The following is a 64,758-nucleotide window of genomic DNA, read 5'->3' on the forward strand; positions in this document are numbered from 1 at the left end:
CCCTAGGAACAGATAGGAGCTCTTGTCAGGAACTTCTACCACAAGGCAGGGCCCCCAGAGGATTTCAGAATCACTGCATGTCTGTCATCCTCCTTCCTGCGTGAGGGTGTCTTTCCCTGTCCTGCCAGTGTCTGCTCGCCAGACATTGTGTCGGGACCAGGGATTCCAGTGAACTAAACAGACCAAAATCCCTGTCCTTGAGTTTACCGTGCAGCTGGGGAGACAGATAATGAATACAATGTCAGACGGTGAGTTCTGTGAAAGTACAAATGGGGTAGGGGGCAGAAAGTACAGGGGGCCAGGTGCTCCTTTACATAAGAGAGGCAAGGGAAGTTCATGCTGACAGGTTAACAGCTGAGCAGAGAGCTGAATGAAGGAGGGAGCTGGCACCTGGATGTTTGGGACAAGAGCATTCAGAAAGAGAGGGGGGCAGTGGGTGCAGAGGCCTAGAGGGAGAGCAGGCCTGCTGGGTCTGTGCTGTTCTGAGGCTGCCAGAGCAGTCAAAACAAAGTGGGCTACCCTAGCCGTGGCAGGAGCTGGGCCTGGCCGGGGCCTGTGGGGCACGGTTCTCAACTGGCACAAGACATTTGGGAAACAGGTGGGGGTGATTCTGGCTATTGCATTGCAGGGGGAGGCGCTGCTGTGATTTCGTGGGTGAGCCTGAAGGTGGTCATCCTGTGACACGTGGGATGGCCCCACCCGGGCCAAGAACTGACCCACCTCCCACTCGGTGTTTAAATGTCTTGCTCGATATTTGTGGAGATGAGGAAATCTGTTCCTAATTATTTTAGTGTAGACGTCAACCCTGTTGCAACCACAAGGATTCGAGAGCTGGTTTGATACAGTCTCGTTTTCCGGAAATCAAACTATTGGGTAAAATCAAGGGAAGACCAAACCTTGTTTTCTTCAAAACTTTACCCAGAATTGGCCATCATTCTGGAAAGGTCTGTCAGCAGTGGCAGCATCACTCTTGGTATCTGAGTCCCCGGCCCCACCTACACATGTGTAGGCTGCATGTGAACAGACACACCCTGCAGCCCTCTGTTACTAGGTGTGTGACGCCTGACAAGAATCCCCTCCCATCCTGTGTCACCAACACGGGAAAAGGACCAGACCAGGTGACCTATCGGTTGTGTGGAGCGTAGTGCTCTGTCTCCTTTCACGGGCATGCCAGGCTCCCTGGCAAGTTGTTGTCCAGTTGGGGGGATGTCTCCTGGAGCCTCACATGGCCCCTGTCCTGCTTCTCTTGAAATCTCACCTGTGTCCCCACTCCCTGTAAAAACGAGCAGCTGCTGTGAGTTTGGCCCTGCCTGACTCAGCTGGAGTGGGGGATGCGTGGGGAGGGTGGAGGTGAGCAGCATGCAGTTTCCACATCAACCCTGCACCTAGACAGCAGGCTCCAAGCCAGACTGCGCATTCATGAGCCGTGAAGTTTCCACCAATAAATCCACGGATGCTCCTAGCACCTGCCTTTCTGCCTGACCCCACCCCGCACCCCCAGCCACCTGCCAGCTAGAAGCTCAGCGTTGACAATGGCTAGCAGAGGCCCAGTCACAGGGATAAGGCCAGAGCCAGGACCGTAGTGTCCCCAAGTGCACATGAAAGAGTGACAGCAAGCAGGCTACCTGGAAGGACACGGAGGCCAACACTCAGATATGGACCAACAAGGCAGGACCTGTTCCTGGTCATGGGGCGGGGGGGGGGGGGGGGGGGGGGCACAGCTGGACTCAGCCTTGAGGCATTTGGCCAGACTTTTTCAGGTAGAAGTGACAAAAACTGAACTCAGACAACTCTTGGTTTCCTGGGACCACTGTAACAAATTCCCCAACTTGGGTGGCTTCAAATGGAAATTTATTCTCAATTCTGTAGGCCAAAAGTCTGAAATCACAGAGTTGGTGGGGCTCTGCTCCTTCCAGAAGTTCCATGGGAGAACCCATTCTGGTGGACACCAACACTCCTTGGCTGTGGCCACATCACTCCCATATCTGTCTTTACATTGTCCTCTCTTCCATGTGTATCCAGTCTCCCCCGCCTCTCTTGTAAGGATGCATTTACGACCCACTCTGATAATCCCAGATAAGCACCTTCTGTCCAGATTCTTAATCACATCTTTTGCTATATTAGGTAACTTTCACTCTTTAGCCTGCATCTAAGGTAACGTTCACAGGTTCCAGGGCTTAGGATGCAGATGTATCTTTGGAGCCACCATTCAGCCCCTTACAGCAACAAAACCCTTGGAAAGTCTACTGGCCCAGAGGTGGCAAGATGGTGACCTTTGTAAGCCACAGCGCCTGGTCCCCTCCTCTTGGCTTCTCTCTTCAGAGCTGCCTGGGTCCATGCGCCAAATGGCCTCAAGCCTCCCACAAGGGAATCTTCACTCTGAGGAAGAACAGACAGCCAGGCAGCAGGAACCCCGTGACCTTCCATTTTCCCACTGCACCCAGTTAGGAAGCCTCTTTTCCAAAGCACATTGTCTGATGTTAAAGCGGCTCCATTTGCTTAAAGGCTGTGCCTGAGTTGGGGAGAAGTACCGAAGGAAGACTGCCAGCTTCCGTGGAACAGTGCCATGTTTGCAACGAGGTTCTGCTCTTTTTTATCTTCCCAGTCTTCCAAAAGGTGTGTGTGCCTGTATTTTACTCTAATTGTCTGAGTGAAAAAAATGAAGTGATAGGGGCACCTGGCTGGCCTAGTCAGGCGAGCATGTGACTCTCAATCTTGGGGTTGTGAGTTCGAGCCCCATATGCAGTGTAGAGATTACTTTTATTTTTAAAGGATTTTTTTAATGTTTTGTTTATTTTTGAGAGAGAGAGACAGAGTATGAGCAGGGGAGGGGCAGAGAGAGAGACACACAGAATCCGAAGCAGGCTCCAGGCTCTGCACTGTCAGCACAGAGCCCGACGTGGGGGCTCGAACTCATGAACCAGGAGTTCATGACCGGAGTCGAAGTCGGACGCTTACCAACTGAGCCACCCAGGCGCCCCAAGGTTACTTACATTTTTAAAAACTTAATAAAAATGAAGTGACACAGTTTAACACACACTCACATACAGCCAGTCATTTAGCAGATATTTAATCCTCCATTTGGATCACCATGTGCAGTCTTGGTGAATAGACTGCTCTGCCTCAGCTCCGAGCACACACAAACACCCCGTCTCTCCCCAGCCCACATATAAGTGCACGTTCCCATGCAGGTGAAGATGGTCGAGAACATTCCTTCTTCATAAACAGGGTGGACTCTGAGCTTCACTCTGCCCAACACTCCTCCTTCCCCGCCCCCACCCCCCCCCCCTTAGAGAACTGTGCTTCCCATTTCATGTGATCTTTGTGGGCTGATGTCACTCCCCAGCCACTGGAAGGGGCTTATAACCGACACTGGGCCCACCAAGGTCCTGCCTGGCTCAGTCCATGAATGATGGGTAAAAGAGGTACCTTTCTCTGCTGAGATTCCTAAAAGGAGAGACTAGATCTGCAGCTGCTGATGGCATTCTTACCCACCCTGCAGTGAGAGCCTGCCTGACTACAAAGGGAAGCTATGCACAGACCAACAAGTGCACCATCACTTGAAACCCTGGAGACAACTGTGCCTGATGCCCAGATGGCTCAGGTATATACCCAAGCAGGTTTGATTTGTGTTTGGTTCCAATAAGATTACTGGCTGAAGCTGGAAGGCTGGTTGATAGCTGCCACGTGTGGTGTCTGTGGGTTTGTTGTGATTGCTAAACATACGGTCTCAGAACCAGTGGCTCTTTTTCTGGTCAGGACAGCCCAAAGCCTGGGCTTTGTTGTGATCCGTGCTTAACCCTTGTGTCTTAGGTGATGTTCTCCAGAAGTTGAGCCTAAGTTGGGAATTCTCAGGCCATGATTTATCAGAGTGAGTACCTTCAGGGGAACCTCTAAGGGAGGCAGGAGCAGGCAGGGGAAAGCACTAAGTTAGGATGTGGTCTCAGCTAGGATCTAGCTTCAGCCTGATCCCCCACAGGGAGTTCTGGGGCATGAATGTTGCACAGAATTGTCCCCCCACCCCAAGGCTGCCGTCCACCTTACAGAACAGAATATAACCCTACAGGCATTTCTTCTAGAGAAGGGAACAACTGTGAGCTGTATTAACATCCAACATTCCCCAGCAGCTTGGCCAGAGAGGGCTCTGACAAGGCACCAACAACATGCACTTCAATCTGTTTCACGGCCCCTGACAAGACTCAGGGTTTGAGAAGGAGCAGGCCAGAGACTCTGTAACCCTTAACTCATCAGGAGTCTCCAAGCTCTTGAGGAAGAAGGAAGTGGGCAGAAGGCTTAGTATTTGTCCCCCATTGTTCTGCCTTCTCCTCCCCAAACACCTTTGCAGAACTGCAAATCAACACAATCACTTGGCATATGCTGGGTCCACACATGGGTACTTGTGAAAACTTCTATGATAAATTTCCCTAAGCTCCAGCAAAGAATTCGACTCTTCATATGGACAGAAGCAGGCAGAATATGTGGAAACAAAAAAGCAATTAGCACCACTCTGAAGTTGTCTGTCAGGTCTGGGCTCTGTGCACACTGAGGAGGGGGTCCCCTAAGTGATCCTGGGACTCCATGGCACCCCAGAGATGGTAGTAACAATCAGAGACTACGTTTGGCTGCAAATAACAGATGTCTGTGGAGAAATTGGCTTAAACAAACTAAAGGTATTTTTCTCATACCGTGAAGTCTAGAGGGAGGCAGATGGGGGCTGGTACAGTGACTCCACAATGTCATGTGGCTTCATTTTCAAAATGGCACCAATGTCCCCAGGCACTGTCATCAAGTTCTGGGGAAGAAGGGAGAGGATGCTAAAGGCTGAAGGGACCAGTCAACAAATCAGTTCCGTTTCAAGAGCTCCCCTGGAAGCCTCCTCACCTGTGGCTCCACTTACGGCCAGGACTGTGCCACATGACCACCTCCTAGCTGGGAAATGTAGTTTTCAGTATCTGAGTACGAGCAGAGAAGACAAGTCAACAGAAATTTCTGCCACTAGGATCTAATAGTTGATTCAGTTTGGCATCCATAGGTGAGCAAATGTAGTCCAGATTGTTTCTGAGGACATCTGAAGTCACAGACCAGCAGAGGCATACCCTGTGGCTGACCTTGGTCTCCAGGCTCCCAAGACAGATCACATGAAAGTAAGGCCAGTCTCAGTGCATGTGGTTTATTGAGCTTTGGATGTCATTCATAGTGCTAGGTTAAGCCATGGGGAAGATGGCTATACAACCAGTGCAATGCAGGGGACTGGACTCTCACTCCAGGTGGTGCCCACCAAGCAGCATATCATGGATGGAAAGAACTTTGCCAACATAAGTCATGGGGCATAGGTGGCTATCATGATGGGGGGGGTGCCTCACTAGGACAGTGCCATGAAAGGCTGCAGTGTTAAAAGTTTTGCCTAAACGTCTGTTCAGATGTACTCCTTAGGGCACGTTATGTTTGAAGAAGCTAATGAAATCTCTTAGAATTCTGGGAATCTGGATCACCTCTAGGTGATCTGGAGTCCCAGTGAGGCCTCAGCAACACAGGTGACCCCCCCCCATCCCTATCTTGTGGGAGAACCCAACTGTTCCAAGGTCAGTGGAGAAAGGACCTATAACCAAGAAACCCACAAAAAGGGAAACCAGGGGCTTTGCATCAGACCCTCAACCCACATCCCTCACTCTAGGGGACAGGCACACAGGGTGTGCAGACCTAAAAAGGGCAGTGGGCTGAGAGCACTGGTGCTAGCTTGGGAGGCACACCAGTCCAACTTCAGTGGGGCAGTAGGTGCAGATGTGGCCCTGTACCCCAGGCAGGATGGGACAGTGATGTTGTCCAAGGTCTGCTGTCCTAGTCAGAGCAGGGGCTGGAGAGCCAGGACAGGGAGCATGGGGAGCAGGGAGCTCCCAACCAGGAGCCCATCTGTGGAGGACACCTTTGGGGTGCAAGGACAATGTGGACTTGAGGCAGAAGCTGGGTTCTGCTCTCTGCCTCCACCACCCCCATCCCAGGCCATTCATGCCTCCATTTAGGCCCACCAGCTCACCATCCCCTCCCTTACACCTACTTGCAGGAGGCTATTCTCGGGGTCCTGGTGGACATCTAGCTGGTCCTGCAGGATTACTGGCCACCCACCATCAAAGGCCTGTATGGCACCATCTATGGAAGGAAGGGACCCAAGGTGGGCTTGGCTGGGAAACCCTAGCACAAGGCTCAGTTCCTCTGGGACAGAGACCTCTGGCATCCTGCAGTGGGATGGGTGGATAGGACGTCTGCAGGGACTGGCTTCTGGAATGGAAGGTGCATGACAAGGAATAACAAAATAGAGACACCTGTGCTAATAGTGCCTTGCAAACTGTCGTCCTCACAAGGGTGACAATTATCAGCCCCCATATTATAGATGGGCACAAGAGGACAGGGGAGATAACTAACTAACTCTAGGCTGGTAAGTGGCAGAATCGGACTTCACACTCAGGCCACCCAGTTATTCAGACCCAAAAGGCAAGATCATCAGTGGAGGCGTTGGCATTCCCGGAGTAGGGGGGAACCACCTCAGAAGTGGCAGAAGCAGGAATTTCTCTTCGTTCCATTACAGGAGCTCTGAAACTTGTTTTGACTGCCTCCTCCCTCCGGCCTGAAGGGTCACCAGCCTAGTCATCACTAAAATTCTACCTTCGTCTGTGACCTTGTCTTCGAGACAACTGGGTAAGGGTTTATTCAGGGGCGAGTCAGCAGCATAGGGGTGTGCAGCTGCGTGGCTGCTGCAAACGGCCTCCGTTTCCTCACCTCTAAACTTGGGAAGGGGCAAGTCTGCGCCGCCCCGCCCAGGGCCCCTCACCCAAGCAGCGGTTCCTGGTGAAGAGCCCCCGGAAGGCTTCGCACTCCTCACGCCGGTTTCCGCTGGCTCCGCAGTCGCACCAGGGCGCCACGCGCGCACTCGCGTTGTCCACGTAGTTGGGGGTGATGGCGGTGCCTGCGGGGACCCCGAAGACGGGGTAATCGGCCCACTCAGGCGCAGGCATCCCCGGGAGAGCCCCGCCCGCGCCCGGGTCCCCGCAGTGCGTACCTACGAGGCCCGCGAAGGCGCGCAGGCAGCGGGGGGCTTGGTCCTGCAGGCAGCGGTCGGGGGCGCTGGGGGCGGGAGCACAGGAGGCCTGGAAGGCCAGGAGGCGGGGCCTGCGCGGCGCGGCGGGAGGGCCGTGAGCGGGAGGCCCCGCCCTGCCCCGCCCAGTCTCCGCCCGGCTGCTCCCCACACCCCTCTCACACCTGCAGACCTGCCCCGCTCCCTCCCACACCCTGCCGGCACCCCGGAAACCAGACCCGCCCGGCCGCCGTCTTATTCCACCTAGTGCCCGCACCTGCAGACCCGGCTGTGCTCGCAGGCGTCTAAGGGTGCGAGGCAGGAGGGCGGCACCGGGCCGGGCCCCGAGAAGGCGCAGGCGGGCACGAAGGTCTGGCGCCTGCGCTCGGCGCACGCGGCGTTGACGCACGAGCAGAAGAGCAGCGCGTGGGTGAGAGCTGGTGGCCCGCGGGCGAAGAAGCGGCGCAGGGCGCGGCGGCAGCGGGCCTGGGGGCAGCCCCCAGCCGCGGCCCGACCCAGGCACTGCGCCACGTACTCGGTGCGCAGCCGCTGGCACCGCGCATCAGCCGTGCACGCCTCGGCCGCATCCAAGCATCGGTTCCGTCCGGCCGAACTCGGCGACCCTAGTGGAAGAGCGGGCAGCTGCTGTTCTCGCTGAGCCCTTATCAGTGCACTTCAGCTCCGCCCTCTGGCCACGCCTTCTGAAGATGCAGGGCGCTAGGAGCCCAAAGGGGCAGAGTGTGGTTCGGAGGCGTGACCGCCTGGCACTGACTGGCCTTCTGCCGCGGGGATGGGCGGCGGTGGGCTCTGGGGAGTCCTGCAACACGTCAGGGATGGATGGGACGCACCAAGGCCTGGCTTCCCCCAGGCGCTGAGGCCCAGGTACCACTCCTTCCCCAGAATGGCCACACCCGTTCAAAGGGGTGTCCACCTGACACTGGAAACAGAGCAAGACTTCTGGACACTTGGCTAAAGGACATTTATCAGAAATGGCGTTGAAGGCAGTGGCTGCTCCTCTGACACTCTGGGACACCTGAGCTTTCTCCCTTTTCTCTACTCCTCCCTTCCCCACGGAGAGCCTTCGAGTGAGTCTGTAGGTGTCTGATGCTCCCTGCTTCCAGACCTTCTCATGCGCCTCCTTCTGTGCCTTATCGCGGGTGTCTCCCCGCCTCAATTCCCTTCTGATGCTCCCTTCTCGCCCATCTAACTAACCCCTGCTGGCCCGTGAGGGCTCTGGCTTCCCGCAATCCCTCCACTCCCCACCAGCCAGGCAAAAGAGGGATTCCCTGAAAGGGCTCTGGTCCCTGGAAGGCCCACTTAGGCCTGGCTGCCAGAGTGTGGATTCCAGAGAAGCCCCTCTTATCAGACCACAGAGCTGTCCTGAGCCTCAAGGCCATGACAAGTGGCACTCTGCTGGCCACCAAGCCAGGGTCTCGGAAGTCGGGACTTGGCAGCCCTTTCCCAGGACCCAGGTCACCAAAAGAACGGGCTACCCATGCCCCACGGGGCTCTCAGCCCCTGGGAGCCACTTCAGTCCAGGTAAAAATTTTCCAGCCTGGCCCCACATCCATCTCGCTGGGTTTGTGGAGGGAGGGAGGTGGCCCCGGCCTCAGGTCTGGGAGCCGGGCCCCTATCTGGCACTGGCCTCCTCTTTCAGGATCCATGGATTGGATGGTGGGAGCCATGGTGATTCTTGCTGTGATTCCAGCACGTCTGCTCCACAGGTAGAAAGAACAGATCCCGAGGGCTTAGAATTAGTAAGTAAGTGGAGAGGGTAGACATGAGAGGGGGAGCCCTTCCTTCCTGTTTCCTTCCCTCCCCTTCCCTCCCCTTCTCTCATCTCCAGGATGCCAGGAGCAGCAGGCAAACTTTGCCCTCCTCTCCCAGCCAAGCCCCCTCACATCCCCAGGCCTCAGCCACACACAACAGCACTTAGTGTCACCTAAGGTCTTGGTCTCCCTCTGCCAGTAAGTAGTACCCTTGCCTCATCGTTACCCTCAAAAAGCACATCTCAGCCCCAATATCTCATCTGCCTTAAACCTTTGCCAGATTCCATTCTCCCCACCTCCCTCCACCTGGTAGTGACCCCTCCCTCCACAATACCCCAGCTGGGGAAGGGAAGCCAAGCAGGTGGAACAGCAGATGCGTGGCACAGAGACCCTGAAGATGCAGGGCAAGGAACGAGTGTGAAGCTCCAAGACTGCAGATGGAAGGGAGGGGTTGGGGAAAGGAAAGAGAGGTGGGAGAGGGGACCCAATAGGAAAAAGCAAGTGTCTGGGGCAGGAGTACAAAGACGGGACTTGGGGGGACTGCGGGTTGTGCTCCGCAGAGCCCAAAGGCAAGTGTTGCGCTGCGGCCACCAGGTGTCCGCATGCACACCCCTTGCACAGGTCTCTTGTTGGTGCCCCTTCCTGCGGTTCTTTTCCCAGAATCGCCCTCTTGCCCCCTCACTCTGTCCCTGAAGATCGGTCAGAGAGTCCAGGAGTTCAGGGGTCTGCGGAAGGAGGTGGCCACTTACCCAGAAGCAGCAGCAGCATCGCGGGTGCCAGGCAGAGGACCATGGCGGGCGGCGAACAGAGAGGACGGCTGGAAGCAGAGTCCCGGTGGAACAGGTGCCCCCTTCCCAGCCCTGCCTGAACCCAGCTTGGTGGGAACCCAAGTGTCTGTGCCAGTGGGAATACTGCTGTGGGGAGGAGCCTTTGTGATGGGAATGACTCCCCGCCCCAGGCTGTGCCTTCGCGTAGGTCCGGGAGCCACTGAATAGAGCACCTGGATGTGCGCCTAAGTGGACCCTCCCCCCACCTCCCAGCAACACCCACACAACACGCTAAGGGGACCTGGTCTCTCTCATGCCAAACTATTGTTTTTAATGTTTATTTATTTCTGAGAGACAGAGCTACGGGGGTGGGGTGGGGGGTTGGGGGGGGGGATGGGACAGAGGATCCAAAGCAGGCTCTGCACTGACAGCAGAGAGCCCAGTGTGGGGCTCAAACTCAGGAACTGCAAGATTGTGACCTGAACCAGTCGGATGCCTAACCAACTGAGCCACCCAGGAGCCCGTAGTTTTAATTTTTTTTAAGTTTATTTATTTTTGAGAGAAGGAGAGAGCACGGACACGCGCCCGAGTGAGGGAGGGGCAGGGAGAGAGGGGACAGAGGAACCGAAGCAGGCTCTCCTCTGATAGCAGGGGCTTGAACTCACAAACCGGACTGTGAGATCAGGACCTGAGCCTAAATCCCATGCTTAACTACTGAGCCACCCAGGCTCCCCTAACTCACTTTAGACTTGAAGAAAAGTTGCTAACAAAAATGTTAGTGTTCCCTTATCTATACCCTTATCAGGATTGCTTTGGCTATTTGGGGTCTTTTGTGGTTCTGTACAAATTTTCAGATCATCTTTTCTATTTCTGTGAGAAATACCATTGGAATTTTGATAGGGATTGCACTAATCCATAAATGGCTTTGGGTGGACACTTTAATAATTTCTCTGATTGATGAACACAGAATATCTTTCCATTTATTTGTGTCTTCTTCAACTTCCATCATGAAAGTCTTGTCGTTTTCATTGTGCAGTCCTCTTACCTCCTTGGTTAAATATATTCCGTAGTATTTTTTTTTTTTTAGGTGCAATTGAAAATGGGACTGTTTTATTTCTCTTAAGGATAATTTGTCAGTGAATAGAAACACACCTGATCCTTGTATGTTGATTTTGAATGTGGTAATACTGAATTCATTCATTAGTCCTAACAGTTTTTGGGTGGAATCTTTAGGATTTTCTATGTATAAAATTATGTTGGAGAGCCTGAATAGCTCAGTTGATGAAGCCTCTGACTCTTGATTTCGGCTCAGGTCATGATCTCACAGTGGTGGGATGGAGCCCTGAGTTAGGCTCTGTGCTGACAGCATGGAGTTGGCTTGGGATTCTCTCTCTCTCTCTCTCTCTCTCTCTCTCTCTCTCTCTCTCTCCCCGCCCCTCTCCTGCTCTCAAAATAAATAAACTTTTAAAAATAAATAAAATAAAATCATGTTATCTGCAAACAAGGATAATTTTCTCCCTGTCTGATTTGGAGGCCTTTTATTCCTTTTTTTCTAAGTGCTCCGACTAGCATTTCCAGCACTATGCTTAATGAGAGTGGTTGGTGTTAAGTATCCTTATTTTGTTCCTGATCTTAGAGGGAAAGATTTCAACCAATCACCATTGAATATGATGTCATGTTAGGGTTTGTTATATCTGGCCTTTGTTATGTTGAGGTTTACTCCTTCTATACCCAATTTTCTGAGGGTTTTAATGAAAGGATGCCATACTTTGTTTTTTATTTAAAAAAATTTTTTTTAATGTTTCTATTTATTTTTGAGACAGAGAGAGACAGAGCATGAGCAGGGGAGGGGCAGAGAGAGAGGGAGACACAGAATCTGAAGCAGGCTCCAGGCTCTGAGCTGTCAGCACAGAGCCCGACGCGGGGCTCGAACTCACACACCGCGAGATCATGACCTGAGCCGAAGTTGGACGCTCAACCGACTGAGCCACCCAGGCGCCCCAAAGGATGCCATACTTTGTCAAATGCTTATTCTGCATCTATTGAGATGATATGTTTTTTAATCTTTCTATTAATGTGGTATATCATACTTATTGATTTGCATATGTTAAACCATCCTTGCATCTCACGTGAGATAAAACCCACATGATCATGGTATATGATCCTTTTAATGTGCTGTTGAATTCACTTTTTAAATATTTTGTTGAGAATTTTTGCATCTGTATTCATCAGGAATATTGCTTTGTAGTTTTCTTGTATGGTCCTTATCTGGCTTTGTTATCAGGACAATGCTGGTTTCCTAAAATGAATTTGGGAGTGTTTCCTTCTCTTTGAATTTTTTTGGGAGAGTTTGAAAGTGATTGGCATTAATTTTCCTTTAAATGTTTGGTAGAACTCATCAGTGAAATCATCTAGTCCTGAGCCAACTTCTTAACTTGGACCTTTATCCCACTGACTTTTAGCTCTCTTTGTATAAAAGATACTGTGGCTATAAATTTCCCTCAAAGTACCACTTTCATGGTAAATCCAGCTTTTGATCATTCAATTTTTATCATGCAGGTTTTTCTCCATATCATGCAGTTTTAGGCATTTTAAGACATGAAATATGAGTGGGAGTCCCATGGGGTCCAGCCACCTCCCTGATGGATGAGAGTGTGGAGAGATGTATTAATGATGTTCTTTATTTTTTTGCATTTTATGATGGTTTGACATCTTGGTTGGGGGGGTGGAGCTTGGTGTTTGGGGGAGAGACTGCCCCTTCCTGGGCTGGCTAATTCCTAGAGTTAATGAAAATTTGCCTATGAATATGTCTTTCATGTGCAGACCAACCAATTCTGAGTCTATACCCACAAGCGCCGCCTTTTTTCTAGCTCTTACCAAGCCAGTATTTGCCCTGCCCTACATCACCACAGGGCCAGGTACCTGACAATTAAAGACCATCCCTGTACCCCATGCCTGGCCAATCCTGAGCCGTGCTTTGCCCTTCCCTGGCCAAACCTCATGCTTCCCCATGTGATCCTGCATGGCATAGCATGATCCCTTCTCTTGGGAATTGTGTGTAATAAAAACTTCTTTCAGTGGCATTAACCTCTCCATGCCATTACTCAGGTCATCTTTATAAATCAGAATCCCATGGGTACAATTAAGACAGATGGCAGCTTTAGAAAACCATCTCATTCAACCTCTGGGGCTGCCTCTTCTCTGCTGCCAATGCAAGGAATGGTTGGTTGCAAAAACTCCCCAAGTCTTCATGCCCTCTGAAGCAGGATCCTGCTGCTCTGCCAGCAAGAGGTAGAGTTACTCTCCCCACCCCTGGAACCTGGGCCGGCCCTGTGACTTGCTTGGGCCAATAGGATGTTATGGAAGTAAAATGTGCCAGTCATAGAATCTCCCAGAGGCCTCACAAGCTTCCACTTACTTTCTGACAGGGCTGGGGCTAGGATGAGACAGGATCACTACTATGAATTTTTCCTTCTGCCTCAGGTTCCAACATGACTTGGCATGACGCTGTTACTGATCTGATGTTCAGTTAAAATTTTGATATTTTGTTCATCATTGATTTTTTGGTTTCAATTTTGATCCTTTTAAAGATTGCATTAAGATCTTATTTATCTTGATTGCCTTTTGTGTGTGTGCTCAAGTGCATCACTTGCCTTACCCTAATCCTGGTCCTGCTCTTTAGAACCCTCCTCAGCTGTCATGTGAACAAGCTATGGGTACATAGTCTATTCGTCCTCATCAGTCTATGCAATAGGTAGCCAAACCCAGAGGCAGAATTGCCCAACTGGCCAGAAGTTGACTGCAAACATATGAGCCCAAATGAACTACCAGCGAGTTTAACCTAATTTACCAATTCACAGAATTGGTTATTTTAAGCTACTGTGTTTGGGGGTGGTTTTGTTATGCAGCAACAGCTGGCTGATACAGAAGATCACTCAGCAATTCTTTCATGAAGAATGGGGACAGAATAAGTGACTTCTGAGAACTTCCAAGGGAGGCAGAATAGACAGGGCAAAGGGATCATTCAAGCTAAGCAACACTGTCCTATGCCCAGGTACATCTGGGGCCACAGCTGCCATCTGAGGCTCCACCCACCAGCCACCACCCCTTGGGACCCTCAGGGAGCCCCAATGGGGATGAATTTACATACAGAAAAGACTCACAGAAGCTTGAGGTCAGCATATCTTTCTTCTGACTTCTACTTTGGTATCCTTTTTAAAACAGCTCCTACTGTCCCCTCCCATGGAATGGAGGGAAGGCTGAGTAATGTCCAAAGTGAGAGGGCTACAGCAGAACCACATTCCTCCAAAACCTCAGGTGGAGGACCGATAACAGAGGTGAGGCTGAGGAAGCATCTGGAGGACACGGCAGGAAAAGGGAGGGAGGAGGATCCCAAGGATTTTGTGGATTGTTTTGTTTTGTTTTGTTTTGTTTTTGCAAGGGCCAGGCTCCAGGGAAGTAGACTCAATCTGAAATGTAGGGCCCCTGGAGCCCAGGCTTCTGGCCCAGCAGTCACTGGATTCTGCAGAGCTGGGTCTAGGTAAAATACATATGCAGAGACACCCAAGTTCCCTGGATAGAGACCTCTCCCAATGCCCAGAATGACCCAGCCTCCCCTGGTGACAGGACGTCAGTGACTACATGACCTTTGCTCCTTGGACTGATAGATTCTTGGGCTGGAATATATACCCTACCAGGATCCCCCCAGCCATAGGGAATGGGGCAGCATTGGGCATCTTCTGATAAGGCTCCGGGGTCCTGAAGTGGGTGGGGGCAGAGCTCGACTCAGGGAAGAAACTTGCAGGCTGCAAAAGTGCAGAAAGTGTGATTCACTGGCTCTGCCCCTGGGAGACCAAGTTCTTGTGGTGGCTGTCAGCAGTCGCCTGTCTGTAAGTATCCTCATCTCAGGAGCCCCTCTCACCAGAGACAGGATCTTGGCTTCTAGACTTGACCTGCTGCAAATGAAGAGGAGAGGTCACCCCTGAGGGCTGGGATCCCTTTTGCTCCCTCAGTGAGGACCGATGACCCAGAAAGAGATACAACTTCTCTCTCTCCCACCCTAGGGACTGCCAGCTTCTGGTCTCCATGACAGTAGCTTTTCCACAAGGTCACATCTCCTTTGCATAATAACGCTCAAACAACCTCAGTAGGGGAGGGCAGATGAGGGACAACAGAGATGGGTGGGTGAGGTGGGGAGGGTCTCTACCTACCTTGGGGTTGCAGGCAAGGCAACAGGACAGAGGCTTCTCAAGGTGGCTCTTGGGCTCTGGCAGAGTTCTTAAGGTCTGGAGCAATGGGTGGAGGACAAATGTTGTGACCACAGGCAGAAGTCTCTGGAGCAGGGTGGGGACAGGGGCCTCAAGGTAACTGGGAGATAAATGAAGGGGAGGGGGGGCGTCTAGAAGGAGGCAGAAGGCAAGAGCCCACCCTCACCTCCCTCCCCATCTCCTACCGTGCTTCACTCACCCCAGAGTCCGGGCTCTTCAGTGGCTGCTGGGCCTGACTCCATGCTGTGAACGCTCCTAGGGGGAGGGTCCTGGTGTGGGCCATCTTTGGGCCTAAGCATCGGGATAAGAGGGCAGGAGGTCAGAACAGTGGTCCTGAGCAGGTGCGCACAGCCTGAGTTCTGCTTGAATAAGTCTCTACCCTTCTGCTCCATGTCACTCCCTCCAGGTCCCTTCCTGCTCCCTCCTGAGAGAGGCCCCTGGGCCCAGGCTCCTGCCTCCCCAGAACCACCGGCACTTCTCTCTAGCCCTGACATTTCTCCCAAGCTCTGCCATCACCCCAGCACCCTGGCACCACCCAGATCTTGGCATCACTCAGGTTCCAAAGCGGGGTGGACTTCCTCCCCCAGGCGCAGCCATGCCTGCGCCCCTTGTCACTGGGTAGCCCTGCTGCCCTCAATGGCTCCAAGCCATGCTTGGCTGCTCATGCCCCATTGCCCAGCGCCTTGCCACTTCCTTTGCGGTCTCTCTGAAACAGTCTCCGTCGTCCATAAGATTCTGCTTTAGTGCTGATATACAGTTGTCCCCCACCCTGCCCCGTCTCTAGACCCCCTTATGCTGACACACCAAACTCTGACCACCTTGCTCCTCCCCCATTGACCTGCAATCACTGCTCATTGTGTCAAAGCCCGTCTCGGAACCTGGGACCTGGCTGGTGCCCTGCCCCTGTCTGGGATGCCCTCTGCCCCAATCTCGAGCCCAAACCCTGCCCCTTCTGGCAGCTTGCCCAGAGCACTCCCAAGTCCAGGGAGTGTCAGATATGCCATGGGGTGCCTCCCTTGCCCAGCACCCCACTGAAGGGGCCAGCCCTAGGTCAACCATGCTTAGGTATTATGTGATTCTCCTCCCAGGTCATGGAGAACTGGGTTAGGGACAGGCCCTTGGCACAAGGGCAGCCAGTGCCATAACTAACCAGCGGTAAGGCATAAAAAGTGTGTGCTGGGTCCAGCATCTGGGGACTTTAAAGGTGTACAGAAAAGATTTAGGCAGAGGAAGTGGGAAAGGGGGCTGACAACTCATGAGAGGCTAGGAAAGTCTGGAAGGGCACAGTGGAGCAAGAACTGCATTCTTAGCTGGCAGAACAATGGCAGTCTAGGATGAGGCAGCCCCCTGGTGGGAGAAACACAACAGGTGGGGGGGGGGGGCTGAACCACATTAACGGGGAGGGGAAGAGGGCCTCACAGGGGTCCACATCATCGGCTCCAACAGAGGCCATTGTGGCCTCCTGCTCAGGGCTTCTTCCCACTTGCTTCTGCCCATCCCTCTGCTCCTGGGGGGAAGGTCTAAGGACCCCACCCCAGCTCCCCCAGGTCCAGCAGAGTTCTGCAGAGCAGCAACCACAGGAGTGGGCTCAGAGCCTACCCAGTGCATGCAGGACCCCTCCTTGAGCCGCAGAGGCATTGCTGGAGACGGGATCCCGGCTGTCGGTAGCAGCACCAGGCCAGACTGGCCCCGGGGAGCAGAGGCAGCAGAAAGCTAAGGATCACCACCAGCAGGAAGGCCTTGTGGTCTGTGGACAACAGGGTAAGGCTGCGTCCTCAGCATGTGCCCTGCCTCAGCCCCTCCCCACACCCCCTCCCTCCCTGGACACACTTTCAGGCTGTATAGGACCGCTGTCCACACTGCCACCAAACCCTGGCCTGTTGCAGGACGGCGGAGCCCAGCCCGGAGCACAGTGGCAGTTATGGTTACTGTTGCAAACCTACACAGGGGAAGAGAGAAGGAAGGCCCCGTGGGATCAGGAAGTCCAAGGCCACCCCCTCATCACCTTTCCGGCCACTCACTCCATGGCCATGGCAGGCTGTCAGGCATCGCTCCAGCTCCCAGAAGGTAGTGTTTTGGCAGCTCCCGTCCTGGCACACCTATGGGTGGTGTGTGCACCAGGCAGTGAGGGGGAGTGACGTTTTGGCCTACAGGACTCAAGCATTAGGGAAGGGTTTGGTGTGCAGGGCTCACAGGGCTCACCATTCTAGGGCCACACTGGGTGCCTGGCTCTACCAGGCCCACGTCATGCAGGTCTAGCTGGACACCAGGCAGCAGGAAGACTCCCCTGCAGGTCACCTCGCTGCTGCCTAGTCCAACCGTGGAGTCCACCGGTACCGTGTGTGGTGCCAGTGGGCGCTGCTCCCCACCCAGGCACTGCAGCTTCCCACACTGTGCATCCCTGGGGACGAAAGTGGAGGGTGACCGCATGTCCAGAGCGTCCCTCTTGCCCCAGTGCACCACCCCGCTTCCCCTAACTCCGCCCCACTCCCCACCTCTGCGCACAAGGCACGAAGCCACCCTTGCGGTCCTGGCCACAGTTTCCATGGGCGTCTCCTGCTGAGTTCACAGTCTGGAAACAGGCCTCCGGGGCTGGGCTGGAGCCTGAGGAAGCATGGGCGGACCGCACTGGCTTCAGTCCCCACCCCCACCCCCACCCCCCCTTTCTTCCCCTGCGTAGAAAACGGTGCATTCCCGAGGATGGGGCCAGCGGTACTCGGGTAGTCTCACCAGGCCCCCAGAGCTGCTGGCACTGCTGCTCCAGTGTAGGACACGCGCCATCCCGGCAGTAGCCCCGGCCGCTGGCGCAGGAAGAGCCGTCTAGTAGGAAAGTGTCCGGGGGGCAGTAGGGGGAGGTGCCCGTGCAGAACTCTGGGAGGTCACAGTCGCTAGCAGCTCGGCGGCACAGCACGCCAGCCGGCTTCAGCTACGCAGGGGACCGGGTGGAGGGAGGGCGGCCGAGGGACAGCGAGACAATGGACATTGAGAGATCCACGCCGATACAGCGGCTCAGAGGCTGGAGGGCCAGGTGAGGCCAGGCGGGCCCGCGCGCAGAGCAGAGCCAGCACCAGCAGGGGCACCAGAGGGCGCCAATCAGCCAAGACCAACAGCCGGCTCCCGAGCGCCCCCTAACCCTCACCCCGAGCCCCCCCACGCCCTCACCAGGCAGCGCGCGCAGCAGTCCCCGCGTGTGCACTGGGCTCCTGCACGCAGCGAGCAGTTGTGGGCGAGGCAGCAGGCGTCCGGGCACTCCTGGAGCCGGAGAGAGGGTGTAGGACCAGATGAGGGCGCAGCGACCCAGACCCCAGGGGAGGGGGCGAGCGGGGCGCCAGCCTCGGCCCCCGGGGACCGGGAGCGCGGACCTGACCTGGCTGGGGCCGCAGTCACACTCCTCGCCGTCCTCCACGAGGCCGTTCCCGCAGCGCGCCCGAGGCACGAGGACCCTGGAGTCCGGCGCGTTGGAAAGACACGCACCGCCCCCCTTGCGGAAGAAGGCGCGCAGCTGGCGCCGGCTGCAGGGGCTGAATACGCGTGGGAACGGGTGCCTACAGGAGGGGGAAGGACGTCGGGCGTGCCGCGCCCCCCTCAATCCCCTGCTCGTCTGCGACCCCCTCCCGCCACTACTCCCTGTGCTTGGCCACACAGCCCCTGGATGCGCAGAAACCGCCTAAGCAGCAGGCAGCCGGGATCCTCCACACGCGGAGGCCAAAGAGGGCAAGTAAACTGTACATAGTCACACGGCGAGCCCGAGACGGGAGGGTGTCACGCCAGGACCAGGCAGCCCGGCACTCAAGGTCAAATCGCGACCTAGCGCCGTTACTCCCGGGGTTGGAGAATCCTTGCTAGGATGTTCTGAAAAGCTCCATACTTTTGAGAATCCACTTCTGCGTTTCCTCCCTTTAAGCCTCATAAAGAAGTCTCGGGGTGGGTGCTATGACCACTATCTCTATTTTACGGAAGAGGAAATCGAGGGATAACCATTTCTCCCAAAGAAAGGCAGCTGAGGAAGGTCCCCTGGTCTAGCGGAGCCTCCCCCGGAACTCCTGCCGCCCCCCGCCCCCGGCCCCCGACCTCGGCGTCTGTACCCGGTGGCCGCGGCCATGACGCAGCCGCCTTGCTCAGCCGCCGCCTCCACGCAGCAGCCGTCAGGGTCGTGGCTGAGGCCAAGGCTGTGACCTATCTCGTGGGCCATGGTGGCTGCTGCGCCAATGGGAAGCTCTGAGTGATCCTGGGAGGGCGTAGGGACGGTCACTGCGTCACTGGGGGCTGCGGGGATGCCTCCTACCCTGTCCCTCTCCGCCCCCTCCTGTCCCGGGTGGAGCTCACCGTGCTCACGCCTCCTGAACTCTCAGCGCGACACATGCCCTCGATGGGCGCCAGGCCCACAGTGGCGCCCTGGAAGGCGCGGCCCCTGAAGGCAGAACGCAGCGTGACCCGGTGGGGCCAGGATTCTGGGCTGCCCAGACGGGGACCCACTTGGGCGTAGGAGGGGACCCACGTGAGCAGCTGCGTGGAGTCGTGTGGCCACCGTGCCCACAGCCCTCGGCGCCACTGCAGGAAGGCCCAGAGCGTCGCATTGGCGTCTGACGTGATATGGCTCCGGTCTTGCTCTGTCCACACTTCCAGGCCAGTCAGTGCCACCTGAATATCCAGAGTCCTGAGAATCTGTGGACGGGACCAGGCTGAGCTGGGGGACGAGATGTGCCACAGTGCCTGTGCTCTTCCCCAGGGGCGCCCTCTCCTCTCGGCTCCATAGTCTGTGCTCATCTCCAACCCTGCCACCTCCTGCCAGGACTTGCCAGCCCATGTCGCAGTCACCCCCATTAGGACTCTCTTCCCGCCAACCCCAACCTGGTCTACGTAGTTGGCCACCTCCAGGAGTCGCTGTTTGGTGTGGTTCAAGTTCCTGTGCTGGGTCAAGAACTGGAAAGACATACAGAAGAGTTCCTGGCAGGCTGAGCTGGCCCCATCCCACCTCACCACCCCCCTGGGGCCTCTGCTCACCAGTGTGTGGTCAGCCACTATGTACAGCTCCAAGAACCTCGGGCTCCTGCGGACCTCCCTCCTGTCCTGGGATGAGGCAATGGTGACGCTGAGTGGCAGGCTGCCAACCCCAATTCCCAGGAAGCACAAAGTTAACTTTAAAAATTGCTGGAACTTGTTTCTTCAGCCTCCAAATAAAAATATCAGGACAGGAGGCCCTGAACTGGGGCTGTGTATTCCTGTCTTTTCCGATTTTCAGGGCTATGGATACTCCATTTCCACTCCCACCCCTATCTGTGCCCCTGACCTTGATCTGAGTGGCACGAGAAAGGCTGGCCATGTCCCCTTTGCTCCCGGCATCCCTGTGGCCGCAGGCCCCTTTCCAGCTGAGCAGCTGCCTGGTTGGGAACATCTTGTGAGTGATGAAGTCCTCGGAGTCTCCAGCTGACCGTGGATGCACATAATAACTGGCATTGCTGCCCAGTGTGATCAGGCCCCTAGAGTTCGGAAGAGTGCAGAGGGGGGTGTGAGGGGACTCTTTCTCCAGTCCCAGGCCCAGCCCCCTCCCCCAGAACTCCTCACCTCATCCCAGAGCAGGTGCTGAAGACTACCCAGGAGTCAGGGAAGCCCCTCACACGTCCATGGTAATGGCAGTGGTCCTGGAGAGCAAGGGACCCAGCCCCAAATCTCAGCCAGTGCTGAACTGGGAGGGGCTGGTGGGAGGCGGGGCTGGCTCCAGCCTCTCTTTAAAAAGAGGAGGCGAATGGGAAAGGAACGGTGGAGAGGTCCTCAGGGAGTGCACCCCCCCAGCATCCCTTACCCTGTCCTCAGAGCCCATGGAAGTATCTCACCGTGTGGTCGGGGACCAGCACCACTGGCTGCCCATCTGGGGTATAGTGGGTTTCTGTGTATCCCGGGGCCAGCAGCCTGCTGGGAGGGGGTGTTATAAGGGTCACCTAATTCAGCCAGGCCTCCTCCAGGATGCCCTCCAGCCTTCCTCCCTGAATGCTAATTGAGCAGCTCCATGAGTGAGGCATAGGGCTAGCCCTGGAGAAGCACCCAAATGTATCTGAGGGAAGGGACAGGAGCGACTGTGTGCTGCTCAGCTCAGAAAAACCTTGGGCTGGAGGAAGAAAGGTTGGGGGGGGGGGGGCGGTGCAGGAAGGAGCCTTGGTGAGGGCTGAGGTGTGGGAAGTGGGTGTGTGGGAAGCAGCAGGGAGGAGCAGGAATGGAGAAACAGTTTGTGGTCCCTGTGGAGTCTATGGTGGGCAGCTCCTTCCACAGGTTTGGGGAGGGAGGATTCAGGAGACATTGAGGAGGAGGTGGGGCCTGGAGCCAAGGAAGGGCAGTAAACTCCCTGGGTGGCCCTGCCCGATGCCCACCCTTGTCAGGCCTCTGTTCTCTGGCCCCCAGACCCCACGTTTCTCCCCAGCTGTCCTTCAGTGATGCTCACCCCATGCTTCCAGAGAAAAGAGAATCCCCACCTGTCCACAGCTGCTCCTGCCTGCCCACCTGAGCAGGGAGCCCCATCCCCATCTTCTTCAGACCCCACTCCATTAACAATCTCACCTTCCTTCTCCATCTTTCCGGGGTCCTTCCCACCAAGGTGGATCAACTGTGAGCTAATGTCTCTTCTGTAAAGAAAATTCTCCATCCCCACCTCGCCTTGACCTCTTTACTGCCAGACCACTCCAAAGACCTGTGGTGCCTGCTTCTCCACCTCCTAGTCTTTCCTCCACCTTCTCCAGCTTTGCCCCCCCCCCCACTCCACGCACAGACTCAACCCAAAGAGCAGGTGCTGTGGTCACCCCCTCTCATGTGTGGGGACACTGAACCTCAGAGGAACTATGGTTCTGTGTGGTGGAACTAGATACTGTTCCTGGTCCATCTGGCTCCATGGGGGAGAAGCCAACATGTGTAGAGTGCTTGGAACAGTGTCTTCAATGAAGCGAGCCCTCGACAAACGATGGCTGTTGATAATTCCATCTGGATGGTTTCCAGACCCCACACTCCATCATGGACACCCACCCCACCCAGCCCCACACTGCCTACTCATTCACCAGCTCAGAATCTTTGGCTTTGCAAAGACACTCAGCCTTACAATGGCCTCTGTGGGGCCGCCTGCGGGGCTCAGTTGGTTGAGCTTCTGAGTCTTGATTTCAGCTCAGGTTGTGATCCCAGGGTCGTGGGATCCAGCCCCACAATGGGCTCCACACTGAGCATGGAGCTTGCTTGAGATTCTCTCCCTCCCGCTCCCTCTGCCCCTCTTCCCTGCTCTCTCTCTCTCTCTCTCTCTCTCTCTCTTGCACACGAGCGCGCGCGCTCTTGCTCTCACTCTCACTCTCACTCTAATTAAAAAAAAAAAGGCCTCTGTGATCTGGCTTTAGTGGGACTCCCCAAATTCATTTCCCACTGCTCCCTTCCCTGTAGATGGAGACCCTCCAGGCAGGCCAGACAAATCCCTGCCTCCTGAAGGAGTCTTGACCTACAAAGGCCACACCTCACCTCAGCCCCGAGCACCTGCCCATCTTTGGAATCCATTTTGGATTCTCTTTGGACTCAGCACACCCTGTGAGCACCCACTAGGTGATGCTCATTCATTTCTGGCAGGAAGCTAACGAGATAATCCTGGGGCTGGAATGAAGGGTGTGCCCCACAGCAGGGCTGACCCAGGCTTAGCAGTCTACTTCAGCCTTGAGGGAGCTAGTCATGGGCTGGCAGGACAATTCCTGTACCTCTTCGTCTGGAGCCCTCGCCCCATCCAGCCTGCCTTAGGGGTTCCCCTCCATCCCTGCCCCCAGCACTGATCCCCTCCAGAGAGCGGGAGCTGCTTTCGGCTCCCAGCCCCCTCCCCTGCCTGGTACTCACTGGTTCTTCTCCAGCTCGAGCAGGAGCTGCTGCCCTTCAGCCTCCAAGGCCACCAGCCCCATGTCTAGCTTCGAGACCTAGTCAAGAAGGAGAGTAGGGCTGAGGGAGCAGGTGGGATGTGGAGCTGGCTGGCGAAGGAGAGCACAGCGGGCAGGGGGCAGCAGGCTCCCCACTGGTCATGGTAGGTGTGGATGGATGTGGGGGTGAGAACATGCAGGCAAATATGTTCCCAAACTCGGGACGGTTTTGGTTCTGACAACAGCCATTGGACATAACCTGCTAGGGGCACACCTCATCCTCCAGAGGAACGAAACGAGGGGTCCCAGGAAGGTACCCTGACTTGCCCAAGGCTACTGGACTCTTCCTCTGGCCCTCCCTCCTTTGTCACAGCGGGAAGGCTTCCTCGAAGTGGGGAGGACAATGGGGTCCTGAAGACATTGGCTGGGGGAGCATTAGGTAGCCAGGCTCAGGCCTCCTTACAGCCTCGTTTCTTGCTGCTCCCCACTTCCTGCAGAATTCAGACTTTACTCCCTCCTCCTTCAATTCTGACAAACTGAAAATTCCCCTAGCCTTCCGAAGGCCTGCCCCACACCTGCTTTGCTGAGACCATAAAGTAAACCCTGACCCCCTACCTCAGGCCAAGAGAAAAAACATCTCAGCTAGATGTCACAGGAGGCTGGCCTGGGCCAGCCCGCAGCCTCTCCTTCTCACTAGCCTGTTTGCCTCTCCCACCCTGTGGAAATACCCCATCTGCCGGCCCCCCTACCTTGTCCACTCTGCCTGGCTGGGGGCCCAGAGTTGGAACCAGCCCAGGAGCATCCTGGAGAGCTGCTGTGTCTTTGGAATGCTGGCCCTCACCCTTCCCTGCACCATGCACCGGGCTGGGCCCCGGGCCAAGGGGCTCAGATTCTTGTGGGGGCCCTTTCTCTGCAGGTGGGAGGCAGACAACCCCGCAACCCCAGCCAAGAGCCCCCCACCCCAAGGCCCCAAGCATGAGCTCACATGGCTGGAATGTCACTTACTTTATTGGAGAAAGGTTTGTACCCAGCGCAGGCAGCAGCCCCAGATGGAAAGCCTCCTCCTATCTCACCCCCACCCTGGGCTCCCTTCTCTCTGTCCTGCTGTTTTTCCTTGCTTCTTGCCCTCCTGGTGACCCTGCTCCTCACTACACACCCCATCCCTAACCTGAAATGTGGGTATTTCCTGCCTCTTGGACAGGATTCCCTGCCTCATCTCTGTCTGCTGGCCTCAGCTTGGCAGGCTTCCCGGCGGTGGGGGGGGGGGGGGGCGGGGGAGGGGGGGAGGCAGGGGAAAGCAAGGCCCTCTGAGATGCCCTTCCTTGTCACAGCCTAGGCTGGACTGGGAGGGAGGTGCCCAGCATGTGCCCAGCCTTGCCCTCTGCCAGTGATGCCCTGGCTCAAAGCCCGGGTCAGCACCATGCTTGAATGGGGACCCCTGAGGGTCTGGGGGACCCAGTAAGGCCCTAGGTTAAAAGCTCCTGGGCCTATGGGGGCCTTCCAGCCTTCATGACAGTGCTCTACTGCCTTCCTTGCTGGCTTGGACAGTGGTTTGTCGCCTTTTACCTGAAAATTCAGGATGAAGAGGGCTCTCTAAAATTGGGGGACATTGGCCAATGGTTAGAAGCCTTTCAGACCTTAGTGGATCTCAGGCTTCTGGGCTAAAGAGCTGTGTGACCTTGGGTACTTTCTCCAACCTCTCAGGGCTTCAGTTTGCCCCTCTGTGATATGGGGATACTAAGGGCACTGGCCTCCTGATTTGTAGCAAAGCTGTGTGGCACATACAGACGGGAGCATGCTTATTCTGGAAGTGTGTGATGGGTGGGTGTTGGCAGCAAGTGGGGCAGAGCATCCTGGAGAAGCAAAATCAGGCGGGCCTGCCCTAGGAGAGTGACCAGTGCCCCCTGGTCAGAAGTGGATTCTGCACGAGCCAGGGAGGCTGAAGTGTTACTGGAGGAGACAGCAATGTGTCTGCAGGGTAACACGTTCTGGTAAACTTTGCAAAAGGAAGATATTTTGGTGTTTGCATAAAGAGGTCCCTGAAAAGTTTCAGGGCTCACAAATTCTGGCCCTATCTCTGCCTGGTGGGGAGGATAATTCCCCTAGATAATTCTGGGGGGAAGGGAGAAGCGGACGGTGGGGCAGGAAGCCTGAAAATGACTTCCATGCGTGCAGGCTCTTGTGATCTCATGTGTCTCCCCACCCCCACCTGCCAAACCTCCGGAAAGGGGCCTAAAAGACCCCAGCCAAACTGCCACGCTAAACTTTGAAGACGGGGAAAGGGGCTGGGAGACCCCGGGCCCCCCGCAAAGGGAAGGACGACCTGGCACTGACCGGCTCGTCCAGGGTGACCGTGCGCCGGGGTCGTCCATCCAGGACCCAGTGCAGGGTGACTGGCTCTCCAGGGTTGCCTCCTGGGGTGAAGACAGAGTAAAAGCTGAGGGGGAAGTCTGAGGAACATAGAGGAGTAGGGGACGACAGAGGGATGAGGTGATAGGACATCAGCAAAGAGGAACAGGAGACTCCACCTTCATTATTCAGAGGTGTAGCCTGGAGGAGGGTGGCCGCTCCTCGGGCATCCTTGGAACTGAGGAGCCACCAGGGAGGTGGCAGAACAGAGACAGAGGAGCCTGGGAAGGATAGCTCAGCTGGGGAAGACAGAGGCCCCACTGACCTGGGGGAGGCTTGGGGGTCAGAGATCACAAGGAAGAGACCAAGCCCCCAGTGCAGGGGGGAAGGAAGAGGGAGGCAGCCTCGGGTATTTTTAGCCTGGGCAGCAGATGCCTTTGGAGTGAGAGATGTGTGAAGAGAGGGTGCCTGTGTCTCCTCCACCATCTGAGAAAAACAACAGCCAGATGTCTTGGGCGGCCCACCTTGCCCAGACAGCTCCCTTGGGGGCTTCATGCTGGAAGCAGGACTTCCAGCGACCCTAGCTTGGAAGCCCCTTTCTTGGATCTTGGAGGTGGGGAGGCCCCGGGGGGGGGGGGGGGGGCCTGAGTGCTCCCAGGCCGGGTGCGCTTTAAGGGGGCCCTGGAGGAATACCAGAGCCAAGCATTACTCAGAAGGCTCTGGAATGCTCCCCTGGAATGCTCCCAGCCCCCCACCCCACAGTGGGTTCCAGCAACCCTCACTACCCCCGCCCAGCTGCCCAGCAGAGCCAGGCCCCAGGCAGCCCAGAGCCTGTAGGCAGCCCTCCCTGCCCTCTGACACAATCCCTGGGGAGGCAAGCCCAGCTCCCAGGACTGACGGTTCCCCAGCACCCAGCCTGCCCCAACCCCACGCTGAGATGGCAGACTGTGGAAGTGGCTCAGCTCTTGCCAGGCCACCCCAAGTCCTTTCTCCTCCTCCATCTTCTCCCCCAGACCCCAGCATCAAAGACCTGGAATAGCAACAGTTCTAGGAATCCCCTTCCCCCAGGAAGCCCTCCCTGATCAGATGAGTGGGCTGCCACGGTTGGGCAGGGCGGGGCGGCGGGGAGGCGGGTGGGGAGGGATCTGAGTGCTTCTGGGAGGAGGGGTAAGCAGGGTGGGGAAGGGGTGTCTCCCAGCCCAGAGAGGACTTAACTGGGTGTGGAAAAGTACTTCTTGCTGGCCCTAAGCCTCCTCAGTAGAGAGGGGAGGGTGTGCCTCTGTGAGGAGGGAGAGGGAGGCGCAGACAGAGCTGTGGTGAGGAGGATTAGGGCGGGAGCTGAACGGAGGAGCCAGTGTGGTGTCGGGGAGCACGAAGCCCCTCTCCACTCCTCCCAGGGGTCCTATCACCCTCTCCTGACCCCATGCTGAGGAGGAGGGAGCAGCCATCCTCAAAGGCATAAGGGCTATCATCCCACCCCCTCCTGGCCCCAGAACAGAAGAGGACCCCATCCCTACAGGTACTCCCCACAGTGCTCTGGAACCCAGCACTCCCAGGCCACCCAGCCCAGCCCAGCCCAGCCCTTCCTGCCTCCCCCCTGATGTCCTCCCAGGCAGGTGGCGGGGCACTTCACATCCAGGACCCCGCCAATTCTCCTACCCACCGGGGTTGCTGAGGTTACTTCCCAGGGTCCAGCCTGTCCGGAGCACCCTTCGTTATCTCACCAAACAAGGCGACAATATGAACGACACACACACACACACACACACACACACACACGCGCACGCGCACACACACACACACACACACACACACTGCCCCAAGGCCCTGGGGTGTGGGGTGAGCATGGGGGCCAGCCTGAGTGTGGAGGCCACAGCTGGCCCCCTAGTCCGAGGGCACAGCAGGGACTCTGGGGAACAGTGGGCTGGCCCTTAAGGGATGGAGGTGCAGGAAGAAGTCCACACTGGTGGGTGGGGTCTGGGGGTGGTCAGAGCAGAGAACCCTAGAAGAGGGGTCTGGGGACTTGGGCAGCTGCTTAGAGGAGACGCCCCCCACCCCCTCCAACCACCACCACAACTGCTTTGCCATTGGCACTGTGTCAGCTGGGCAGTGTGTCAGTCTGGACTCCAAGCCAGCCCAAGTACGGCGGACAGTCCCTGGGCAGGTCCTACGGAGACCCTGCCAAAGCCTGGGCGAGCCCTGTTCTCCCGGCCACCGTGGGTGGGGGGAGGGCAGTTCAGGCCCTCCATCCCCTGACCGTGACTTGGCCTGCCCCGCGGGGCACATCCCACTCACCTTGAAACGCCTCGGTCCCCGACACCTGCAAAGGTAGCCACAGTAGCAGCAGCAGCAGCAGCAGCGACGCCTGCGACCCTCGAGCTCTCAGAGACCCCCGGCCCATAGCTGTGAGTGCCTCGGTGTCCACGCTGCGGCTCCCGGCTCCCGGCTCCGCCCCGGCTAGATCCGGGCCGACCCACGGCCAGAGCGGCCGGCCCGCCGCCTCCCGACCCTCCCGCGCCACCCCGCACGGAGCCCCGAAGCCCATCCGCCGCACCCTGGCAGCGGGCCGGACCTCGTGCGCCCTCGGGGAGCCGGAGCCGCCGTCTAAGGGCGGGAGCAGGGCTGGCGGAATCCGTGCGGCCCCACGGGGGACCTGCCCGCGCCAACCAGCGGGGGTAGGTCTCTGCGCCCTCTCCTCGCGGGGGGCGGAGCGGGGTGGAGTGGGGATGGGGCGGGGCCCCTCGGAAGGGCCTTTGAGGACCTTTGGGGGTGGGGGGAGAGAGACCAGGGCTGGGGGCCACCTGTTGCCCCTCGGGTCTGCGCAGGGAGCGCCCCCCTCTGGGGTCTCCTGGGGCGGACCTCTCTGTCCCCGCCTGGCCACCAGTCCTGCCCAGACGCGCCCTGGCCAGAACCCTGCGGAAGTGCCCCTAGGAGAAGGGAGGCCGGGCGACCGCAACTGGCAGGTGTGGAGCTCGGCTGGACCGGCTCGGAGCTCGCCTGCCTCTGCATCGCGGTGGCCGCCAGCCCCTGTCCCCGCGGCGCGCGATGGTGGTCCAGCCGCAGTCCCGGGGACTTGATGCCCCCGCAAAGGCGAGGAGGCCGACAGGCTCCTGGCTGAGGGCCGGGGCAGCCCTTGTCCCTGGTGGTGGCCGGAGGGAACAGTTGCACAAAGCCACGGAGGTCCAGACGTGGGGGTTCCTTTTGGCTTTGGTAGCATCCGTTTCTTCTTTTGAAGATTTGCGTGCTGAGTAGTAAATTCGGAGTAGTAAATGCAGCGGTTCGGTTAGGAAGAGTTCCAGCTTCAGTTTCCATCGCCCCCCCTCCCCCCAAGAGTTCCCCTGTGCCTCTCCCCAGTCACTCTCTCCCTCTCCCAGCCCCAGGCAGCCAGGGATAGGCTTTGAGCCTACAGATTAGTTTCGCCTCTTCCAGAACGTCATATAAATGTTATTCTAAAGCATGTGCTCTTCTGTGTCTGGCTTCCTTCTCTCTATGTTTTTGAGATTCGTTTACATTGCTTCGTGATCAGTAATTTGTTCTTTGGTAAGTGCCAAGTGTGTTCCACGGTGGAGGGGAGCGCGGTGGCTCCGTGTTCTCCAGTTAGGCATGTGGGTTCTCCTGCTCCAGTGCGAGACTCTTCTAAACACAGCTGCTACAAAATCGCTGTGAAGTCTTTGTGTGGACATATGTTTTCATTTCTCATTTCTCATCTGTGATGACCCAGAAGTAGAAATGCAGGGTCATATGGCAAGGGCATATTTAAGTTAAAAAAAAAACAAAAAACACGATTTCCTAAAGTGACTGTACCATTTTGCATCCCCACCAGCAGTGTATGAGAGTTTCAGTGCCCCTATAGCCACACCAGCATTTAGTGTTGTCAATCTTTTGAATTTTAGCTATTCCAGTGGGTGTGCGGAGTCCTCATTTTTGTAGTTGAACGTTACCACTTACTTGTACAGTCCCCTATTGAGCATACAAATGGTTTCCAGCCCTTCTGCTGTTATGAACCATGCTGTGATGGATAATTTTTTATACACACTAATTTGTGAGATGATTTCCTACAAGTGGGATTCCTTGGGCCACTTTACGGTTGCACCAGCAATATCTAGAGTGTTCCTTTGCCCACAGCCTTACCAACACCGTTCTCAGACTGTGATATTTGCCTGTCTGAAGGTGAAAGTGCAGTCTCTCTCTCTCTCTCTTATTTTTTTTTTAGAAAGAGAGAATCTTTTTTATTATTTATTTATTTATTTGTTTGTTTGTTTATTTTTGAGAGAGAGAGAGAGAGAGAGAGAGCGTGCACAAGCGGGGGAGTGGCAGAGAGAGAGAGGGAGAATCCCAAGCAGGCTCCACGCTGACAGTGCAGAGCTGATGCAGGGCTCGAACTCACGAACTGTGAGATCATGACCTGAGCTGAAATCAAGAGTCAGATGCCTAACCAACTGAGACACCCAGGTGCCTCGAAAGTGCAGTCTTAATTTGCATTTCTCTTAGCAGTGACCTCAAATAATTGTTCAAACATTTAAGAGTCATTTGTAGTTCCTATACCCTGAATTGCCTGTTCACATCCTTGGCTCATGTTTGTATTGAGCTGTTGGTCTTTCTCTTAACAACTTGAAGGAACTCTTTATATACAAGAGGTATTAATCTTTTCTCTGGAATATGAGTCGCAAATATTTTTCAGTTTGTGAAATGTACTCAGCCTGTCGTGTGTGGCTTTAGTTCAGCTATTTCCATTGATAAATAGCATCCAATTGTGTGAATGTAACATCTGTTTTCCCCATTGATTCTACTGTTGCTGGACATTAGTTAGGGTGGTTCCTAGTTTTGAGATGTTACCAAAAATGCTGCTGTGGACATTTATGTGCATGTATCTTTAGCTTCCTGCCTTCATCCCTTTACTAGTTTCCCCTCGGAGCACAGCCTTACTTCGCTTGCCTCTGAAACCTCATTTTGGGGAACCAGACCTAATATAGACTTAGATGGCTTTGGTCACACTGGAAGCTCTAGTGTGGACAGGCTGGAGAGGCATCAAGCCCTCCCTCTGTGGGTGATGAAATAGGGTCACCACGGGTGCTGACAGCGACAGAGCCCCCCCCCCCCCTTGCAGCACAGAACTCCCTGATCCTCCTGTTAGATGAGCCAGGGGGGCAGAAAGCAAGGCATCCTGTCATACCCTGGGCCCGTTTTTGCTATCGCTTCTCTTAGGGAGGATTTGGGGAAGAATCGGGGTGGACAGAGGGACCTAGGCTTCCATCTCGAACCAGGAGCACACCTAGAGATTCCAAAACAAATGTAGATCCTGAGAAAGGGGAAATTGTGGAGATACAGTCCTAACCCTGGTAAAGGGGTCCTGAGGAGGAAGAAGAAAGAGGCAACTAAGAAAGCCCCAGGGATCACAGAGACAGGACAACGCCAAGTGTGCAGCCTGGCAGGGCCTGGCAGGGCTTAGAGGTGGCTTGAGCCCTAAATGAGCTGGGGGCCAGGATTGCAGAGCAGACTCCCAGAGTAGCCACACTCTGAACATGGAGGGGAGACTTCAATGTGGACATCAGGGAGAGAAGGCAAGATCCTCTCCTCTCTGGCAAGAAACCAGTGAACTGGTGAGCTTCTATTCCCACTACAGACCTAGGCTTTGGTGCCTCCTTGTCAAGGGGTTCTTCCTGACCCAAAGCCTGGGTTGCTGTCCCCTGCATATACTTCTTCCTGCATCATATATCACACAGCAGTGTGGTTGTCCATTTCCTTGTCTGTCTCCCCCAGACCCTGAGCTCCGTGGGGTCTGGGACTATGTCTTTATTTAGTCCTTGGCACAGGCCAAGGCACACCGTCAGTGCTAATAAAACAAGGTGGGCATGTAGCCTAAGAGCCATGTGGGGATTGGAGTCATCCTTGCAAAGTGGATGCCTCCCAAACCCAGATGAGCTATGTCCAAGTATATCCGAGGAATTTTCTGTTGAAATCTCAGAGCACTATTTATATTTGAGGTCGCAGAGGAGGGGGTGGGACCATTGAACCAAAGTGGAGGAAGAGGGATCCTAGAAGTGCGACTGTGGGAAAGATGATTTCCCAAGGGACTTGCCAGAGTCACTCTCCACAGGGCCACTGGGGAGTACCCTGGGAAGGAGGCGAACCAGTAAGAGTTAAATCTTTGTGAGTGCTCACATAATGGGTGACACACACCGTCTGTAAACAAGACTCATTCTGAAGAGTGACCCAGAACAGGGTGACCATAAACATTCTCGTACAAGTCTCACAGTGGATGTAAACCCTTAGTCCTTTTGCATAAATGCCCAGGGATGGAATTTCAGGGTCAAAGGGAAGAATATTTTAGCTGTCATAGATAATGTCAGACAGTTTTCTGAAGTCGTCATATATTCTATAGGACTCCATTTATATAAAGTTCGAAAACAGGCCAATCAAATCTATGGTGTTAGATATCAGGACAGTAGCTACCTTCGGGTTGGTTGCCCCTGGGAGGGGGCTGAAGGGAGACTCTGGGGAGCTGGCAATGGTCTGTTTCTTGCTCTGGGTGCTGTTTACATGTGTGTGTACCTTTTTGGAAAAGTCATTAAGTTTACAGTTTTCTGTATGTGGGTCACACTTGAATTAGAAGTTTATTTTTAAAGTCTTGAGGTGCCTCAGACCTCTGGGGGTGGACAACTAACCCCTCTGAGGACCTTCCAATCCCAGATGGACCTATCCCCTTGGAGATGCACAGAAGCAGTCCTCCCCTTACCCTCTCTTCCCCAGACAGCCCAAAAACATCCGGCTGCATTTGGTTTGCTCTCCCTCTGTCCCACCTCTGGATTTAGTGCACATTTTCCACCCTCTCACTTGGCAACAGTGTAGAAAAACCAGTGCTTACTAAGTGTTCACCTACTGCATGCCAAGTGAGGTGCTGGGCATCTGGACGCACGTGGATGCGTGAGCAGCGCCCAGAGCCTCAAGGAGCAGGAAAGGGCACAAAGCGCTTGAGGGTAAGGTAGCCTGTGGTAAATGTCATGTAATTTGCACTTGCCAGCCCCCTCCGTCAGACAGTCTCCCAGAAAGAGATTCACATTTGGATCTTGTGTTCCAGTGCAGCAGTTTGGGTTGCGAGAAAGAGACTCACTTCAGTTATGTCACAGGATGGATGTTTATTGGGAGGACATACCAGACAGGCCCCCAGGAAGAGTCTCGCAATCATGCATTACAAGGACTAGAACCTGGGACCAGGAAGCTTCCAGCTGTGGCTACATGGAGCTTACCTGGCCTCCAGTTTCTTCCCCAACCTGTTAGCGCCCGATGACAACTCCCCACTACTCTCCATGTTTCTCAGCTCAAATTCCAGGGGAGGTCTTTGCTCCTCTTACCGTCTGCCACCAGGCTATGAGGGGGTCAATAGCCCACCCAAGAACTGGCTCCTCTCATGCACTGACTTCATGGAGCAACTTATACCTTCTTTGTGACCCTCATTCAACCTGAAAGCCCTGGGCACACAAGCTTCCAAGAAGAGCGAGTGAGCTCATGTGATCATGGAGAGGAATGCACCTAGAGTAGAATCGAGAATGCTCTCCACTCTCCCTGGAGGTACGAATGGGGGCATCTCTTCCAGGGGCCTGATGAAATGCCTGCTCAGGCAACTGGATTGCCTGCATGCCCTCTCCCTAGGGATCACCAAACCCTCTTGATTTCCTCAGTCTTGATATGTGAGAGGGACTAACTCCTCTGGGAAGCCCATGGACAGAATGACCAGGGACACATCCTGGCCTTGGGCAGAAGGACACTAAAAACGAGGCCTGCTGGAGGCATTGTCACCAATGTTAGAAGTCTCAGGGATGAGTCCATGGTTGGGAGTCCTTTGGAAATAGAATAAAAACAGTATTTCCCAGAATCCTTGGCAGCTTGGGGCAGCCATGTGACTAAACTCTAGCTGATGGGAAGTGAGTGGAAGTGACAAGCAACTTCTGGGCTGTGTCCACAATGGGAAGGTATGTGCCTGCAATGTCCACTTTTTCTCCTTCTTGTGTGTGAACAGAGTGGGGCCACCGTGAACCTCACAACCAAAGGTAACATTTTAGGGATGGAGAAAAATAAGATAGACGGATCCAGAGTTCCAACACCTTAAACTACCATAGCATACCCAGACTCGTATGGGAAAGAAAAAGAAAGTTCCCTCATGTTGAAGTTACTGTATTTGGTCTCTTATTACAGCAGCCTAACTTCTATTCTAGCCAATACAGAGTGCCTAGGCCAGTCTGTGAGGATGTAGAAAGATTCATTTCTTTTCTAATCCATCCAAAAAGTCCACAGTGGGATTGGGGGAAAATATGTAAGGGGCAGTCCATTGGAAGAGAAAAGGAAAGATGAGATCCAGGGAAAAGGAACAGAGAAGTTGACAACATGACCAGTCCGTTTCTCCTCAGAGTCCTCGGGGGTCAGCACCTCTTGGGTAGATTAGGGTGCCCCTTCACCTATCACTGCCCATTTTTCTTGGCAAGAGGTTTGGAGCCAGGTCACAGAAAGTCAGATGTTGCAGAATTGTTTTCACAGAGGCAGGCAGGACTCAGTGCTACCTTGTTCACGAAGCCTGCGTCATTGCAGATTCTGGTGACCTCCTCCTCCTGAGGGTAGGCAATGCTACAGGTCAGCTCGGGGTGGAGCACAGGACAAGGTCAGCTCAGGGGTGGAGCACAGGACAATGTGGCTGCATCAGGACCACTGAGCTTCCCTCAGAGAAAACCCTGGTCACATGAGGACTCTGGGAGCGGTCATCACCTGACCTCTAACTCTGGTGGGTGGTCCCCCAGACCTCAAGCCATGTGTAGGGATCCCAAGGGGATTGGTGAGCATGTGCCTGGCTGGCCATGAGGCTACGAGCCCTGGCCCACCAAATGGATTATCTACAGAGGGGATACATCACAGGGAAGGGAAAACAGACTTTCACCCCTGCCCAGGTGATCGGCAGACTCAGGAGTGGGAAAGAGAGACCCCAAAACACAGGTGGGGTTCTCTGTTCCAAGAGGTGTCTTGGATGTGGAGGTGATGCTGCTAAGTTCAGAAGGTCTGCCCCAGTCACCCAGCCAGCAGGTCCCATAGAGAACCAGTCACACTGGCCTACGGTATGCCCAAAGAAGTGCCCAGTGAGCAAACCCGCGACTGCTGTGGGCCCCAGTCAGAATGTGGCTCCCCTATCTTCTCAGGGGTCCCTGGGTTCTCCATATTCTCTCCCTAGCCCCAGGGGCCATCCTGTATATGACTGCGGTCTCTAGGTGCCAACCTTGCGCTGTGGGTTAGTTAGGCATTGTGTCTGCTTGTGCCCACATGGTGAATGGATACCTGTGCTGTCTCCTTCTGAGAATCCATCTCAACCAAATTCTCAGCCACGCTCGCCTTACGAAAATGCCTCCTGCAACGCAAGAGTGGACTCAGAGGGTCTCTCCCCTCCCCCTGCCTCCCCTCCCTCTCCCGACCCCCAGTGCTTAGCCCCAGACTGCTCACTGCACAGAGCAGTGGGAGCATTGTGGGGAAGGGGGGTGCCTTATCTTTCTTCCTTCCCAGCACTTTCTTTACATAGACAGGGTCCAGATAAAGAAAGAAGAAAACCATAGCAAGATGGATATAAAGAGGATTCTAGAAGTGATTCCCAAATTTGGAGCAGTGGGAGAAAGAGAGACAGGCTAGAGAGTATGGAGCCTGTGAATTTGGTAGGAATGACACGAGGGAATGTTGGGGGGCAAGGGGAGGACGAGGTGACCCCATCACCCCCAGCTCTGAACCCACCTCCAGGCGTAGAAGGCCCCCAGGCCCAACAACAGGAAGAGGAGGCCCACCAGCAGCCCCAGGACCCAGAGTATCTTCTGGAACAGACTCAGGCGGTGCAGAGCTGGAACACAAGGGTGAGGCTGAGGTGGCACCTATGACTCCAGGCCTCCAATCCTCCCTCCCAAGGTGACTCCCCAAAGATGAAAACTATTCTAGCTTTCACTTTATCTCAGAAGCCCCCTCCATGCAAAGGCGCTTCAGGCAACCAGTCTGGACTAGTCAGACAAACTGATTACAGCAGAAGGGATTCAGGGAAGACCTCAGAAGACAGCCTTTGGACCCGAGAGCTGGGCCTCTGTGCAGAGGGGCCTGGGAGACGGACGCCCCACCTACCTCTGGTTCCAAAGTAGGTGGAGGCAGACGCAGAGCCCAGGGCATTGGAGGCAGAGCACACGTATTCCCCCTGGTCGCTGGGCCTCAGCTCCTCCATGTCCACCCTCAAGACATTGGCAGTGGCCGTGACACGGATGTGTGGCTCTGCAGGAGCACCCCAGGCCTGGCTGGAGGCCACCAGCCTACTGCCAAGGTGGAGGCTCAGGCTGGCTAGGGGCTCGCTGTCCACTCGGCAGTCCAAGATGCCCTGGATGCCCCCCTCCGGCTCCACAAAGACCGTCATGGTGGGCATCGTGGGAGGGTCTATGGGAATACAGGGAGTGTGATGACGGCCGCAAATCCTCCCCTCCCTGTACCCAGGCAAGATGACTTTGCTGCTCTTCCCATTAAGAGGTAGAGCCGCCCCCCCTCCCCCACCGCCCACCACCACTCCTTGATCTGTGACTTGCTTTGACCACTAGAAAGCAGAAGGGGCTTTATGTGACTTCAGGGCTAGACCTCAAGGGGCCTTGCAGCTTCTGCCCTCCTGCGAACACAGTCATGTGGGAAGCCCGGGCCAGCATGCTGGACAACGTGTGGCGGCCCAGCCAGCAGCCAGCCCATGGATGAAGCCCCTGCCGGCCATGAGGATGAAGCCATCCTAAGCTGTCTAGCTTCAGCTCAGCCACTGGACAACTGCAGCCACATGAGGTGAGGCCAGCGGGAGACTTGCCCAGCTCAGCCCGGCCCCCATTTCTGACCCACGGAACTGTGAGCAAATAAAATGGCTGTCATTTTATGCTCTATGTTTTGGAGTGGCTTGTTAGTACAGCCATATCGGACTGACAGCATGGCGCCTTCATGAGGAATGGAGTAAGGGACCAAGGCTGATGAGGGCCTATTGTATACCGGGCACTCTGCGTGCCGTATCTCCTATGCTCCTCACGGGGTGAGGGGACTGATACGTCATGCATGAGGAAACCAAGGCATGGGCACCCAAGATGACACAATCAGTGAGCAGGAGTCCTCCCACCCGGGACTCCATACCTGCAAGGTCTTTGCTCTTTGCAGACAGAAGAGAAGGAAGACCTGAGGTGGGCATGTGAGGTGTGGACAGACTGAGGTGGCGGGGGGGGGGGGGGGGGGGGAGGGGAGTCATACTCACATAGCACCCGGAGCATGACTGGAGCAGAGGTTGTGGTCCCACTGGGGTGTTGGGCCTGGCAGTGGTACACCCCAGCTTGGGCACGGGCCACATGGGTGAAGGCAAGGGTGGGTCCAGGCTCCACGTGCAGTCGCTGGCCATTCCAGAACCAAGCGAAGGTGGAGTTGCCTATGGGCCCAGGACCACCAGGGAGGCGACAGCTCAGGTTCAGCGGTGCACCCTCAGGCACGTCCAGCCCTGGCTCGGCCACCACACGTGCACCTGCGGGCCAAGGACCAGGAGGTCGTCAGGGATCAGCAGGCCTGTGGGAGCTGGAGCCTCTAGGTAGGATCTGGGCATCTGAGAGCCTTCTGTGCATTATGGGAAGGTCCGTTCTGATTTGGGGCTCTCAAAGGTGAGACCGTGTCTCTCCCATAAGACTGAGATCTCTGAGAACAAGGCTGTCTCTTATCCTCGCACTGGGGACCTCCAGGACAGGGCTGCGTGTCTCTCTTAACAAACCAGACTTTCCGATGGATGAGGTTGTGTTCTGCTCTCAGATTGGACTCCCCAAAGGTAGGGCTCCACCTCATCCCTGAAGGTAGAGCTTGTGTCTCTCTTCCCACCCCAGCTTCCCCAGGGCAGGCCTGTGCCCCCACCCCAAGTTGGGTTCTGTGACGGTGGGGTTATGCCTTGCCCGCATCCAAGGTCCCCTTGGCACAGCTACAGCTCCACCCTCGTAGGGGGCTCTCCAAGGGCAAGGCTGTCTCTCCCCTTCAGACTGAGCACCTGCCTCCAGGAGAGCTGTTTCTCTTCCATCAGATGGGGCACGGCTAGATCCACCCATTCTGGTCAGCCTGCCCCCTCTTGCAGGAGCTCCAGCCCTCACAGACACAGAGCCCCGTTGCGCCTGCGCCCCTTCCCCTCCTCCTTCTCCCACTCACCTTCTGCCTGCAGCTGCCCTGTGGTGTTGACTGAACCCAGGAAGTTGTGGGCTGTGCACACATAGGTGTCCTTGTCACCTGAGGGTACCTCTTGCACCTGCAGCCGCAGGGCATTGCGGGCCACCTGGATATGGCCTGTCCCCGATGCCAACCCGTCAACCCCATGGCTGGTGGCCAGAACTTTGCCGTCACGGGACAGGGCCAGCTCAGCAGGTGGCTCGCTGTCCACGGTGCACTGTACCACGGTCATGGGGCTCGCCCTCGAGTCCCGAAACGACGACAGGACAACATCCCGAGGGGCATCTGGTGGCAGGATAAGACATAGTTGGAGGCCTTGTTAAGAAACCCTGAACCATGGCCTCCCTGCCTGGCACTGGTGAGGCTGAAGCCTCTGGACAAATGGTCACTTCCTAGAAGTGACAAGTTCTCAGGAGTCTTGTGGACAGACTCCTCCAGGCAGGGTTCACAGGACCCTAGGGTCTCTTTTCTCACCACCTATGTCCTTCTTTTCCCAAGTGCCCATTCCAAGGCCCACTGCAGTCCTGTGTCCACCCCTACGAAGGCCCAGAAGTGCCCTCCACCCACCCTCATCCTCGGCACCCCCAGCCAAGGACCCCTGCTCACAGTGGACTTGCAGGGCTGTGGGCCGGGAGCTGCGTGTGCCCTGGGCATCCCGGACCTGGCAGGTGTAGGCACCCGCATGAGCCCGTGTAGCGGCTGGGATCGAAAGAGAGGCAGCTGGGCCCTCCTGCAGCCAACGGCTGTTGTGGTACCAGGCATAGAGAGTGGGTGGGTGCGCAGCAGGGTCTTTACAGGTCACCGTGACGGGGGCCCCCTCGGGCACAGCAGCTGATGGAGACAGGGTCACCTGCACACCTGTACCGAAGAGAGCAGGGTTCGCTAGGCCCAGCCGGATCCCACAGCTGGTCCCTCCCCTGGTGGGCTTGGCATGCCCTGCCTCACCTTCTAGCCGCAGTTCCAGGGATGCATTGGCCTGGCCCAGAGGACTGTGGGCAGAGCAACTGTAGAGACCCTCATCGCTGGGCCGGGGCTCCCACAGCTCCAGACGCAGGGTGTTGGGGACAGAGGCTGTGGTCGAGGAGGCCAGGAGGCGGCCAGCGTGCCTGAGGGCCAGCTGGGCGGCTGGGTGGCTGTCCACAGTGCACAGTACCAGGGCCAGCCGTCCACCACGGCCCTCGAGGAGGTAGGTCAGGCGCAGGCTGCGGGGTGCGTCTACAGGGACACCAAAGGAAACAGTTCAGAGGACTGCAGCCGGGAGGCTAGTTGGCGGGTGGCATTCAAAACCAGGAGGGCCCTGGCTCCCTACCCCAAGGGCCCCCGATTACCCAGTCTATGGCCCCTGCTCCACTGCCGAGAGAGAACCTATCTCCTCTCACCCTCATCTCAGTGTTCCTTGTTCTGAGCTTCATCGGACAGATGGGGACTGTTTCTGGGTTGGACGTCTGTGGGACTCTGGCCATGCCCTGATCCCTTGTTGCCCCACCCTGCATCCAACCAGACTCACAGAGGACATCCAGAATGACAGGTCTGGAGAGGCGGGGTGCCCGGCCAGGCATCAGCACCCCACAGCGGTAGGAGGCAGCATCCGTGACTGTGACATTGGGCAGAAGGATGGAGTGGGCCCCTGGGCGCTTCTGCCCATCCTGGTACCATATGTAGGTGAGCTGGGTCTGGTTGGTGGTCCACACAAGACAGGTCAGGTTCACCAGCTGCCCTTCCTGCACGATGGCCTTGGGCCACACCTGCACACTCACAGCTGGGGAGAGAGAAGGGCAGGGGGGACGCTGGAGAGTTGTGAAGCTGGGTAAGCCAGCCACCTGTCTCCATGTCAGCTTCTGAGAGGCACAGGTGGCCCGCCTGTAAACGAGGCTCAAGGTCGAGCTTGGGGAACAGCTCGCCCTCTCTCGTGGTCCCAGGCAGAGCTCTGTAGAGCCCTGGAGTGCCCTGAGCCCTCCCTGATCCTGGTGGGGGGCACATGGGAGAAGGCTCCCCTGTCCCGTGGTGTTTCCTCCTTTCTCTTGATTAGCTTTATCCTCTGGACATCAGGCAACCTTCTTTCTGTTTGTTTTTTTAATGTTTTATTTATCTTTGAGAGAGAGAGACACACATAGCACGAGTGGGGGAGGGGCAGAGAGAGAGGGAGACACAGAATCCGAAGCAGGCTCCAGGCTCTGAGTTGTCAGTACAGAGCCCCACGCGGGGCTCGAACCCACGAACTGTGAGAACACGAGCCGAAGTCGAACACTTAACTGACTGAGCCACCCAGGCACCCCAGCAAACTTCTGTTTTTAAAAAAGACTCTTCCAGGTGCCTGGGCGGCTTAGTCGGTTAAGCGTCTGACTCTTGATTTCAGCTCAGGTCACGATCTCACGGTTTGTGAGATTGAGTCCCATGTCGGGCTCTGCACTGATAGCGTGGAGCCTGCTTGTGATTCTCTCTCTCTCTCTCTCTCTCTCTCTCTCTCTTTCTCTCTCTCTCTCTCAAAATAAAAATGTTTAAAAAATGAAAAAATAAAGCAGGTTCTTCCATGAAACCCAAGTCTGGAAATTGCTGCCCTTAAAGGGGGAATGGAGACAGTCCTTATGTTCAGCCCACCTGCTGTGCCTCAGGCTTCCAGAACCCTCTCCAGCCTCCTCTCCTCTCTTAAAGGAGCCATCCATGCACACACTCACATCCCCACACTGACCCTGGGCATCGAAGCTGGCAGAGGCTGAGGTCTGGCCCAAGGTGTTGGTGGCCTGGCAGGTGTAGACGCCCTCATCCTCCAGCGCCGCATTGTGGATCTCCAGGCGTAGGGTGTTGGGGGCCACAGCCACCTGCAGCCGCGGAGAGCTGCTTGCAAGTTCCCCCACACCTTGTAGGGTAGAGGCCACGAGGTGGTCCCCGTGGAGCAGTCGCAGCTGGGCTGGAGGGTCACTGTTCACACGGCACAGGAAGAGGCCCAGTCGCCCAGGGCCTGTGTCCATCAGGGTGGTGAGCGTGGCCTGGCGAGGGGCATCTACAGGAGGTGGGGAGTGGTCAGGGCGCCTGGGCTCCCCCAACCCCTCCCCCAGCTGTGCCCTTGTTTCCTTCACCCCCGAAGAAACATGGACAGGATGAAAGCTTACAGGACACGTGGAGTATGACAGGGGCGGCCTGGCTCGTGGTGGCTGAGCCTGGAGACTGGGCTTGGCAATGGTAGGCCCCAGCTTGACTCACAGTAATGGCTGCAAAGTGGAGCGTGGCCGAGTTCGACTCCGGGAGGGGCTGGCCATCCCGATACCAGAGGTATGAGGTCCCCTCCAGGACCCCTGTGGGCACCTGGCATCTCAAGACCACAGCCTGGCCCTCCCGGAGCTCGGGCGACGGTGACACCTGGACCCAGGCTCCTGTGGGGAGAAACCAAGAGCAGGTGAGGGCTCTCCACCATACCCTCCCACAGTCTAGGGATGTATGTGCACACCAGGACTGCATGACCTCAATCCTATGTCCAGGAGCCATAGCTTTCCTACCACACCACCACCAAGGGCCCCAGTTCAGCTCCATGCCTCCTCCTGTCCTGTTGCCAACTTGCTTGCACTGGGTCTATCCCGGCCTTTACCACCTACCACCTTGAGCCACAGTTTTGTTCTGTCAGTCATATCTCACCTACCAGAAGGTGAGCCTAGTGCAGGCCCAGCCTATATGACCTGTAACCCAGTGCCAGGCACAGCACCTGCACATGTTAGCTCTTGGCAAATGCTGGTTTGACCCCCTGAAGCACTGAAATGGGAGGGGTTTAGGCCGCGCCGTGGGCCTGGTCCTGATACTGATCTGGACCCAGCATGGGTGGCCGAGGACTTGGAGGGAAAGTTAGCCACTATGTGGTCTTGAGTCCTCTCCAGGCCTGCTCTGCACCCAGGCTCCAAGTCATGAGAGCCCACGAACTGGGAGGACCAAGCAAAGGGCTGTCCGGGTGCCCCCTGGGACGAGGCTGGGGTGGGGAGCAAGGAGGTGGGGTAGCTGGAGTGGTGGGAGCACAGGCTGTGCCTGGAATCAGAACCAAATCAATCCAGAGCTACCTAGTCATGTGACCATGAGCAAGCTCCTGAAACTCTGACCCTCAGTGTCTCTTCCAGTGAAATGGGTATGATAAATAAGAAAAGACATATAGAACCAAAGCCCAAGGACAGTGCTCGAAAATTGATGTTTGTCATCGTGGGAGAAAAAAAAGGGTGTTTTTTTCCTTGGCCTTTGCAGCCTTATGGGTATTAACTTTCCTCTCTCTTGGCTTATTCACTTAGGGAGGATTTTTACAGAAGAATACATGTATATTAATGTGTATGTGTATATATTTCTACGTATACATGTATGTGCATATTCATATTCACACACATACATTACGCACATGTATGCATAGTATAGGTGTCTTCGGTTTTGTATGAAAATTCTTATGTAACAAAATTATATTATAAAAGAAGTTTCTGACAGAAGCACTCCAACCAAGCAAGCCACCTTATGCTATTGCCACTGCCCCCTAGTGGTTAGCACAGTTATTGCAGGTGAAAATATCTAGCTGGAGACAAAGGGAGGCCTGCTGGGTAGCTAAAAACTCCCTTAACCTGGAAAAGACTCACATCTCTGCACAAAATCCACATGACCCAGCCCAAAGTCTGGCTAGAACAGCCCCCAGGGGGTCTACCACGTCTTTAGAGAACTGACATTCACCTTGGACCTGAAAGAAGAGGGAGCTATTGGTGGATCCAAGGGCATTTGTGGCCTCACATCGGTAGCTTCCGGAGTCCTCCAAGTTCAAGTCTCGGACCTCTAGCTTCAGGGAGTTGGCTGTGGCTTTGACCTGGAAGCGGCCATGGTGTGGGAGCAGGGGCCCCAGGCTGGTGGCCAGGAGGCGCTCCCCATGGAACAGGGCCAGCTGGGCCACAGGGCGACTGTCCACAGTGCAAATGAACACAGCTACATGGCCCTCGCCCACATCCAGGAGGGCTGACAGCTTTGGAGGTTCTGGAGGATCTGCAGACAGGAAGGAGGTCAGGCCACCCCCAGTACAACTCACCACAGTCCAGCTGCCCCTGTGTGCCCCTCCCCCTCCACACACACAGGTCAGACCTGCCCTTGTCCACTCCCCAGCCATGCTCTGACCCCCCCAAACCCAACCCTACCCTGTTCCCTCCCACTGACCACTCCCTCACCCCCTGAGTACCCAACTCTGCCCTTGCCCGTCACTCACAGAGCACACTCAGGACCACTGGGGTGGAGAGCTGGGCCCCAGCCTCGGTAAGAATGCGGCAGGCATAGAGGGCAGCATCTGTTCTGGCCACAGGCAGCAGCGTCACGGTCTCCAGGGGGCCTTGGGCCCACAACGCCCCATTCCGGAACCAGGAGAAGTTGGCAGGGCCACTGGCCTCCCGGTTCACACTGCAAGTCAGGTTGGCCACGGTGCCCTCTCGCAGCGTGCGCGATGGTGTGATGACCAGAATAGTGGCTGGAGAGCAGGCAGCATGGGCCAGCTGAGACAGGCTTTACCCTGACCACTTCCCCCGTGGGGTCGGAGTCCAGCCTCCCAGCCTGGAGAAGGCAGGAATGAGACCCCCTGGGCTTCCCATGGGGCAGGGGAGCAAAGCGAGCTCCCGCTGCTGAATGGAGGTGGTTTCAGCTAACAAACCCTCCTTGGGGACCCAGGGGTGGAAGGGTCCCGAGTACCAGCCCCTGACCCTGAGCCACCCATTCCCTGCCATGACTCACCTTGGGCATCAAAGGTTGCAGAGGCAGAGGTGTTGCCCAGTGCATTGCTGGCCTCACACAGGTACACACCCTCATCCTCCAACACTGGGTCACGAATCTCCACACGCAGCAGGTTTGGGGCTCTGGTGACCTTTAGGTGCTGAGAACAACCCCCACAGCCCAATGGCAGGGAAGAAGAGGCCACAACATGGTCCCCGTGGAGCAGTCGCAGCTGGGCGGGGGGGTTGCTGTCCACACGGCACAAGAGGAGTCCTTGACGTCTAGCCCCAACCCCTGCGGCGTCAGGGTCCAGCTGGGCAGTGAGTGTGGGCTGGCGTGGGGCATCTATAGGGAGGAAGAGCATAGGCATTCATCCCATGGCCTCCACCAGGGTCGTACAGGTCCACTCAAAGCTGGCTAGCCACACTAAACAAAGGCATGTACTTAAAGTTGCCATAAACAGCTGTGTAGGTTGTGCACTGCACAAGGACAACCAAACCGGGGGTAGGAGGAATGCAGCCCATGCCCCTCATGCTAAGCTGTGCCATAGTGCTATACTGAGTCTTCCCAGAGGAAGGAATGCCATTTTTCTAGCTTGGACAAAGTTGTCATATGGGCTAGCATAACGTCATGTGCTTCTGACACACTGAAGGTTGGCCCCTCAGGCTAACATGGGGCACCCACTCTTAACAGGACACAGTCCCTATGCTGAGAAGTTCTGCCTTCGTGGCTGTGGGAGCTTGTGAGGGCACAGCCTATGAGTGTGTACACATATATGGAAGCATGGTGTCCAAGGTCCCAGCCCAGGAGGACAAAGCCCGGACATGCTGCCCAACGATGCACTTGAGGCTAGAGGCAGGGAACCCTAGAGGGGCTGGGGTTGGGGGGGTGGGACGTAGGGAGGTAGAGAAAGCCCCAGCTTTGTTCCCCACATTTCAGCCCTGGGTGGAGAGCTCTATGGTTCGCAGACCTGCGGCTGCCTTCCTGATCTAGACCCCAGAGCAAGGCAGCAGCAGGAGGGCCTGAGGGAGGCGGGGGTGGCTGGCGGGCTGACCCTCCCCACGGCAGGCAGGGGCTGGTGGGAAGACCGCTCACAGAGCACAGTGAGGATGGCGGAGGAAGAGGGGCCGCTGGCACTGTGGCCATCCTTGGCCTGACAGTAGTAAGAGCCGGTGTCGGTGCTGGAGGCCGCAGGGAGATGAAAGCTGCTGCTGGGCCCCTCGAAAAGCAGGGCTCCATTCCGGTACCAGGAGAAGCGGATGTCAGGCGTCGGGCTCAGACCACTCCTGCAGCTCAGTGTTACTCCTTGCCCTTCTACCACTTCTGCTGTGGGGCTGATGAGGAGGTGGGCCACTGGCAAAAGAGGGAGTAAGGGAGGATCAGGTCCCCCGCACACCGGCAGCTCCGTGCCACCTGCTGCAGGAAGGCCTCCAGGGTTCACCTCTCCCCACATGACTACAGGCAGGTCTGGGCTTCACGGCATCAGCTCTGTGAACCTCTTGGTATCAGGGGGATTTGTCCTTGAATGCTGGCTGCAGCATGGTTGAGAAGGATTGGGAGCCAGAGCCCGGACTTACATCAAGAACCTGGCTTGATCGATTAGCTCGGTCTGTCATGGCCCCAGCAGGAGGGAATGGCAGTACATCCTTCAAGATGTGGAAGCCCCTGTTTTTCCATTTTCCCTCCTGCATCTGACTCCTAACAGAGCCTGCCCCAAACATTTGATACATAAAAAACAGATGGATATGAAGGACCCTTCAAGTTCAGAGACAAAATGTGTACATAAGGAATAATGCCACCTGCCATGTTTCCCTTTTGCCTTGGCCTCAGGAACCTCCCAGGTTGGGATGACGGTATAGTCCAGATCTTTGATGTGATTTTTTTAAAATTATTTTTTTTACCAAACAGCTTGGTCAGCCCCTCAGCTGAGCGCTCTGGACTCCTGGGAGGAAGAGATCAGAGCAGCCCTCCTCCTCAGGCTCCCTCCACCAGCCTCCCTGTGCCTGTCTTACCTTTGGCCTGGAAGTCCAGGGTGGAGGATGAATTCCCAAGGGAGTTGGTGGCTGAGCACGTGTATTTCCCACTGTCGCCTGGCTGCAAGTCTCGGATCTCCAGGTTCAGGGAGTTGGGGTTGGAGAAGACACTGAAGCGCGAGCTGTGGTCCCCCTCCCCTGGGGTGGAGGCCAGGATGAGGCCATTGTGTGACAGCACCAGGGTGGCCACGGGCTCGCTGACCACCGAGCAGTGGAAGAGGCCCACCAGCCCCTCCTGCGTCTCCAAGAAGGCAGTTAGGTCCGGCACAAGGGGCGGGTCTGTGTGGAGACAGATGGGTGATGGTCATCCTCAGACAGGGACAATCCCTGGACTGACCCTGCACCTCCTTTGTCCCACAATGCCCTGTGAAGGGGCAACCCCCGAGCTCTTGAGTGCCTGTTGAACACTTTTGTCCCTGGGCTGAGCAAATCACTTTGTCTTCTTGGCCAATAAGTGTGGCAACCCTGTGAATGTGGATCAGGGACCCCACTTTAAAGATGGGAAGACTGGGGGTGCCTGGGTGGCTCGGTTTGTTAAGCAACCAACTACGGCTCAGGTCATGATCTCTCGGTTTGTGAGTTTGAGCCCCGCGTCGGGCTCTGTGCTGACAGCTCAGAGCCTGGAGCCTGCTTTGGATTCTGTGTCTCCCTCTCTCTGTGATCCTCCCCCACTCACACTCTGCCTCTCTCTCTCTCTCTCTCAAAAATAAATAAAGATTTTTTTAAAAGGGGAGAATAAAGAGACTTAACAACTGAATGAAATTCAGGATCCTGGCTTAGATCTTGGACCAGAAAAAAAAAATTGCCATAAAGGACATGATGGGGTCAAATATGGGCTGTAGATTAAAAAATATTGCTCTATCAATATTATCAATTGTATCAATATTAAATGGCTTGGCTGTGATCAGTGTACTGTGGTTATGTATGAGAATGACCTTTGGATATACACGCTGAGGAGTTAAGGGCTAGAGGGACATCATCTACAATTTTGAGAATGTTAACATGTAGATATGTGAACGGGTGCAGCCACTCTGGAAAACGGTATGGAGGTTCCTCAAAAAATTAAAAACAGAACTACCCTACGACCCAGCAATTGCACTACTAGGTATTTATCCAAAGGATACAGGGGTGCTCTCTTGAAGGAGGACATGAACCCCAATGTTTAGAGCAGCACTATCAACAATAGCCAACAGATGGAAAGAGCCCAATGTCCATCAACTGACGAATGGATAAAGATGTGGTATATGTATATACAATAAATAAATACAGCAATAAAAAGAATGAAATCTTGCCATTTACAATAACGTGGATGGAATTAGAGTGTATTGTGCTAAATGAAATAGGTCAGTCAGAGACAGACAAATATCACGCCTTCACTCATATGTGGAATTTAAGATACAAAACAGATGAACGTAAAGGAGGGGAAGCAAAAATAACATAAAAAAACAGGGAGGGAGACAAACCATAAGAGACAAACCTGAAGTACAGAGAACAAACTGAGGGTTGCTGGCAGGGTTTTGGGTGGGGGGATGGGTTAAATGGGCAAGGGGCATTAAGGAGGACGCTTGTTTGGATGAGTGATGAATCACTAAAATCATTATTACACTATATGTTGTTATTACACTCTATGTTAACTAACTTGGATGTAAATTTAAAAAAACATCTTTTTAACATTTATACATTATTGAGAGACAGAGAGAGACAAAGCATGAGCAGGGGAGGGGCAGAAAGAGGAGGAGACACAGAATTTGAAGCAGGCTCCACTCTCTGAGCTGTCAGCACAGAGCCCGACGTGGGGCTTGAACTCACAAACCACGAGATCATGACCTGAGCCGAAGTCGGACGCTTAACCGACTGAGCCACCCAGGAGCCCCTGGATGTAAATTTTAAAAAATTTTTAAAATATCGATTCTCGGCCTTTTGGCTATGATCAGGTGTCGTCTCTGTTCTTGTCAGTTTAATATCTGATACGTCCTCTATCTGAGGACAATATATTACTTGGATTTTTGGAGCAGGGAGATGGAATAGGAGCCTGCTCCGTCCACTCCACGCATCGACCTGGTATTGCAGCACTTCCAGGAATGGTGCACACACAAAAATAAATAAATAACAGTTAAAAATAAATTGAAAAGAAGAATGTAAGCACGTGGCTAACAGATACGTGACAGCCAACTGGTGGATGTCTATACATACAGCGTATATACATATGGGATGCCCATATATATGTTTACATAGAAAATGCGTGTACACTTTTGCACACATATGTATATATGCACGTGTGTAATACACACGTATATGCATACTTGTGCGTATGCACATATATATACATACACATATATATTTAAAGACAGAGAGCGAACGTACCAAACTGTTAACAAATGGGGACACTAAGGTAAAGGCAGGTGGTCATTCCTTGTGTTCTCCTTGCAACTTTTCGCAAGCTTAACTTGTTTCAAAATGAAAGGATTCTAAAAAAGGAGGAAATTGAGGCCCAGAGAGGTCAAAGCGTGCCCGGTTATGCGGAGCTGGGACACGAGCTCAAGGCCAACCAGGCCCAGGACCCTAACCCTCCTGTGGGGGCCCTCGCCCTTTGACCGCCCTTTGACTGGGCTCTGGCAGCGTCCGGTGCCCCCCTGTCCCGCCACTTACGGTTGACCACCACGCTGACGGGGCCAGAGCGCTGGCTGCCGTAGGAATTGTGCACCTCGCAGAAGTAGAAGCTGGTATCGGCCCTGGTGGTCGAGTGCAGCTGCAGGGTGTGGCTGTGGGCGTCCTCCAGCAAGACGTGGTTCCTGTACCAGCTGTAGCGCAGCTTGCTGGGTGCTTCTTTGGGCGTGTTGCAGGTCAGTGTCACCGTCTGGTTCTCTAGGACGGGGCCTGCTGGGCTCACCTGGACCTCAGCCGCTGTGGGGGCAGCATGGGGCACGCGGGGGGATACCCAGCTGACTTCCAGGGCACCGGGGTTGTAGCCAGTCAGCCTAAACCCCTGCATGTTCTGCATCACGCCCCTTCTGCAGCAGAGCCTTCTGGATGGGCACTGCATCTCTTTGTCCTGTTTACAAGGGTTCTCGTGACATCCCACCCTGCCAGGAAGGCTTGTCACCTATCTGAGACAGGGCTAGGACTCCATGCCTGCGTTCCAGGAGGCACCTTGGCCTGGCTCCCTTCAGCAACAGTAGCCTGGATCCCCACCCCCACCCTCTGGTCAAGACCCAGGCTCACCCAGGACTCACTAAAGACGTGGAGGCTGACGGGGGGCGACACCGTGGAGCCCACGTCATTCCCAGCTTGGCAGGTGTAGACACCGGCATCACCCCAGGCCACCTGGGGCAACTGCAGCACAGGACCCTGGTCTTTGAGCTGCGTCCCATCCTTGGCCCACTGAGTGGAACTGACCTCGGGGTAGCTGCTGTTCACCTTGCAGGTGAGTATGACCAGATCACCTGGAAGGATGTTCCGCCCTGAGGGGCTAAGAAGGATCTCCACACCCTTGGGGGCATCTGCAAGTCATGATGCGGGGCATCAGGCGAGGAACCCATGGAGGGCAATGGCAGCCCTTCTCTCCTCTCTCAACCCTCCGCCCTAAGGAACCCCATCCGGATAATGGTCAGGCCCATCCCTTCCCCTGTCAGGGCCGGCTCTGCCCCCCAACTCGCAAGGAGGTCCTGATTCCTCCCTTTTGCACTGAGGGCTTGATAATTCAGCGCTTGGCCTAGCGTCCAGCCTACACTGCCTTCCACGGCTTTCTGCCTCGTGACAGCGTCCATTGCCTTCTGTTCTGTTTGGGGACCGTGAGCACCATACTGCCTGCTTAGGTGGCCTGCACGGGACCAGACACCGAATGGAGGGGTCCAAAGGCAGAGTCAAACGAGCTCTGAGAACGGTTAGCCCATGTGTGAGGAAGGTGCCAACCACACAAAACAATTGTGTTTCTATAAATCTTGTTCCAAAGCCTCTCACTACGTAAATATGCTAATAGAAGCTAATATGTTCAAGTGCTTAATCTAGGTAAATAGGCAAATAACAGCAGCTAATATTTTAGAGTGCTCGGTATGTGCCAAACACTCCTGCAATTTCCACACCAGTTCCTTGAGATCTGTGAGTCTCCTGAACAGAGGACACGGAGGCTCCGCAGGGCAAGTCACTTGACCAGTTTGCCCCGTTTGCTCCTGAGCCTCATGGATCCAGGCAGCCTGGTGCCTGTGAACAGCAGTTGTTCTAGAACAGGCTCTGCCATGTTTTACCGTGATGGGAAGATGCAGAATCAGGTAGAAACTCAGGCTTTCATCCACCACCTCTTTGTGGTGTCTGGGCAATACCCTGATCACCGTGAGTCTGAATAGTCTTAGGCAGGAGAGGGGTGAACCCTCCTACACACACACACACACACACACACACACACACACACACAGCGCATCCTCCAGAGCTGGGATAAATCCCAGGGGCCTTGTTGCCTGACCCCCAATTCTCTGGCTCTTTGTGTCTCCCCTTCTCTGCCCAACCTGGCCTCAGGGACAAAAGGTACAAGGAAGTCATTAAATGTGACTCAGAAGGGCTTAGCGGTGTCTCTCGCCCTGCCTGATCCTGGAGGTCCAAGCGTGTCTGGCTTTGCCTCGGGGGTGAGGGCTCTGTTTCCCCAGGCTGGAGGAGGGAACGGTTTCTGCTGGGGAAGCCACAGATGTGCCCTCAGTACCAAGGGAGTGGCGCCCAGCACACTCACACTGCACTTGGAGGTGAATCTTGCCCTGAATCTTGTGCTTGGCTACCGAGAGTTGGCATTGCAGGGTCCGGCCATGGTCGTGCCAGGACAGGGGCATATGGAGGGTCCCCAAGTGGCTGATGCCCGTGGGCTCGAGCTTCTGGTGGTTGGAAGTGATGGAGCGCGCGGGGTCCTGGCCTAGCCACTGCAGGCTAATCTGCTCCTCCGGGCACGCGTAGGGAGTGGAGCAGTTGAAGTTGGCCTCCATGCCTTCACGAAGCTCCGCTGGCCAAGCAATCGTGGGCTCCTCGGGCTTCTCTGAGGACAAAGACCAGAGGCTGAGGACTCCTCTTCACCACACATGAGGCCGAACACCCTAGAAAGTCCAGCTGAGGGGCAAGACCTGAGCAGGGTCCTTTAAGAGGAAGGAGAGGCTGCTTTCTATCCCCAGCCCCACTGAGGGTGAATGCAAGGGAGAGGTGGGGCTGGGTTTAGGCCAGGGCTGGTGGGCTCAGGATTGGGGCTGTGAGCCAATGGGGCCAGGAGCAGCTTGGGAGACGCTTCCGGGCAGTAGCTAGGCCACCCTGCCCCTCACCTGTCACGGTGACCACAGTGCCTTTGACATCTGACCAGCGGTTGCCATCACTGATCTCAAAACGGAAGTTGTAGGAGCCCGAATCCTCAGGCTGCAGGTCCTTCAGCATCAGGCTGCATATCCTGTGCTCAGTGCGCCCCAAGAGCTGGGTGCGGCCACGAAAGTGTGCCTCCACCAGCTCGGGGTTCTCCGAGTGGCTCACCACCTGCCTCTTGCCCGAGTAGTCATAGTACCAGATGGCTGTGATGCCATGGGGCACTTCCACATCAGCTGGGAAGCTGAAGACACAGGGGATGACGAGGCAGGACCCCTTCACGCCCTTCACATCCTGGGGACTGGAGACATCCCACGAGGCCAGGCCTGAGGGTGAGGTGGGACAGAGAGGAGAGTGATGAAGGCTGGGGACCACCACAGGGCCCTCAGATCTGCCCCAGACGAGTCCCCATAACCTGCCCTGCCCCCAGCAAAGCACCCTTGGAGCAACCCCTCTGGATGCCACCCCCCCCCCCCCCCCCGCCACCAGCCACTGCCTCCCTGGGCCTTCCTTCAATCTCAGCAGACAAACCGGTGACCAGGCACAGTCCAGTCTGCTCAGGCAACGGAGGGCTCGACTCACCAAGGCCAGGCCCTGTGAGATGGGGAAGGCCAGCAAAGCTTACCTGCTGAGATAGATGAGGTCAACTGGAGAAGCTGGATCAGGTAGTCCATGGCAGGTTTGACACTAGTTCTGGTGCCTAAGAGGGTGATGCACACTGTGCTGGTGGGGCATACGGGGGCCTTCTAGGGAAACTCGGGGCACCTCAGCCTCAGAGCCTGCTGAGAGTCCAGCCTTGTGCCCCCCCTACGCTATGCTGGCCAACCCAGTGAGAGGGCAGGGCAGGGAGCCAGGAGCCCACGTCCCTGACTCAGACTGCACCAGGGAATGCCTTCACTTGGTGACATGCCCCACAAAGCCCTCTGTGCGTCTCTCAGCCCCACCCCAAGTTCTGCTTTCCCAGCCCCTCAAGGACACTCCTCCAGAGCAGATGAACAGCTGTTTCTCCCTTCCCCCCCCCCATTTCCCCACCCAACCCAACAGGAACTGGAGCCCAGAGAGGATGGAACCCAGTGAGATTGATGGTTTGAAGTTTGTCTTCTTACCACCAGCCTTACCAACTGTAGGCCGTAGTGGGGCTTGACCGAACACGTTCCAAAGTGCTGCCTTTAAGATTTACTTACATCCCTGAAAGGTCCTCATCCTGCTCCCCGTTCTGCTCCCATTCCTGGGTCCCCACACACGCACCCTGTGGCTACTGCCATCTACCCACGGGCTCTCCAGCTGACCAGCTCTGCCCCCACCACAAATGATCTTTGCCTGTTGAAACCTTATTCGGTCTTCAGGGTGCAGCTTGAAGGTAGATTCTAGCTGAAACTTGCCCTTCGGGGTCCCTGTGGCCGCCCCACAGCTACCTCTGTGCTTGCCTCGTCCTTGGAAGCTGGTGACCACCCGCTTCTCAGGAGCTGGGGCTGAGGACATGTGCCCTGAAGCAGTGCAGAGCCCCCTAGGCCTTGCAGTGGTGAGCAAGAGAGAGGTGTGGTCCTTGGGGGCCTAGAGTTGGCGGCTGGGCAAGTCTGGGCACAGGACACAAGAGCCCTGCACAACACATATCCCGCAAACATGAGTTAAATGTCTACTGTATACCATGCACAAGATGGTGGGCTCTCTGCCACCGAGAGTCCCTGCTAGAAATGAGGCTCTAAAGAGTACCAACGAAGGGGCGCCTGGGTAACTCGGTTGGTTAAGTGTCTGACTTCAGCTCAGCTCATGATCTCATGGTCCATGGGTTCAAGCCTGGTGTTGCGCTGTGTGCTGACAGCTCAGGGCCTGGAGCCTGCTTCAGATTCTGCGTGTGTCTCTCTCTCTGCCCCTCCCCTCCTCGCACTCTGTCTCTCTCTTTCTCAAAAAGTGAACAAGCATTAAAAAAATTTAAAAAACAGAGTGCCAAAGATATGAATCTGAGTGGGGAGAAAGGCCAGAAACACTCATAACCAAAACTATAAAACCGTAAAACGATAAAAGAAAACATGGGTGAAAAACACCATGACCTAGGATCAGGCAAGGATTTCTCAAGTATGACACCAAAACACAAGCAACAGAAGGAAAAAAATAGAAAAATTGGACTTGGTCAAATTTGAAAACTAGCGTGCACATCAAAGGATGCTATGAAGAGAGTGAAAAGACAGCCATAGGATGGGAGAAAATATTTGCAAATCATATATCTGATAGGGGATTGATATCTAGAATATATAAAGAACTCTGACAGCTCAACAAAAATAGCAACAACAAAACCCCCAAACAATCCAAATTCAGAAACTGGGCCGAGGACTTGAATACACACTTCTCCAAAGATGATACACAAGTGGCCAAGAAGCCTGATGCTCAACATCATTAGGCAATAGGAAAATGCAAATTAAAACCACAATCAGCTACACTTCACACCTGTTAGAATGGCTACTAACAGGCGAACACAACCAGAAAATAATAAATGCTGCTGGAGATGAAGATGTGGGGAAATTGGAAGCCCTGTGCACCTGCTGGTGGGAATATAAAATGGCGCAGCCCCAGTTGAAAATCGTTTGGCGGTTCCTCAAAAAGCCCAGCAATTCCACTTCGGGCATCTACCCAAAAAAATTTAAAACAGGGACTCAAACAGATACTTGTACACTCATGTTCACAGCCACATTATTCACAATAGCCAAAAGGTAGAAACAATCCAAGTGTCCATCAACAGATGAATGGATAAAAGAGATGTGGTATATCCATACGATAGAATATTATCCAACCATAAAAAGGAACGAAAGTCTGACATATGTCACAACATGGGCGAACCTCAAAAAATTATCCTAAGTGAAACCAGCCAGATACAAAAGGACAAATATTATGCGATTCTACCTATATGAGGTCCCTGGAGTATGAAGAGTCAAAGAGATAGAAAGTAGAATACAGGTTACAAGGAGCAAGGAGGGAGGCTGGGGAGGAGAGAGTGGGGAGTTAGTGTTTAATGAACACAGAGTCTCTTTTTTGGATGATGAAACATTTCTGGAAATGGAAAGTGGTGATGATTACACAATATTGTGAATGTACCTAATGCCACTGATTTGTACACTTAAAAGTGGTTAAGACAGTTAAGTTTTATATTAAGTACATTTTACAACATGCACACCAAAACCCATGTTGCAAACTTTGCAATCCTCCCTGGTCCTAAATGCTGACTTGGCAGGGGGAGGGGGGGAGGCTGGGACTGGGGACAGGAAACTCATGACATCTCCCAGCCCCCAGCCCATCAGCCGCAGGGTGGGGCCCAACTGATTTTGGGGGCTATCAGGGGGCACACCTGGGGAGGCGCTGAGCAGACACCCAGGGCCTAGATGGGGTCTGGATTGCCTGTCAGAATGACAGTGCTTTGCCAAGTGTGAAGGGACAAGGGACATCCTGGCAGGGAGCGTGGCAAAGGCAAAGATGTGAAGGCCAGGAAGAGCATTGTTTCTCAGGGGACCCAGCCCCCTGGCTGGGCTGCTCCAGCAGAGAAGTCTGATCATTTGCTGAGGCTGACTGTCTCCTCCTCTTTCTTTGTGTGGCCCTGGGCCTGCTCCTGTCCCAGGAGGATGTGCCCACACCCTCTATACCTGGTCCCTAGCCACAGGAGAGTCTCATGCTGGCCCAGGCAGTGGCTGTGGCCTGGATGCTGGGCTGAAAGGCAGAACTGGGCCTGTGGCGAGGAGGTGTGGGTCTGGGGCCCAGAGCCACACTGGGTAAGAGGGTGAGCTCCACTATAGCAGAGACATCAATCAGTAAGATAGTGGCGTGTTGGCTCCAGTGCCCCTGCTGTTCCCATTTGGTGTTGGGTCATGGAAAGGACAATGCCGAACCAACAGGAGGAATGGTGGGATTTTAGACCTAGTGACCCCTAAATGGAAAAGAGACTTTTTGAAACATGTGAGAAGACCCTTTCTAGAACCACCTCAAGTCACAGCATGGAGATGTCACCTGCACTTGGCCCAGCTACAATACCCAAGAGATCAGACCCATCAGAGTGCAACTCGTTGGCTCAACCTCTTCCACCCCAAAGACCAGCCTCATCCCAGAGAGCCTTCCTGGAAAAAGAAGGGGCAAGACAGACCCCAGAAAGGAAGACCTTTGTCTCTATTTGAAAACCTCTTGCTGAAGGTTAGGTGCTCCTAGGGCTTGAATTGAGCTGGGCACCTGGTGTGCACCCTGCGCCCCCTGGTGGTAAGGGGGTGGTTGCCAGTCCTGGGGAAGGGAGTCCTGTATTGGGGGACCAGAGCCCCTCAGCCTTGAAACAACCCCTTATTTAAGCAGTGACCACGTGGGAGAGGATTGTTCCCCAGACCTCAGAAAGTTCCTGAGGTTCACTTTGTATCTCCAAGTCTTGGGTGCTCTGAAGACAGGGTTTAAATCCCCACCCCCCAAATTGGTATATGTTGCATCATGGTTGGGCTGAGGTGGCCTGGCACATGGTGGGTGCCCATGTTTGCTGCCTGTGTGAGAGCAAGGGAGTGGCAAAGCCTATGTGAGACCCAGTGTCCTAGGACAACTGGGGAGGGCTGGCAGGGGCCCTGAGTCCCTGACCTCCGATCCCAGACACCAGAAAGAAGGGCAGAGGTAATTTCACTGCAGACAGCTATGCAGGATTCAGTTTCTGTTTCCTAGCACCAGGGCTCTCCCCTCCCTAACTTCCCTATCAGGCTGGAGAACGAGAGAAGTGAGATGACACGGCCATCTGGAGTGTTCTGCCCCCCAGATAGGAAATCAGGGTACAGACGGGCAATTCCAGAGTATGTTATCTTCGTAATAGTGGAAAGCCCCAAATATAAGCCAAAGGTTTCACTTGGAAAGCCATATAATCCATAAACGAGGTCTACTGGGTTGAAATGGGCAGTAGAAATCCCACATCTCGTTCGCCAATCTGGCTATAAACGCTCAGAGCCCAAGCACCCATTCCCAAAACTGTGCTAGACAGTGCTGGGAGTCCTGCTTGGATGAAGAAGTGGTGATGAAGGAGGCGAGTGGGCCTGGGCTCCCATGAGGGCAAGATGAGGGTTGGGCGGCAGCTGGGCCAGGGTGAAGGAGAAGTTTGGCTGCCATGTGGGATGGAATTGGGTGGACATGGGGAGGAGAGTGATGGGTTGGGGGAGGATGAAGGTCAGGACTGAGGCTGGATGGAGATGATGCATAGGAAATGTTTGGGGTGGAACTGGGGGTGAGGTAGGACTGGAAGTTGGTTGGGATGGGGATTGGGATGGGGGTTGGGGAAGATTTGGGGGCATGGAATGGTTTGGGTAATGAGTGCAGCTTTGATTAGCATCTAGGGTTTGGGTTGGTTCCGGTCCAGCACCCACCCCCAAGACTCCCAAGCAAATCTCAGCCCCGCCCCTCTCCCAGACCTCCTCCCGCATTCCAATGATGGGAATACCTGTTCCACTGAGGGAAGTGGCTGCAAGGCTGGTGACCGGCAGGACAGGAGAACAGGAAGGAAGGCCAGGTGCTCGTGGTGCTGGTGGCTTCCCAGGGCTCTGCCACCCCAAGAGAGGAGATCCAGCCTCAGAGGTTGCTTCCTCTTTTCCCAAAGCCTCAGCTCTACTGCCCAGCCTGGAGGCTTGTCAGGGAGGCAGCTGCAGGCCTTGCGTAATATCAAGACAGGAAAGACCTCCTAGGCAGGGGAAGGACCCTGGCAAGGCCCTTAGGGTAGTGAGCAAGCAGAAGTGGGATCGGGGGCCACGCTGGTGTCTCCTCTAAGGCAAAGCGGGAAATTGGGAGGTCCTGCTTACCAGCCGTGTCCATTCTCCTCTTCTGTGTGGCCACTTGGCCTTTTCAGGGAATCCGAGAGAAGAGGAAGATAACTTTCTACACACATCCCTCCTGACAACCAGGAGGAAGGCAAGCCCGGCCTGGGGTGAAGGAGCATTACAGGATACCCAGACACAAGTATTGATTCTCCAAGCCCTGGGAGCCTCTCAGTGCCCCACTGCTACCAGTGGGATAGAACCTCCAAGTAGGCCCTACTTGTGGGGGACACAGGGGCTCCAACCTCCAGGATACTCCTCAGACCATAGAAGTGTCTCTGATTCACCTTCTCTTCCTCACTGTCTGTCCTACGCCCCCACCACCCCTTCATGTGATTTCAGCATCTTCCCACTCAGACAGAAAAAAAAAAAAAAGTCCCCACCATGACTGGTTACTGTTTTTTATTCTAGGTTTATTTTATTTTAATGTAGGTTTATTGATGGCCTACTATGTGCCAGACATTCGACATATGGAGCAGGTGTTGAGTGACAACACATTTCTCATTTCACAACTCAAACTGAATTCAACTCAGCCCCTACCTACCTGTAGTGGTGGAGAGCCCAACCATGGCAAATCAGGACCCCTGGACCCTGTGGGCAAACCCACATGTACAGATCAAAAAGGACATGAAACTCTGAGCCCAGAATCCAAAACCACAAAGCAGATGTCTCCTGACATCTTACCCTAAAGTCCTCAAGCCCCAGAACATTAGGGCTCTGTCACTCACTCTGACCTCACTGTCCTGTATCTTTCCTAACCTTGGGTCATTTCCTTTTTTGACCAAAACTCAATGGGTTCATCCATTGCTTCCTCCTCCAACCCCAACATAAAACTTGTTGGTTCAGCTCTGGGCCTGTGCAGCTGATTCCAACTGTACGACATCGTGGACGAGGCAAAACTAGGAAGACAGTAAAAAGGTTGATGTTACCAGAGGTTAGTGGAGAGGAAAGGATGAATAGGTGGAGCACAGACGATTTTTTAGGGCAGTGAAACTGTTTTGTGTGATACGATGATGGATGCATGTCATTATACACCTGCCCAAATCCATAGAATGTTCAAAACTGAGTGAACCCTTTGACAAAGCAGGAAGGGATATCCAACGGAAAAAAAGTGTCTTTAACAAATGGTGTGGGGGAAACTGGACAGCGACATGCAGAAGAATGAACCTGTACAGCGAAGGAAACAATCAGCAAAACTAAAAGGCAACCAATGAAATGGGAGAAGATATTTGCAAATGGCATATCAGATAAAGGATTAGTATCCAAAATCTAGAAAGAACTTATCACACCGAACGCCCAAAAAACAAATAATCCAGTGAAAAAATAGGCAAAAGACACGAATAGACACTTTTCCAAAGAAGACATCCAGATGACAACAGACACATGAAAAGATGCCTACCATCACTCATCATCAGGGAAATACAAATCAAAACTACACCGAGATACCACTTCACACCGGTAACAATGGCTAGCATTAACAACTCAGGCAACAACAGATGTTGCCGAAGATACAGAGAAAGGAGAATCCTTTCGCATGGGTGCAGCCACTCTGGAAAACAATATGCAGTTTCCTCAAAAAGTTAAAGCTAGAGCTACCCTATGACCCAGAAATTGCACTACTAGGTATGTACCCAAAGGATATAAAAATGTTGATTCTGGGGCGCCTGGGTGGCTCGGTCGGTTAAGCGTCTGACTTCGGCTCAGGTCATGATCTCACGGTCCGTGAGTTCGAGCCCCGCGTCAGGCTCTGTGCTGACAGCTCAAAGCCTGGAGCCTGTTTCAGATTCTGTGTCTCCCTCTCTCTCTGCCCCTCCCCTGTTCATGCTCTGTCTCTCTCTGTCTCAAAAATAAACATTAAAAAAATTTTTTTTAATGTTGATTCAAAGGGGCACATTCATCCCAATGTTTACAACAGCACTATCAACAATAGCCACATTATGGGAAGAGCCCAAATGTCCACTGACTGATGAATGGATGAAGAAGATGTGGGGTGTGTGTGTGTGTGTGTGTGTAGGAATATTACTCAGCAATCAAAAAGAATGAAATCCTGCCATTTGCTACAGTGCAGATGAAACTAGAGTGTATTATGATAAGCAAAATAAGTCAGAGAAAGACAAATATATGATTTCACTTATATGTGGAATTTAAGAAACAAAACATGAACATAGGGGAAGGGAAAGAAAATAATATAAAAACAGAGAGGGAGGCAAACCATAAGACTCTTAAATGCACAGAACAAAGTTGCTGGAGGGGTTGTGGGTGCGGGGTTGGGCTAAATGGGCGATGGGCATTAAGGAGGGCATTTGTTGGGATGAGCACTGGGCGTTATATGTAAGCGATGAATCACTAAATTCTATTCCTGAAATCATTATTATACTATATGTTAACTAACTTGGATTTAAATTTTTTAAAAAATTGAGTGAACTCTAACGTAAACTATGGATTTGGATGATTATCCTGTGTCAATGTAGGCTTATCAATTACAACAAATTGGTGGGGATGTTGATAACGAGGTGAGGCCATGCATGTTGGGGTTATGGGTCATATGGAAAATCAGTGTATCTTCCTCTCATTTTGATGCAAACCTAAAATTGCTCTTAAAAAAAGAGAGAAAGAAAAAGAAAAGAGTAGAATAGAAAGGACAAGGCTCCTTCCTTTCATTCCAGCTGCTGCAGTGAGAGAATGCCCCGAAGTTCTAGCAAGAATTTGCGCCATAAATGGTAGTCATGCAACTTTGGTATGCAGTTTCCATCGCTTGAAACTAATGCAGCTCAGGCCCTTGACTCTTGACAACCGAGGTTTCAACCTTGAGGCAGGTGGCTGAAGGTAGTGTGTATAACTACTTTCATACCCTTATTGTTTGGAGGTTGTAAAGTAGAAGGAATAAAGGTCAGGGGCAGGGAGCTCTTTTAACAAACCTCAGGCTTTTGTATCCTGAAGTTCCATCTCTTTGCAATTGAAAACATCAGATCAAAATCTGTCCTGAGAATAGCAGATCCTAAGGTAATAGAACCTTTCAGGACTGGGAAAGAGCCTGAGAAGAGATGCCACATGGTATGTTTTTAGTGGCAATGCTTGAAGTGGGAAATTTTGAATGTGAAATTAAATCTGGCTAATAAATGAATTTCTTTCATGGCTTAATGGTGTTACTCTTTGTAAAATCTGGATAATGTGTTTTACTTTTGCTCTGGAATAAGCAAGCATGATTTTTTTAATGAATACAAAGTTTGGCTAAAATGCAGAAAATTAGAGTTAATAGGGCTTTAAATAGAAGTGTATGTCCCTCTCCCTCAGGTAAGTGTTGGTGTCCAAGGCTGATGTGGTAGCTGCACAATCATGAAACTAGAACACTTTTAAGTTTTTTGCTTTGCCATCTTCAATGGGCTGCTTCCACTTATGGTCTAAAATGGTTGCTGGGACACCAGCCGTTATATCTGCATTCCAGAAAGCAAGATAGAGGAACGAACAAAGCAGGTCATGCCCCCATCTTTTAAGGACAATTCTTTAAATTGCACCCTTCATTTCTGCTCCTATCACGTGAGCCAGAAGTTAGTCACATGACCTTATGTCTTTATTCCAATAGATGATGTGCCCAGGTAAATACTAGAGGTTCATTACTAAGGAGTTGGGGGGTAGAAGGGGGGGGGGTGGGAGATGAAGCCCTGACTTTTCTTGGAGCAACCAGGATCCTAATTGAATCACTCATCCCTTAGGGCACCTGGGTGGCTCAGTCAGTTAAGCACCTGACTCTTGGGTTCAGCTCAGGTCACCATCTCATGGTTCATGTGTTTAAGCCCTGCGTTGGGCTCCCCACTAGTAGTGTGGGGCCTTCTTGGGATTCTCTTTCTCCCTCTCTCTCTGTCTCTCCCCTGATCTCTCTGTCTCTCTCTCTCAAAATAAATAAATAAACATTTTTTAAATCACTCATTCCTTGGAACTGGTGGGATAACAGCTGCAGGCCAACTGCCCACCTCCTTGACAGCATCTCCATAGAGCCCCCTATCTCCCCTAGAGGGCGCCAGAGCCCTCTGTTTCCTTACCTTTGTCCTTTCAGATCCCACTGCAACGTCTGAGGTACCGCCAGCTCAATCCCCACCGGCCCAAAGATCTTCAGGGGACCGGTGGGAGGGAGTCATGTAGCCCAGTGGTTCAGAGGCTGGGCCTTACATAGAGCTGAGCTCAAATCCAGACATATCATTCACCAGCTGTGTGATCAGGGGGAAGTCGCTCAACCACTCTGAACCTGAGGCCCTTGGGACAGCCTGTATGAAGAGCCTACCACCAAGCCTGGAATGTCAGAACAGTTCTGTGAGTGCAGTGACAGTGGCTGAAGGCTGTGCTCCCCCTTCCCCGCCCAAGGTGACCTCCCATAGCTACACTCTGAATTGTCATTCATTCTGTTGCCCCAGAGCCTGTGGTCCGTCCCTCTGGCTCTCCTGTCCTGCTCATGCACCCATTTCTGCTCCCTGAGAGTTTGAAGGCATATGTGCTTCTCCACCCCCAACTGCTAACACTTCAGGGCAGAGAAAATCCCTTCCATCCATGCCAATACCAGTCAGCCCTGCCCTTCCCTCATAAAGTTGAATTGACCACCAGACATTAGCAGCCAATTGAGAAAACCCAACCAAAGGAGGAATGAGAAGAGCAAGTCGCTATCGAGTGCTGACCTGGCAGCATCGAAGCAGCTTACACCTGTAAGGACCCCTCTGAGCCACGTGCTGTTGTCACCTCCACTTTAAGGAAACTGAGTCACAGACCGGTAAATTAACTTGGCTGAAGTTTACACAGCTAGTAAGGGGCAGAGAAGTGGACTCTGAACCCAGGTAGCCTGTTTCCTGTATTGCACCCTGAACTACTCAGCTGAAAGTATCCTGCCTCTTTTTTATTTTATTTTTTTTAATGTTTATTTATTTTTGAGACAAAGACAGAGCATGAATGGGGGAGGGGCAAAGAGAGAGGGAGACACAGAATCGGAAACAGGCTCCAGGCTCTGAGCCGTCAGCCCAGAGCCCGACGTGGGGCTCGAACTCACGGACCGCGAGATCGCGACCTGAGCTGAAGTCGGACGCCCAACCGACTGAGCCACCCAGGCGCCCCTTTTTTATTTTAATTCCAGTATCGTTCGCACACAGCGTTACATTAGTTTCAGGTGTACAATACAGTATTCCAACAATTCTATACATTACTCAGTGCTCAAGATAAGTGTGCTCGACATCCCCTTCACCCGTTTCCCCCATCCCCCACCCACCTCTCCTCTGGTGACCACCGGTTTGTTCTCTATGGTTAAGAGTCCGATTCTTGGTTTGTCTCTTTTTTTCTTTGCTTGTTTGTTTTGTTTCTTCAATTCCACATCTGAGGGAAGTCATATGGTATTTATCCGTCTTTCTCTGACTGACTCATCTCAGCCTTATACTCTCGAGTTGCATTCATGTTGCTGCAAATGACAAGATTTCATTCTTTTTTTTATGGCTGAATAACATTCCATTGTACCTATGCACCACATCTTTATCAATTTGTCTATGATGGACACTTGGGCTGCTTCCTATGCTGCCTCTTCAATAAACTAAACAAAAGGTGAACAAACTGATCCCAGAGGATACATAATTGAAAAAACAGAAGAGGGGGGAGCCTGGGTGGCTCGCTCAGTTAAGTGCTGACAGCTTGGAGCCTGGAGCCTGCTTTGGATTCTGTGTCTCCCCCTCTCTCTCTCTGCTCCACCCCTGCTTGTGTTCTCTCTCTCTCTTTCTCAAAAATAAATAAATAAACATTAAAAAAAAGAACGAAAGAGAACTTATAAAAAGACTCTAATTCCATTATATTCCTTTTTAAAATTTTTAAAATGTTTATTCATTTTTGAGAGACAGAGTGTGAGTGGGGGAGGGGCAGAGAGAGGGGGAGACACAGAATCCAAAGCAGGCTCCAGGCTCCAAGTTGTCAGCACAGGGCCTGACGCAGGGCTTGAACCCACGGACAGCTAGATCATGACCTGAGCTGAAGTCAGATGCTTAACCAACTGAGCCACCCAGGAGCCCCATAATTCCATTTTATTCTTAAGACAAAAAGAGGCAGCTATGAAAAAAAAAAGCATGAAATAATTCTTGGAAATTTAAAATAGAATCATTGAAATAAAAACAAATTCAATAGAAAGGAGTGTGAACATCTGTGGTTTGGGTGTCCAAAACGAATTCACCCTACCTTTGGTTAAAAAACAAACAAACAAACAAAACCCTTTCATTTTCCTCTTATATTCTTAAGCCTGTGGATTAGGTGGAATTGTCCACCCCCTCCCCATTTTATTTTTTTTTTAATTTTTTTTTAATGTTTATTTATTTTTGAGACAGAGAGAGACCGAGCATGAACGGGGCAGGGGCAGAGAGAGAGGGAGACACAGAATCTGAAACAGGCTCCAGGCTCTGAGCCGTCAGCCCAGAGCCCGACGCGGGGCTCGAACTCATGGACCGCGAGATCGTGACCTGAGCCGAAGTCGGCCGCTTAACCGACTGAGCCACCCAGGCGCGCCCCTCCCCCCCCCCCCCATTTTATACACAAGAGGAACATGTTGCTGATGACAGTCCACTCTGAGGAGCCAGGGGATGAGGACAACACTGAGGGTAGAGGAAAGGTACACAGTGACCCTCCGTCCTTGATGACATCATCGCAGTCTCTGGATCAAACCTTACCTGAAGCTAAAGGAGTGAGTGCTTCCCTTTCCCAATATCCACTTGTCAAGTCCTATGGAAAGACTCCAATCACACTTGTCTCAGATGTATTTCCAGCCCTCAGAAGAGTCACCATCTTGTGACGGTGTACAAGCCCACCCCTAAGGCACAGCAATTGGGGGGGAAAATCACACACTGGACTGGAGAAGCAGCAGCTCACCAAAAGAAAGGGGAGGGGAAAGGAGTGCTGGATAAACACACCAACAGCCACGACATCTGACTACACAGACAAAGGGCCCAGGCATGGGAAAGTGTGTATGACAAATAGACTCTGTGGTAACATAATGGTAAGGACATCTGTTTCTTCTCTCTGCAAGTAAAAAGAAAAGCAATTAGAAAACCAGAAACAACAAAATCTATTCCAGGGACTGAGTATGAAGCAAACACATGTGAGGCATGATTTTGAGCAATCGGTGGAGTGTAAGAAAAGAGAACCCGCTTGACCTTGATGTTGGAGACAGCAAGTCTTCAAGCAGCATAGGATGGAAGGAATGGCATTACATTTCCTGCTCAGTGGGGCTATCTCATTATTTGGTTCTGTAGTAAATAATGTTTATACAATCACAAAATTGGCTGATTTTCAGTTTTCAGAATCACCCTGAAGATAAAGAATGGGAGATTTAACTATAATTACAAAACAGAATGTAAGTGTTATAAACTTTGACCATGGACATGTGAAGATAAAACCAACAGAAATTGGAAGGAGGTGGGGAAGGAAGGCTAGTTAGCCTTACATAGTGATGGGGCTCAAGAAGTTGTCTGAAGTTGAGTAAAGAGGAACTAAGTTTTGAGTATAAATTGTTCAGAACTATAAATAACAGCAACCTGAGACTGTGATAATAGTGTAGCCAACGGAACCAGAACCGAGAAAGTGGGCAAGGGTGGAGATGGGAGATAGTGCGGTTTAAATTCTTGCTTTTTAAAAAAAGTTTATTTATTTATTTATTTATTTTATTTTATTTATTTTTTTTTTTTTGAGAGAGAGAGATAGAGAATGAGCAGAGGAGGGGCAGAGAGAGAGGGAGACAGAAAATCCCAAGCAGGCTCCGCACCATCAATGCAGAGCCTGATGCGGGGCTCAAACTCACAAACCATGAGATCGTGACATGAGCTGAAACCAAGAGTTGGATGCTTAACCAACTGAGCCTCTTAAATTCTTGCTTTGGTGATGAGGTATCATTAGATATTCTTGAGTTACTAAATTTAGAACTATAATGTTAAAACTCTGGAGTATCTAAAAATAAGAAAAGTTCTGAGGAGTGGAATTGGTGTAGGAAATTTTGTTTCCATTTTGTCCCATCCTTTACCAGTTGAATTTCTTTACCTCCATATACTACACCATATCAGACCCCCTCCCACCCACCTTGCTCTATGTCCTATGTTCCTATGAAGGGTCGGCACTCAGTACCACTCCTATCTCCCTCTGGTTTGTCTACCTTACTACAGAGGCTGGATAACTACATTTGCATTTCCCAGACTCCTTTCCAGCTACCTTAATGCCACCATGCCACCATCCAGCCGTAATTAGTTTCTCACGTCACCAGACTGGTCAAATAAAGTGTCTCTCAAAAATCTGGAACCGGGACTAAGCGACACCACTTGGCTTCTGCTTGTAGCTGAAATGGAGGGCAGATAAATTCAGGAATGCTCACATGCATGGAGAAGAAAAAATAAATAAAAGGCAATCTGTTAAGGGAATGAAAAGACAAGCCACAGACTGGGAGAAAATATTTGCAAAACATAGATCTGATAAGGGACGTGTATCCAAAATATACAAAGAACTCTTACACCTCAACAATAAGAAGTCAAACATTAAAAAGTGCACAACAAGGGGCGCCTGGCTGTCTCAGTGGG

The 64,758-nt window shown here is 53.8% G+C and overlaps 3 protein-coding genes and 1 non-coding gene across 10 annotated transcripts; 1 reads left to right on the forward strand and 3 right to left on the reverse strand.

Moving 5' to 3' along the window:
• Positions 1-4,592: 4,592 nt before the first annotated feature.
• GFRA4 (GDNF family receptor alpha 4) lies at positions 4,593-9,819 on the reverse strand. Its single transcript, XM_027069658.2, has 6 exons — positions 9,588-9,819; positions 7,347-7,692; positions 7,055-7,164; positions 6,827-6,961; positions 6,056-6,147; positions 4,593-5,923 (listed from the first exon to the last, which is right to left on the reverse strand). The coding sequence occupies exons 1-6, from the start codon at positions 9,628-9,630 to the stop codon at positions 5,843-5,845; spliced, it is 807 nt and encodes a 268-aa protein (XP_026925459.1). The 5' UTR covers positions 9,631-9,819; the 3' UTR covers positions 4,593-5,842.
• Positions 9,820-14,013: 4,194 nt separating this feature from the next.
• Positions 14,014-28,407, reverse strand: ADAM33 (ADAM metallopeptidase domain 33). 6 transcript variants are annotated; one of them, XM_053200190.1, is made up of 22 exons: positions 27,385-28,406; positions 25,075-25,154; positions 22,724-22,800; positions 20,707-20,782; positions 20,438-20,514; positions 20,163-20,352; positions 19,877-19,942; positions 19,724-19,795; positions 19,371-19,537; positions 19,199-19,283; positions 18,958-19,100; positions 18,240-18,417; positions 18,035-18,124; positions 17,603-17,798; positions 17,368-17,476; positions 17,075-17,273; positions 16,894-16,971; positions 16,703-16,811; positions 16,472-16,619; positions 15,072-15,163; positions 14,816-14,938; positions 14,014-14,560 (listed from the first exon to the last, which is right to left on the reverse strand). In XM_053200190.1, exons 1-21 carry the CDS (start codon positions 28,304-28,306, stop codon positions 14,853-14,855), a joined length of 3,240 nt encoding a protein of 1,079 aa, XP_053056165.1. In that variant the 5' UTR covers positions 28,307-28,406; the 3' UTR covers positions 14,014-14,560; positions 14,816-14,852. The 6 variants fall into 6 exon arrangements, with proteins under 6 accessions (XP_053056165.1, XP_026925451.1, XP_026925450.1 ...); XM_027069650.2 differs by having other exon boundaries at positions 14,014-14,557; positions 20,707-20,785; positions 27,385-28,405; XM_027069649.2 differs by having other exon boundaries at positions 20,707-20,785; positions 27,385-28,405.
• Positions 28,408-33,174: 4,767 nt separating this feature from the next.
• On the reverse strand, positions 33,175-55,998 carry SIGLEC1 (sialic acid binding Ig like lectin 1). 2 transcript variants are annotated; one of them, XM_027069648.2, is made up of 22 exons: positions 55,816-55,998; positions 51,001-51,075; positions 50,342-50,701; positions 49,768-50,064; positions 48,281-48,547; positions 47,697-47,951; positions 45,027-45,326; positions 44,110-44,367; positions 43,036-43,359; positions 42,521-42,775; positions 42,001-42,303; positions 40,422-40,682; positions 40,001-40,312; positions 38,819-39,070; positions 38,257-38,526; positions 37,918-38,169; positions 37,294-37,596; positions 36,371-36,631; positions 35,227-35,529; positions 34,852-34,954; positions 34,408-34,477; positions 33,175-33,692 (listed from the first exon to the last, which is right to left on the reverse strand). In XM_027069648.2, the coding sequence occupies exons 2-22, from the start codon at positions 51,047-51,049 to the stop codon at positions 33,585-33,587; spliced, it is 5,163 nt and encodes a 1,720-aa protein (XP_026925449.2). In that variant the 5' UTR covers positions 51,050-51,075; positions 55,816-55,998; the 3' UTR covers positions 33,175-33,584. The 2 variants fall into 2 exon arrangements, with proteins under 2 accessions (XP_026925449.2, XP_026925448.2); XM_027069647.2 differs by lacking the exon at positions 55,816-55,998 and having other exon boundaries at positions 51,001-51,361.
• Positions 46,952-47,142, forward strand: LOC113602634 (U2 spliceosomal RNA). Its single transcript, XR_003424114.1, has one exon. It is a non-coding gene; the product is annotated as a U2 spliceosomal RNA (small nuclear RNA).
• Positions 55,999-64,758: the final 8,760 nt, after the last annotated feature.

Source organism: Acinonyx jubatus, chromosome A3 (genome assembly GCF_027475565.1).
Source record: "Acinonyx jubatus isolate Ajub_Pintada_27869175 chromosome A3, VMU_Ajub_asm_v1.0, whole genome shotgun sequence".
NCBI lineage: Eukaryota > Metazoa > Chordata > Mammalia > Carnivora > Felidae > Acinonyx > Acinonyx jubatus.

Excerpts from the sequence above, each read along its gene's own strand:
- GFRA4 (XM_027069658.2), bottom strand. The coding sequence starts at position 9,630 with ATGGTCCTCTGCCTGGCACCCGCGATGCTGCTGCTGCTTCTGG. Across the intron at positions 7,693-9,587 it reads GATGCTGCTGCTGCTTCTGG|GGTCGCCGAGTTCGGCCGGA; the intron begins GTAAGTGGCCAC and ends CTCTTCCACTAG. Across the intron at positions 5,924-6,055 it reads CCGAGAATAGCCTCCTGCAA|GTGTCCTCCACAGATGGGCT; the intron begins GTAGGTGTAAGG and ends TGCACCCCAAAG.
- ADAM33 (XM_027069650.2), bottom strand. The coding sequence starts at position 28,306 with ATGCTACCAAAGCCAAAAGGAACCCCCACGTCTGGACCTCCGTGGCTT. Across the intron at positions 20,515-20,706 it reads TGCTGGTCCCCGACCACACG|GACCACTGCCATTACCATGG; the intron begins GTGAGATACTTC and ends CTTGCTCTCCAG. Across the intron at positions 17,274-17,367 it reads TTCGTGCCTTGTGCGCAGAG|GGATGCACAGTGTGGGAAGC; the intron begins GTGGGGAGTGGG and ends TTTCGTCCCCAG.
- SIGLEC1 (XM_027069648.2), bottom strand. The coding sequence starts at position 51,049 with ATGGACTACCTGATCCAGCTTCTCCAGTTGACCTCATCTATCTCAGCA. Across the intron at positions 43,360-44,109 it reads CGCCATCCTCACTGTGCTCT|ATGCCCCACGCCAGCCCACA; the intron begins GTGAGCGGTCTT and ends TCCTCCCTATAG. Across the intron at positions 36,632-37,293 it reads AGGGCAGCTGCAGGCAGAAG|GTGCACGTGTGGTGGCCGAG; the intron begins GTGAGTGGGAGA and ends CTTGGCCCGCAG.